Source organism: Cupressus sempervirens, chromosome 9 (genome assembly GCF_028749045.1).
Source record: "Cupressus sempervirens isolate cs-2001-9-10 chromosome 9, ASM2874904v1, whole genome shotgun sequence".
Lineage (NCBI taxonomy): Eukaryota > Viridiplantae > Streptophyta > Pinopsida > Cupressales > Cupressaceae > Cupressus > Cupressus sempervirens.
The window spans coordinates 635,737,594-635,809,682 of NC_143126.1; positions in this window are offsets into that span (position 1 = coordinate 635,737,594).

The following is a 72,089-nucleotide window of genomic DNA, read 5'->3' on the forward strand; positions in this document are numbered from 1 at the left end:
ATATTATCGACATTCTTACATGTTTTCTATATAACTTTATGTATGTCAAGCTATTTTTTGGAGTGAAATGCAAGCTTATAGTGATTTTCCCCTTGGCTTCATGGGAGATCAACTATAATTATGATTCTACAAACCTTAATCCAGTCTTTATGTATCCATGCTTACATGTAAATGATAGCATTAGAAATTTTTTGGGTAGCTCTTGGTTGAGTAAAAACTACAAACATTATGCCTTCTTGGTTTGCCACTATATGGATTTAATTTATTGTGTTTCTTTGGTGAATAAATCATGCTTGATCTAGATATTCTACCTTCACTGATTGTAATTATAAATATTCTTAAGATACTTAGTAAATATTAGTTAAAAATGGAATCTTTATGTACTAGAGGTTGCTATGAATGATTTATGTGTTGAGTTGCACATGTTATTACAGATCTAGTTTGACAAATTTCTCGCTTAGCACATCACAACATTACTTCTACGCATTTGTGGAAGACTTAGATTGAACCAACTATAGTAATAACTTTTATTAATGTAAAGGTTTGAGTTGACAAGGAAAGTAGATAATGTTGTAAACTATCTTTGAGATGGGCTTTTTTTTTCCAATCATCATCATGATTATCACTATAAAGGGAAAGTTACATATTCTAGGGATCATCATGATTACCACATGCAAAGCATGGGTTTTGTATTGGCACACTTAAAGGTGGGACTTCTAGTGTTGGTTTATAACATTGGAACTTTATTGGTCTCCTTATTTTGATGTCACTAGAGATTTAGGTTTTAAATTTTCTTACAAGCAAGAGGAGAGGTTTCCTTTTTTCTTTGAACTAGGTTTGTAAAAAATGCAATTATTAATAAAATTCAATGGTATGTGTTACTTTTATCTAAAATAATAATAATTTTTTTAATAGATTTTATATTAAAATTGGATAAATTCCTCAATTTAAAATCTTAGAACAATGTCTTTTTAATAAAAAAGTAAGAATGTATCTTTCTTTCTTTTTTTCCTTTTTCCTAAAAAAGGGGTAAAAATTTATTCAATAAAATCTAAATTATAGAGAAAAGGCCAAAGGCCCACAACAACACTATGTATTCCTATCTTCCAATAATAGTTGATAAAAAATCCCACAATACTAAGAAGGTAACTCATCCCTATTGCTAATATCGCAATTAACAACATTCTTTGAGGCCCACTTCACCAAGCAATCCACTAATTTGTTCCATTTGTGAGGGATATGACAAAAGGAGATAGAATCCAAGGAACTACAAAGACTTAAAATTTGTCTAGCCAAAGAGGCTAATTTCCAATTAACATCCTCCAAACTTTGGTTATTCGGCATATCCACAAAAATTTGAGAGTCAGACTCACATATGATATTTTTCTAGCCTAAAGAGCATCCTCTCTCAATAGAAATCTTAATAGCAGGAGCCTCCATTAGATTATTAGAGTGTTGACCCTTGTAAATAGAGAAGAGAAAAATCACACCACTATCATTAGATCTACCTATAGCCCCAATACCAGCATGACCAGGGTTCCCTCGAGAAGAACCATCTATATTAATCTTCAAGATCCCATCTGGGGGAGGAGTCCATCGCCCAGCCCTATAAACATGTTGCTTGCCATGGCCAGGCCTTTTTCTAAGGGTACATCCTTGACTATTACCCCCTAGGTTCAAATTCCTCATAATAGTTTGATCACCAGGATCTATACTTTCAGACATATCACACTTTGTAAAGATAGTCTCCTAAAGCCTACAAAGAATCTTTCTCCATAATTGAAGACTTTCTAACTTGGAGTCAAAAAAAAATTTGTGGTTCCTCTCCAACCAAAGGTTCCAAAGAATAAAGATCAGCCCAACTGTCCAGGCAATTTGCAAGAAAGAAGTCTTCGCTGGAGGCCTACCCAAGCTTTCCCAAAAGTCAATTAGAGATGTAGCATGAATACAACCATGACTCCAAGCCTCACACCATCTATTCCATATGTTCCTCAAAAAAGGGCAAAGAAAAAATAAGTGAGATGTACACTCTTCATTGTGCGAACATAGGAAGCAAATAGAAGGTCCCTGAAAACCTCTTTTACGAAGATTCTCCCAAGTGAGACATTTCTTCAGAGCCAAAAACCATAAGAAAAAATTACATTTGGGCCAAGAAAAGTTATTTCAAACCTTCTTCCAACATTGCACTTCAACTGGACCATGTAGGTTTTGTAGAAGTTGAGAAAACCAAATTCATAGATCACCAAGAACACCTGCATGCAAATAACCTGCACTGAAGAGAAACCAAAAAATGAAAAAGCAAAGATTGGAAAATATCAATGATGTGAGAGAAAAATTGTATTCCAAGTTATGAAAACAAAAAGTACAAAGGTTCAACCTTAAAGGTGAACAAAATCCTAAAGGGAAATAAAACTAGGTTTGCAAATTATAATTAATATTTTATATTAATTATATGCACCTAAAAGTAAGCTTAAGTAACTAGAGTAATAAGAAACTCAATTAATTAAATCAAGATGATATAATTAATAAGCATAACAAATAATTACTCTAATACTCCCCCCTTAAGCGAAGCTCAAGAGGAAGCTAACCTAGCAAAGCTATGAAAGTAGGAAAAATAGGTCCCGACAATAAGAAAATCTCTATAAACAAGAGACAAAGGAGAAAACCCAGTGGGAAAAACCCCTCTCCAAAAAGAGATAGAACAAACATGCTAAAAAAACATAAAGGAAGGAAGGCCTCAAGAAGAACCCCCAAGGAAAACTTCTGAAATCCCAAGCATGGACCACAACTATAGATAGCAAGGCAATGCAAATGACTTGGTGAAGATGTCGGTAACCTGTGCATCAATGGAAATGTACTCCAAAGAGAGAACACCATCCTAGATCAGATGACGAATGAAATGCATATGAAGTTCAATGTGTTTAATGCGTTGATGCTCACCAAGTTGTGGAAAATATAAATAGCACTCTAATTAATGCACCATAGAAAAGTGGGATGGTCAAGAGGAAAATCAAACTTAGTCATCAACTATCAAAGCCATAAAATCTCCTAACTAGCAAGCACCACTACTCAATACTCAGCCTCTATAGATGAAAGTGTGTGAGCATGTTGCTTCTTGCATGACCATGTGATAGGACTAGAGCTTAGACAAAAAACAAAGCTAGAAGTGGACTTTCGATCATCAACATCACTGGCCCAATCTGAGTTAGTGTAGCCAACAATGTGAGGAGTCCTTGATGTGTAATGAATGCTATACATCAATGTACCCTGAATGTATCTCAAAATACACTTGGTAGCTTTCCAATGACTCTCATGAGGCTCATGTGAGAATCATGAGACAAGACCGACTACAAAGGAGGGATTAGGATGAGTGTGTGTCATATACAACAAGCTGCCAACCAACTACCAGTACAATGTAGGATCCACTAAAGGTGAAGGGTAGGAGGTAGACAAGGTGACACCTGACTGAAAAGGTGTTGGATCAGGCTTGCAATCAAGCATGTCAAGAGCATACTTCTGTTCTTGATAAACAAAAATGCCAATAGAGGAATGAACAATCTGGAGACTAATAAAATAGTGTAGCAAACCCAAATTAGTCATCTCAAACTAGTCCATCAATGCTCTCTAGATAGTCGTAATTATAGAGGATGAGCTACCTATGAGAAGAAGATCATCAACATATAGCACAAGGATCAAAACCTTAGCCTCAAGACACTGAATGTAGACTGTAGGATCGAAATGGCAATGGGTGAAGCCTGTAGAAAGTAGAAAAGAGTCCATCTTCTCATACCAAGCCTAAGGGCCCTGTTTGAGACCATACAATGAGCGTCAAAGTTTGCAAACCAAGGAGGAATCTTACACAAATCCCTAAGGCTGCTCCATGTAAATCTCCTTAGTAAGATCACCTAGCAAGAATGCACTCTTCACATCCATCTAAAAAATGGGCCATCCCTGAGAAGCTGTGAGGGATAAAACAAAGTGAATAGAATTCATCTTGGTGATACGAGAAAATGTCTCAGTGTAATCAATACCCTTAACCTATGAAAACCCTTTTGCAACAAGACAAGCCTTGCACTTATCAATAGAACCATCAACATAAAACTTAGTATGATACATCCATTTGCATCACACTAACTTTCTTTCCTTAGGAAGAGAACAAAGATCCCAAGTATGATTCTTCATCAAAGAAGAATACTCCTCCTCCATTGCACTATCCCACTTAGGATGTCTTGTCACTACTACAAATGTCTGAAGATCATCACAAATAGCATGACTAAGAAGACTAGAACCTGCAATATGTGAATGGGTGCAATGGGAAGTGGTAGGGTTACCAACTAGAGATCCTGTAGCCTCAACTATAGCTCAAGCCCATTTAGGCATTTGGGGAGGATCCTATGGTGGAGGTAAATGGGGATCACCATGATCATCATCCTCATCATCCAAAAAAGTGAGTGTAAAGGATGAGGGAGTAGTGGTAAGAGAAGTAGACTCTAGAGATAAGGTATCTACTGTAGGAAGGTGCTCGTCAAATAGGACATCTCATCAAAATAGGACTTCTCCAGAATAGGATCAAACAATGTATAGGCCTTAGCATCCTTGTAGTAGCCAATAAAAATGAGGTGTCAGCTCTTCCGCTTCATGGCTCTCCTCTGAGCATTTGGTATAAATGCCCATGCTTCACTAACAAAAACTCAGAATGAAGATACATCAAGCTTGACATGAGACCAAGCCTCCTCAGGAGTCATATTTTGAACTTTCATGTGACGCATCTGATTTTGAATATAGTTGGCAAAATAGACCACCTCTATCCAAAAGCATGAATCCATGGACCTAGACTAAGTCATACAATTAACCATCTCCCAAAGGGTTCTGTTCTTTCATTCAGCCACACCATTCTGTTGAGGGGTGTAGGGCATTGAAAACTGATGTTGAAGACCATGTTCAAAGCTTGGTTCACATACTCCCCCCCATTAACTATGTGTATCTGCTAAATAGAAAGACTAGACTAATTCTCAGTGAATGTCTTAAAGACTTAAAATGAATCGAAGACATTAGACTTGTACTTTAAAAATTACACCCATGTACATCTTGAGAAGTCATCAATTAAAGTAAGCACATATTTGGCACATGAAAAAGGAGTGGGAAATGACATGAGGTCACTGTGAATCAACTCCAATGGTGCCAAAGCACAAGTGGCTCATCCATGTGGAAAAGAATCCCTATGTTGTTTTCCAAGTGCACAACCCTGACAAACACCATCTGTGCCAGAAATCTAGGGAAGCCCAAGAACAAGTGCCTCTGTGCTCATCTGCTAAAGATATCTATAATTGACATGTCCAAAATTCTCATGCCAAAGTCTACTTACTGAATCTACATGTGCTACAAGACAAGAACCTGTGTCATGAGAGGACTCAAATCCATCAAAGCTATAGAGATGAGATGCAGAGTCAACACTCCTAGTAGTGAAAATCATCTCAGAATCAAGTAAGTATTGAATAACCACATCATGTGGTGAGAAATCAACTATCTTACTAGAGCTAAAGTGATAAATCTAATAAATGGACAATAGGTTTCTTGATATGTCAAGGACAAAAGTACATCCTAAAAAGAACCTTGAGCTAATAAAATAGAACTAGAACCCACGACTGAAAGATGTGATGAGTTTCCACTAGCAATCTATGAAGTAGCACAAGGAACAAGTGAGGTGACCAACTACTAAGTGTTTGTCATATGGTGAGAAGCACTAGAATCAAGAATCCAAGAAGACCCAGAAGTCATAGCTCATGCAGTAAGAGAGTGACCTTTCTCTGTAGGGGGGATGTAGACTTAGGAGCTAAAATGTGATGCTCTTGCATGGCTTTCTCTAAAGCCTCCAAACATTTCCAACACCTAGAAATGGGATGTCCATCCTTTCCACAAAAACTATAGGTCTCAGCTAATTTCTTCTTAGTCTTGGAGGTAGACTTAGTAGACTTTGAAGCTAATTTACCCTTGGAAGGGTTAGCTGGAGATTTGGCATCACTTTTTGGTATATCTTTCTTCAGTTTGGCTTTTTGTTTTTGTTTCCCTTGAGAAGTTTGAGCAACCAATGCTTGGCTAGAAGAGCCAAAGGCATCGACCTATTGGATCTTAGCCTATTCTTGTGTCAAATGATCACAAAATGTCTCAAAAGAAGGCATCTCATGTCTATTACTAAAGGAATCCATAGTGGAGTAGAAAGTGGAAGAAAAATTCTTATACTATCCCCACAACTTTGAGAGTATCAGAAAAACAAACTCATCATTTTACCACATCCCTGCAAAATTGTACACAAAGATTTGAACTTCATCAAGAAGCCTTCAATGGTGGGGAAGTTGGTTGGTAAAAAATAAGTCAACTCTGCATCAAGTTGTAATGCCCAAAACTCATTCACTGTGCCAAAAAAGTTGTAGAACTTGGTCCAAATAGCCCAAGGAGTGGTCAAAACATCTAAGTAAAATAGTATATTATTTGAGATGTTTAGTGCAATCAATCCCATGGCTTCATCCATTTTGTTTCTATGCTAAAGAACCTCAAAAGAGCACTACAGAACAAGTTGGTTCTCATCCATACATGACCATAGACCTCATGACATGAGAAGCCTAGTCATTTGTGCTTTCCAAATGTGATAGTTGTGTGGCATGAGCGAGGGATCTAACATTAAGAAAAGAAGACAAAAGTAGAAGGGTCTTATTTTGAATTAAATTACAGAAAAGAAAATCCCCCCTCCACACAACAGATAATGATATCCCTCAAGTACCAAAGAAAAAAACTATAGAAAGCATAAAAATTGAGAAAAGAACCTAGATTTTAGATGCATGCAAGAGGGAAATAGAAGCCTCTACTTCAATGCCAAAATTGGAAGCTCAAAGAACTCAAAAATGAAATGAAACTAGCACCATTGTCTCTATCTCTAAACCAACATTTTGACTCTTCTTTCAGATCAAAAAAATACCTCGTATGCTCAAGTTATGGAAAAAAAACCAACTATAGGTCCAAAAAAGGAGCTCTCTGGAAAATTACAGACCTAGGAAAAAATTTGACGCCCATACGACCGTCAACTGCCAGTTGTTGGAAAAAAAATTTGGCTGCTAGATTTATGACATCAACAACTGAAAAGATGATGTCACCTAACCAAGAAATGACATCAGCACGGGCCAGTGGAGATAATGTTAGTGGCCAGAAAAGGGTGATGTGGGACTAGAATGATGATGTAGTGTTGTCGAATTGTGACATCAGCAAATGGGGTTTTCAAGTGGCAGCACCACTGGTGAAGGTGGCTCTCGAGAGGAGAACCTAGTCGCCCTGATGGTGGTGTGGCCAACAGAGCAGACCCATAGTGGTCGTAGAGCAACGTGCTAGTGGTGGCCAAGAATCAGCGATGCCACAACAGTTGCGGTGCCCACTAAGCTAAGCGTGGATGGCGCAGGAGTGGCACCATAGTGGATGCTAGGTAGAGCCATAGTAAAATGCATTTTTATTTTTACTTTTTGATTTTTTTTGGCATACTGAGTCCATATAGTCTGTACAACCACCTGTAAGGGGCCCAAAAAAATTTCCTTGATGCCTAAAAGCCAAATTTTTTTTTTTTAATATGAATCCTTACTATAATGAGCCTTTTGAACTCAATAGCAGCATCCATTTGGGCCCAAAGTGCCCTAAAAACTCTTCCTTCTCCCTTTTGAAGAAAAAAACCTCAAAAAGCTAGGGTTTTTGTATTTGAATTGTAGCTTCAAGAATCCTCAGACTAGTAAGTAGTAGGTCTAATCTAATACCATGTAGAAGTTGAGAAAACCAACTTCATAGATCACCAAGAACACCTACATGCAAATAACTTGCACTGAAGCGAAACCAAAAAATGAAAAAGTAGAGCTTGGAAAATCTCATCGGTGTGAGAGAAAAATTTCATTCCAAGTTATGAAAACAAAAAGTACAAAGGTTAAACCTTAAAGGTGAAGAAAACCCTAAAGGGAACGAAAACTAGGTTTGTGCATTATAATTAATATAAAATATTAATTATACGAACCTAAAAGTAAGCTTAAGTAACTAGAGTAATAAAAAAATTAATTAACTAAATCAAGATGATCTAATTAATAAGCATAACAAATAATTACTCTAACAAGTTCCTGTCAAGTATAGCATAGCCTTGAGCCATAGAGAATTTACCTGTTGGGCTAGAACTCCAAGCTAAAACATCCCTCTCATTGAGGGAGCTACAAAACCTATTCTCCAAAACATGAGAAAGAAGAGCATGATCCTCATCAGAGCCACTAATAGGCCACTCCCGAGGATCCTTCTAGCAAGTCACCTCCACCTAACCCAAATGCTTGGCAATCTTAAAATGCTACACCTCAAACCAGCCAACATTAGTAAAAGTGTGGCAAAGTGCCTGAAGCTGGGGAAAGCTAGAGATAATGGGTAGGTGACCATCCCAAGAGTCCTACCAAAATAGAGCATTTGAGCCTTTATTACAAATCTAGAAGATGCCCTCCTTAATCAACTGAGCACCCTTCTTAAGGGTATTCAAAACATAAGAACCTTTACCCAACAAAGCAAGTCACAACACATCTAAGCTATCAGCACCCAAAAAATACTTGTGAGTAGGAATCCTAGCCCAATCTAATTGTTGATTGTTGTACCACCTCTAGTATAGCTTAGTAGCCAGGGCCATAACAACAAGCACCATAGACCTAAGATCAAGACCCCTAGCATGCTTAGGCTTGCAGACACACTCCCACTTAACTAAACTCTACTTCGATGAGAGAAGAGTGCCTGACCAGAGGAACTGCCAAGAAAGAGCATCAAAATCCCTCACAAAGGTGGAAGGGGGAACCTACACACAACACCTAAAAATGGGAAGAGACTACACCATAGTCTTTAGAAGAACCACTCTCCCAGTTGAAGAAAGCCACCTATAAGTCCAATGACTGACTTTACTCCAGAACTTATCCAAGATCCCTTGCCAATACACCTGATAATGAGATCCCAAAGCCAAAGGTTTTGCAATCTATATCAAAGGAAGAGAACCAATATGAAATCTAAGGATCTGAGCAATCCTATTTTGAATAAGCTGAGGGGTATTGAAGAAGTAAATGGAAGATTTTTCATCACTAATATACTAACCTAAAGCCTTCAAATAGATGTCTAAGGCTTTCCTGAAGTTCATAGCTTCACTAACTCTGGCCATGCCCATCAATGCAGTATCATCCCTAAACTAGAGGTGAGAATAGGAAGAAAAAGAGTCATTCCAACTAAAACCTTGAATAAGAGCCCACCCCACTTGAGGTTTAATAAATCTTCCAAGACCCTTCGCCATGATAATGAATAAATAAGGAGATAAAGGGTCCCCTTTCTGAAGTCACTGAGCAACACTAAATAAATTTGATGGTTCCCCATTTGTAAGAAATGAGAAGGAAGAAGATGTCACACAACTAAGAATCCAATTCACCCACTCCTCAGCAAAGCCAAACGCCAAGAGGATTTTTTGTAAGAATTCCCAGCTCACTCGATCATAAACTATAGCAATATAAAGCTTCTTAAACATAGCCCTCTCCTTAGAATTAGCCATAGAGTGAATAGCTTCCAATTGCAACCACAACACCATCCAAAATTTGTCTTCCCTCAACAAAACCCCCTTGCTCCAGAGAGATCAAAGTACTGAGGAAAGGATTAAGTCTCTCTGCAATCAGCTTGGTGATGATCTTATAAACAATATTACATAGTGCAATAGGTCTAAATTGAGCCAACTGATTAACCCCCTCCTGCTTAGGTATGAGAGCCAAAAATGTAGAATTCATTGACTTGAGCATCTATTTATTCCTATGAGATTCTTGAACCACCTCGAGGAGATCAAACTTTATTATTTCCTAGAACTCCTAAAAGAACTCAATTAGAAACCCATTGGGGCTACGAGCCTTGCCTTTTTTCATGTTAAACACCACTTTCTCCAATTCAGATAACAAAATAGGATGTAAGAGAGCCCCATTCATCTCCACAAAGACCAGGTGAGGAATGCAATCCAAGATTGCCCTCTCCTCATCCCTAGCAACAAGATCCTCCTTAGAAAAGAGATTTGAAAAATAATTGACTGCAGCCCTAAAAATATAAATATTGGAAGAGAGATGAGCCTCTTTAGGAGAGATCAAAGAGGAGAAAGAATTTCCCTGTCTCTGAGCCTTGACTAAATTATGAAAGAATGTAGTATTCTGTCCCCCTCCTAAAGCCAATCAACATGAGATTTTTGTTTCCAAAAGATCTCCTCTTGAGGCTCCCACTCTTCTAATCCTTTAAGAGCCAAGGACTCAGCTTCACTTAGATCAAGGGTCCTCCCTTGATCCCAAATCAAATGAGTGATGTTGTCTAACTTTTCCTGAGCAGCTAACTTCCACGCTTATAGGTTCCCAAAACATTGTTTATTCCACTTCATAAGCTTGTACTTAACATGGTTAAGCCTCTTACAAAAAGTAAACATTGTCATCCCATGGGTAGGCATCCCCTCATACCACCAATCCACCATGAGATATTGTAAAGACTGATCTCTTAACCACATTAACTAAAATTTAAAAGAAGGATTTTTGGTGACTCCATAAGAAATAACTGAGAGCTTGATAGGCTAGTGATCAGAGCCTCTCCAATCAAGAATTTATGAACTAGTGATCAACCTATTGTTCATCCAATAACAAGAAACCAAAAATCTATCAAGCCTTTCTAAGATAGCCTCAACACCACACCTCCTATTATTCGATGTAAAGACACCATTAGTTGGCTTCACATAAATGAGATTCAAGGAGCTTATCATATCCTTGAGAAGATTTGTAGAGGGGTCTAGCCTAGGAACCCCACCTTGTTTTTCATCTAAACTAGTAATAGAATTAAAATCACCAGCCATAATCCATGGGAGGAATGGGTCTAAGGCCTAGATGTAGCTAATGTGAGACCAAAGATTTGACTTACCTGAAAGATTAGTAGGAGCATAAATATTGGATAGGAGGCACCTTTCTCCAGTTGCCAAATAAGATGTGACTAAAGAGATAGAGGACCGACTAGAAATCCACCATAAGAGGAGTAATTTCCTTGGGTTCCAGAAGCAAGAAACCCCCCCTAAACTTTCTGAGCTCCCACCCCTTGCCAATTACCCTGGGGCTAGATGCGCGAAGCACAACTACCTAAATCATCCACTGTAAGCTTAGTTTCTTGAATAAAAACCACATCAGGTAACTGAGAATCAATTAATCTATGAACAACCTTTTGTCTAGGGATGTTGTTCAACCCCTAAAAATTCCATGATAGGAAAATCATTTATGGGGGTGGGAGAAGTGGGAATCAATGGGTTTCACAGGCCGAGACTCAACCAAAGTATCCCCCATAATCTTGACCTTCTCTTGATCAGTCTTTCTACCACTCCTTGATGGTTTATCAAGACACCCCTTTTTAAAGGATTTCTAATATAAGCCTAAAGTAGGATGGGCTTTTCTTCCCTTGGCCAAATCTAAGGTCCCCTTAGGAGCAAGGGGATTTGGAACCACCACAATCGAACTCATCAGAGCCTGTGACCCCTGAGGATCCCTAGTATCCAGAACCTGAGAAAGCAGATCTAGAGCAATCTATACAATCTGAAGGTCCTCTGGAGGTATTAATTGATCCTCCTTATTTGCCTCTTCTTCCTAAACTTCATGTAGATCCTTATCCCCAGAAGAAAGCTCAACTAGAATACCTTCCTCCTATACCAGGTCTTCAAGAACATCAAATCTGTTGAAAGTACCATCATTGTGCCTATCCAACTAGGTTCTCTTCTTACCCTTTCCTTTGTTATGGGATTTAACCTGAGTAAAGCCCTCGTTATTTGTAGGTTTAGTAGAAGTAGGAGCCTTCCCCCTATCCCCCTTATGAGATCTAGAGACATCCAAGGGAACAGGCTTAAATCTAGGGCATCTGCGGAGTAGATGACCATATTCATGACTAATTTGACATCTAAAAGGGAGGGTCTCATAATCCAACTTTTGGATCCAACAAGAGGATCCCATGCATACTTCCATAGAATTTGGTAATGGATTAGTTAAATCAACTTCTACATAAATACAAGCATAAGAAATTATCTTATGATTTTGAGTTTGTGTAGGTGCACCCATAGGCTTTCCAAGAAGTAATGAGATTGAGTGAAGAATATCTTCCCTCCAAAACTCCAAAGGAAGCCTTGGCAAAAAAATCCACAAAGGTACCCAGGAGGGGATCTCTTCAACTGAATTGAAACCCATGTGCCAAGGCTTGATGAAAAGCCCCACCTAGTTAAAGAAGCAAGGGCCTCCTTCAAAAGCCCTATTCCTATCTAACATACATGAGAAGATAATCAAAAAGTAATTATTCATTGCCAAAATAATCTCCATATCACCTTCAAGATTCCAAACTTGACAAGCCCAAGAATCCAACACGGGTAAGGAGAGACAAAGGCCCAAAAATTTGCAAAAAAGGGCATGATTATGCCAGTATTCAACATCCTCTACAACTTGCTCAGGTTGAATAACTAGAATAGGTCGATCCTCAAATGTTTCCAAACATCCATTTACTTTTTTAATTCGAGGCATCCCTTTTGAGGAGGAAACCCCATCTCCCTTTGTGGATTTACTCATCTGATCTTCACCATTGGCATGTACTGAAGAAGATGGATCAACCATCTCCATATCCTCATAGGCAATCTAAGATAAAACTAAACCCCGATTCGCCATAGGGCAAGCACAACCCCCCACCAGTAGAGAAAGATGGGATAAGAAACCCACGTTCTCCAATCCCAAAACCCCCATTCAAGAACCTTATGGCCACAACAAAATGTAGTAAATTGCATCTACCCACCACCAAACAAAGGCTTGGAGCCTCAAGCTCGTTCACACACCCTTGAACACATAAAAACACCTCCTTAAGCAAGCATGATAGTCGCAACCCATAGCTGCAAGCAAGAACAACAGAAGGAAGCGAGGGCATGTGGGCCCTAGCTCGCAACCAAACCGCACACAACACTATCCACAAAGCTCATCATTCCATTCTTTCCACCATCTAATCTCAAGTAAGAATATATCTTAAAAATATTGAATATTTGTAATTTTTATAAATGATTTTGGAAAATATTTATGTAGTTAGTTTCTTCAATTGATACCATATAATTTCTTGAATAATTTTAATTCCTAAAATAATTATTGAAAATCAATTATAACTAATATTAGTGAAGTTCTAGTAAATTATTTTTGTAGGTAAAAATTATTCAAGAAATTAAATGATATGAATTGATGAAACTAACTTTATAGATATTTTAGGAAGAAACATTTGTAACACTTTTCAAATATTTAAAAATAATATAAAGACATTATTTTAAAATTTTGATTTTTTTATTTTACTAGCAATAAGTTGAATAGCTTATCCAATTTAATATTAAACATTTTTAAAATTTTAAAAAATTAAAAATTAATTTTATTTTTCAACAATTGAAAAAAAATTGCATTAACACAATGGTTCTATGAAGTCTAGTATTTAATGATGTAAGATTTTTTCCCAAAATCCTATTTCATATAGCAACATAAGCCTTAACAAAACTGGCTAGGGCACAATTCAAATATCAAAACCTTTCACACAACTCAATCGATAACTTATTCAGAATTTCCCTATTTTTATATAACAAACTATTGTTGACCTAGAAACGAGAGTAAAGTGGATTGAAAAATTATTGGAAACAACAGTTATGGTGATCCAACTATGATAAATTCCACCATTCATTATAGAGGTTAATTGGCTCTAAATATACCCCAAAATTTTAGCAAGCTAAAATAGGAAAAAATTCATGGTAGTTATTTCTCATTCAAAATATATTTCTCCCTCTCCAAACAGAGACTTTGTGAAGACTATTCGTAAACCTTTAAATTTGTGTCAAAAATGTCCACAAACTATGATGATCTAAAAGAAATGAGTTGTTGTCAATTGGTATTTTATGTTGATGGAGGCACTCTTTAAATGCCTGAACTACAAACAAACAAATTGGTGAATTAAAGGGAGTACTAATTCAGAAGATGATCGTCTCATAGCTTTATATTTATCTATTTATGTCATTAATAATCGGTTGTATATTCTATCTTTTCTCGAAACAAACAACAATAGATAATCAATTTAGCAAACTCAATTTTTACCATTGTTTTATAGTTGATTTTGATTTTTACCAAAACATTTTTACGACAACCATACCTAGAACTAAAATACATTCTACACTTCCCATCTCTTCTTCTCTTTTCACTCCTCTCTAACCAAAAAAGATGATTCAATTACTCTCGAATAATTTTTCTTTTGTTCCAAGAGCTCCGCAATTCCCTGAGCTTGAGGAAAAATGATGAAATGGCCAAACATATATATCAATGTGTGTGCTTTTGTCATATGCTAGATGCACTTGTGCTTCTTGTAATTATAGCTTTTTAATTTTTAATGTTTCAGATTAAGTGGGTGTAAATCTGGTGTACGCTCATTGCATGTTGAGTTTTCTACAACTAGATATTTATTATTGTTTGAAATTAGTTTTTATTATAAAAAAAATTAAAATAGTTTCAATTTCTTTATTTATTTGTGTAATTATGAATAATTATATATTTCAACAAAAATTATACATGTGCTTTTAAATTTGTAAAATAATTTTTTTCTTATTTTGTGCTATACTATTGCAATCAGTTGTACTTAATTAGTTATTAATTTGTCCTATCTCAACAATTAGATACAATTAGATGTAAGTATTTTTCATTTTCATTGTAACTTTAATTTTTGTATGTTTATTTGTGAGGTTTTAAAATATTTTGATATGTAAAACTATTAAATGAATAATATATTGTACACTTATTTTAATAATATATTTTTCTTTTATAATATCTTTTGATTATATTTTATGAATAATAAAAAATTTTTTGATCGGTTTCTGAATAATATTTTTAATAATATTTTTTATTTAAAAAAAAATATTAATATTTTAAGATACAACTTAATTAGTTATAATACTAGGATGACATTTATATTTAATTAGAAATTATTTTTAATTATAATTTTTTTAATAATTTTTTTCTTTCAAATATTTAAATATTCAAAATAAAATAATGATTTTTAAATCTTTCTAAATTAAATATTAGATTTTTAATGTAATATATATATATATATATATATATATATATATATATATATATATATATATATATATATATATATATATATATATATAATAAATTATATCAAAATTTTAACTTTACTACTCTATCTAATTAAGCTATGTTATATATATTTGTAATTAATTTTATTCTTTAAAAATTTAAAACAATTAATTTTCTTATTTGTTTTTCTTATAAATTATATTTTTAATTTATTTGTATATATAATTATTTTTAATTATAAAAAGACAATTAAAACAGTTGTAATTTTTATATTTATTTTTATAACTATAAATAATTACATTTTTAAACAAAAACATGACTGCTTTTAAATTTTGTAAAATAATTTTCTTCTTATCATTTATTTTCTTAAATTGTTTTTTATTGTTTAAAAAAATTCAATCATTTTAATTTTATTATTTATTTTTGTTATAAATTATATTTTTAATGAAAAAATACAAGTACTTTTAAAAATATTTTTTGTTTATTTGTACATAAAATATTATATATAGGGATGGAATAATTAATTATATTTTCTAAATAAAAAATAATTATTAGTATTAATTTATTAAATATTGATTATTAAAAATAATAATTTATGAATTCTTTTTAATATAATTGTGTGATTTATTTAATACTAAAAATAATCAAATAAAAGTTTATTTACACATTTTATTGTACAAAAATTATATAAATGATTTGTTTCTAAAATGGCTTTGCAGGATAGTTGAGGATTGCATGGCTCAAGAGCTTTACAACTAAAGTCATCTGTCAAATCTGACAGAGGTGTTTCATCCTGCCACCCTACACTCATTATAGGAAGAGAGTCAACCTCTTGACTAGTGGTGTAGGTACATTAACTATTGTCTTCTTGGTTTATGGGAAATGATTCACTAGATATATCTCATGAGATGGTTAAAACCCAAGGAGTGATGAGTATCGAGTCTTTCAAGGAGGTTGTGGTGTATACACAAATAATACCTAAAGGTACCAAGTTCATGGAAACTCAATAGGCACATGCAAATTTTTGTGTAGAGGATGGATGAAGAGAAGGCAAGTCCCCATTCGATCCATCATTCATTATCAAACCTAATTTTCAAATGACAAATTCTATTGTAGTTATAAAAAATAGACTTAAAAACATTGCCACTTTTCTTGTTGCTCAACACCATAGCAAAATCCCCTCACAAAACTTATGAACAACTAGGCATGGAAAGAAAATGGATTTTCACTTTTCTTTTTATAGATTGGTCCAAAAGTGTTTGTTAATTGTTATTTTCAATAGCCCTTTGACTTAAATGGAGGAGGTTAATTTTATTTTTGATATGCACACTATAGAAGGCAATGAGATAGAAATGTAAGTGGTGTACTTTGCTAGGGTTTTGGGGTGTGTACTTTTATGAAGTAACCTTTTCATATCCATGTGTCATACTGCACTAGTTGTAGGATTAAAAAGCATTTTTATTATGGCCTTTCTGCCTAAATCTAGCTATTTCTCTATCGTGGGAAGATGAGAAAGACAAAGAAAAAAGTTGGTGATGACGCTACTTATGGCTGGTATGTTCCTAGTCTGCCTGCCAATCCCAAGGATAACTAGGGTTTGAATGATCATGTTGAACCACCTCCCTCGGCTGGCACTACTCTAGTGGCTTGAGGGAGTTGCTTAAATGATTTTTGATTTTGACTTCGTAACTAGTATTTTAATTTATTAATAGAAAGGGACTATTTATCAAAAAAAATACCAACATGTAAAATGATACTAAGAAAATATTTTTTAAAGAAACTTATTTTCAATCATATAATCAAATGACTTGTTCGGAAATACTTGTAAAAATGGAAAATTTCAATCTCAATGTGAAAAAAGTAGAGCAGACTCATGAGCATAGAAACAAAAACCCTAAGAAATTTCAAGATGCAAGTGGACAAACAAAGTATGTTCTAAAGGATTAATTTAGATCTTAGTCCTTAGCCATTCATTGGATGAACCCTAGCTTTCCAATTAAGATAGCGAACAAATTCTCAATTTTGGATAGATTGGAAGAGACAGATCGGCAGAATTAGCACATCCACCATGAGACGATTTCTCATCAAAAGGAGTCAAATGGACGATTATCCGATTCAAAGATCTCCTAGGGTGATCCCAATGATAATATTTCAAGAATACCAGGTAAGTAACTTGCAACCTCAACCTTTTTTTACCATTGATAGTGTGGATGAATGGATTAGGGTTTTTAACCTAACCAAGTATGCTCACCCTTATCTGAGCAAGTTGCTACCTTATCTAGTAGGATCTAATTTGTTAGTGATTGCCAATCCATTGCAGTCCACTAGTTTAAGGTCTAATGTAGCCTTTGGTTTTCCACGTTTGAGTTTATATATTCCTCCACACCATCGACCTGTGGCTAAGGTTTCTATAGTTTCACCAAACCCTAGGGGTCAGCTAGGCTCTTAGGCACCTCCAAAAAATGAAGTTAATTCCATCTTCATTGCCAATGAGGAAATTGAAGATTTATGGTTCGATTGTCAAGAAGTGGGAATCTTTACAATATGGAATGGCCTGAAGGAAGATCTATTTCTTCTCTCATATTAGTTAGAAGACAACTATGAAGAATAGGTAAGTATATCGCACTTTTTGGATAGAATTCTTTATCTATGTTGTATGGATGAATCTATTAAAAAAGAGTTTATTGATGTGTCTGAATGCCTTTTCAATGGTTATGTTGTTAATTTTCTGGAATGGAGTCCAAATTTCAATATAGAAGGGCTAGATTTTATGTGTTCAACTTGGTTTAGTATCCAATCCTTACTGCCAGAATTGAATCAAATAGAGATCCTTAGATCATTAGGGTTTTCATTGGGAGATCTAATAGGTGTTGATTCCTCCTTTAAGTGTTGCAATAATGTGAAACTGCTCATCAGAACCAAGTTTAATCAACCATTTCAAATGCATCGAAAGCTGAAAACAAACAAAGCATCTTATGATTTAAATTTTAAAACATTTGAGGGGAAAATATCAAAAATCATCAAGCTAGATGATAACTGGAAAATTTGATTCAAAACCTTGCCACTTAATCCAAACTTTATCAACAAGTTTCCTTGTATAAGAATTTAGAAGAAGAAATTGAGACAAAGGTACTCAGATCAGAAAATTTCCACATCGGTTGATCACAACAATGAGAGATCAATTGGTCCTTTGCATACTGATAGGAAAGCCATGGACAAGAATAAGAATATGATAGAAGCTAAGGTAAGGCTCAAATCAATTATAGTGGTTGATCAAAATAAGAGTCTAGAAATGACTAATGGGAATAAGTCAACAGCAAAATGGAGATCCAAAAAAAGACAAGAAGGTTCAAAGAGTGTTATAGGGAAGAGCAGTTTTTCAAAAGAAGATAGTGGTAGGGATAAGATCGTGATTAAGCCAAGATGTACTCAAGATTAGTCAGCTTCCAGTGAAAGGGGAGTGAATTTATTAAGTACTATTGACAATATTAAGCAGGAACCACATATGCCTATCTGCAGAATTACTCCAGTCAAAAATTCAAATTGCACAAGTAAGGTAATATCAAATAGAAGGCTATCAACTTCTTAGCAAAAGGTTTCACAGGATTTTGGAAAAGAGAATATAGATGATCTAGAGAATTCCTTGTTATTTGAATCAAGTCTAGATAATGAAAGAAATCACACTACCCTAGGGGAAGTAATTAAAATGGAGGGAAGTTAGTTGCAGGTTTCACATGTTAGAAATATAACACCTAACAAAGAGGGGTTTTTATAAATCATCCAAGTTTTGGCAAACTCCAACATCTACTATTAGTTCCCCATTTACTCTAGTTGGTAATCAGAAAGATGTGGACTACAACACAGAGAGTGTAGAAATCTCCTTGGCAAAAGAGTTACAAAATTTTCTAAATAAGGATAGTGTTATGGATCCAGAGATGACAATGCAAGAACTAGAAGATGAGTTTCTTGATCAGTTAAAAAATTATTTAATTTAGGTCTTTTCTTTTGAGAACATTGAAAATAGTATAGAAACTCAAAAGAAAGATTTGATTCAAAGGATTCTTAAACTAGGTGGTAATAGCTATGCATGTGAGGATTTGAGACAAGATCTACAAAACATTGAGGCTGAGGACAATATCATGGGTTAGATTTAGTTTAGTAAATATGCAATGCCTTTAAAACAAAAAGATAAAGGGGAAGGTAAAGATAATATAGATGGTGTAGCTGCACAATAGAAGATCAGTCAAATATAATAAATCAGATCATAAGAGAACTCAAAAATGATGATCGAGAAGGAAAGTTCTGCAATAAGATTGTTCATACTCAAAATGACATAGAGCATCTAGGGATTTAGATGAATTGGGAAGGTTTGACCTCTCCCAAATATGAAAAAGTCAAAGGCAAAAGAGGTAGAAGATCTTTGAAGGAACTCAGGGAAGCTGATGGTCTTAGCAGAGAACAACAAAAGATATATCAATTATTTAACATTGGGAAGGGGAAGTGCCTTCCCGAGGAGCCATGAAGATTACTACATGGAATGCTAGAGGCTTAAATGCCCCTAGAAAAAAAAGGTTATTAAATCAAAACCTTAAACTATTTGAGTCAGACATTATTTTAGTACAAGAAATAAAGTTGGATAACGTAGAAGGATTGAAATTAGACAAGATGCTTAGTTTATGGGGTTCCATATTTTAGGAATCAGCAGGTGCTTTAGGGGGGTTAGGTATATTTTGGAACCCTAGGAATTTTTTCATAGATTGTCTAAATTGCAGTAATAATTGGATTAGTGTTAGGGTCTAGAGTCTGAAATCCAATCTACAGTTCATTTTAATTAACATATATTGTCTGATCATTCATTTAGGGAAGAAAATTTTTTGGGAAGAAATCAATTTGTTCATGAATAATTTGGAGGATAGTGTTCTCATAATAGGCGGTGACTTTAATATTGTTTTAGATCTTTATGAAAAAATAGGAGGCATTAGACATCTCTTGCAATCATCTTTGGATTTCAAAGCATGGTGTAAATATCATAACCTGATTAATATTCCTATCAATAATGGGAATTTTATGTGGAATAATAGGAGAAAAGACTTTGCGTACATTGCTGAAAAATTAGATAGGCTTTTCTTTAAAGTCTAATTGCAAATAATTTTAACATTCACTCTTCTATTTTGCGTATTTCTAGGTCAGATCATTGCCTAGTCTAATTAGAATTTGTTGAACCTCTTAAACCTACTAGAAACCCATTTAAATGCGAGAAAATGTGGTTCCAAGATCCTAATTTCATCAAAAATCTAAAAGAATGGTGGGAGCAAGATAAAGTCGAAGGTTTTAAAATGTTTACTTTTGTTTCTAAGATGAAGATGCTTAAAGAATGAATACTTAGATGGAATAGAGAACATTTTAATAATATCTTCAAATTAAAAAGTGATGTAGAAGAGAAACTAAGGAACTTAAATATAGAACTTATTAAAATAGGTATGAATAATGAATGTTATTTGTTAGAAAAAGAATTACTTGCTAAACAGGAGGAAATATTATCCAAAGAGGACATTTTTTGGAGACAAAAATTGAGAGAGAAATGGTTAGATGAAGGGGATCGGAATAAAAAATTCTTCCATAGTTCCACTTTATACAACAGGTCAAAGAGAAAATTAATCAGTATTAAAAATCAATTGGGTATCCAGATTGAGAATCCTTGTGAAATTGCAGATACCCTCATTTCACACTTTTAGGGAATTTTAAATAATTACGAAGGGTCAAACAAAGAGGACCAAGTTAAATTACTCAAATTTATCCCAAAATTAATTACACCCGAGGATAATAAGGTTTTGAACAAACCTATTACTTTAGAAGAAGTTAGATGGTCATTTTTAATATGAACCCTGATAAATCCTTGGGTCCTGATGGTTTTCAGGCTTTCTTTTTTTAGAAATGTTGGGATATTACTGGAGAAGACCTCTGCAAAGCCATCGAAGCTTCGAGGAATGGTGGTGCTTTGTTAGTAGAAATCAATTACTCCTTTCTCACAGTGATACCCAAAAAATCTAAACCTAAGACACTTGGGGACTTCCGACCTATCACCCTTTGTAATATGGTGTATAATATATTCTCCAAGATATTGGAAAATAGACTTAAGGAGTTCCTCCTGAGGTTGATCTCTGAGAAAAAATTAGGCTTCATACCAGGTAGGTCGATTCTTGATGGTATCCTCACTATTCAAGACATTATTCATTTGGCATGTAAGAGCAAAGAACCTTGCATGTTCATAAAATTAGACATTCAAAAAGCCTATGAAATGGTTGATTGGTGGTTCCTTTGTAAGGTCCTTGAGTCCTTTGGATTCTTGCGGCAGTGGATCAATCACATTTTAAAATTCATTTCCACTCCCAAAATTTCAGTTCTGATCAATGGGATGCCGAAAGTTTTTTTTTAAAATTTCTAGGGGTATTAGACAAGGAGATCCATTATCTCCCTCCTTATATAGTATTATGCTAGAGGCCTTCGAGAGAGTTGTGTTGCATGCTTATAATATTTAGCAAATCTCAGGTATTACAATTGCTAGGAACATGCATAACATTATGCATCAGCAATATGTAGATACTATTCTACCTGGCAAAAGTACAACTACAAAAGTGTATGGGCTAAAAGCCATCATTAAATCATATATGGTCGCATTCATTCAAAAATTAAATGAGCTCAAATCTAAGATTTATTTCTTGAATATCAAAAAAGAAGTGGAAAATAAGATCTGTAAAATCATGGGTTATAAAAAAGGTCAGTTTCTATGTAAATATTTGTGCATTTCCCTTTAAAAGGGATCAAAGTCTATCAAGGTTTGGTGCAACAACTTGGATAGATTGGATGCTAAGATTGGGAGTTGGAAAGATAAATGGCTCTCAAAGGCAGGTAAGAGTACAAAAATTAGATTTGTGTTATCTGCCATTCCTACCTTTCCTCTTTCTTGTCTCTCTCTCTCACCAAGACCATTCTCCTAAAATTTGAGGCTAAGCTTAGGAATTTTCTCTCGAAGGATTGTGAGGAAGATAAAAAAAACTAGCACTCATCAAATGGGAGAATATTTGTAAACCTAAAGATATGGGAGGTCTTGGAATTAAGAATTTTCAATGGCAAAATGAAGCCTTAGGTGCAAAACTAATTTGGCATCTATATAAGGAAAAGAACCACAAATGGGCCAAGATATTTTACAATAAATATCTTAATGCGGATGATCCTTTGTCCATCTTTAGAATGAAGCACCTTCCTAGAGGGTTTGAAAGCTGGAATTTTATAATAAAGTGTCAACATTTAATCTGCAAGTTTCTAACTGGGGATGTCAGTGTGGGTGATGAGGCCCTATTCTAGGAGGATTCTTGGGATGGACATCCCCTAATTGTTTCTAAGCCTTTCCCTTAGGGTCTCAAAGACAAATTAGTATATATTTGGGGTGCCAAAGTTAGTAACTATAAGATCAAAATCCCTTCAGAAGGATCTACTAGATGGGTTTGGTAATCCTTGGATGGGGAGGATGTAGATTCTCTGGCTAGAGAGGCCTATGATAAGATTTTGGTAGATAGGAACATTAAGCAAACTGATAGGAAAGATGAACTTATTTGGGCTACTTTGAATGATAAAAAATATAGTGTGAGGAATGGATACAATGCTTTGTTGCATTCACAATGTTGGGACAAAGTAGATATACATCTTAAGGTCTATTGGGATGCTTCTTGTCTACCCAAAGCAGGTTTCTTTTTGTGGCTGTCTTTTCAAAATAGAATTTTGATAGTAGACAAGCTTCATAAATTTGATTTTCAAGGCCCTTCTAGGTGTGTGTTATGTAAACATAATAGTGAGGATCTAGATCATTTATTATATAATTGCTCCTTTTCACAAACTTGTTGGGAATGGCTTCAATCTAGATTAGGGTGGTCTAGTCCTTTGCCAAAATCCTTTCATGATCTTCTCAAAGGATGGCCTACAAACATGATGAAAGAAATTTATAATAAACTCTAGAATATTTGTCCATCTATTGTATAATGGGAGATTTGTAAAGAGAGAATTAGATGCATCTTTTGAGATTCTGAAATGAAATTAGAAGAGTTATTATTAAAAATTGAGGCTATCATTATGGAAGTAATTAATTCCCATCTTAGAAACTCAAGGAAAGAAGAAGGATCTTTCTCTCTTTGGGATGGCCTCATGAAGAAGAATTGGACTAACCTAATCAATCATCCTCTAGTCTACTTTAAGAAAAGAAAGGAAGCTAGAGAAAGTTATAAATGGTCTCCCCCACCACATGAATGGTATAAACTCAATTTTGATGGTGCAGCTAGAGGGAATCTAGGTATGGCAGGAATTGGCTACATCACCAATGACAATTTTGGCAAATGGATAACAAAGAAAGCATCATCGATTCGACCTACATCCAACAATTTGGCTGAATTAGAGGCTCTGGAGAAAGGTCTTCTTCTTTGTCATGAGTTAGGTTTGGAAAGAGTTATCATAGAAGGTGATTCTCAAATCATCCTAAATGCATTAAGAAAGCGCGCTACCCCTAACAGGATACCCAATTTGAAACTAGGTGAGGTCCTTAATCTTCTTCACCAATTTGTTGATTGTCGTATAGATCATATATTCTAGGAAGGAAATTAGAAGGCAGACTATTTAGCCAATAAAGGAGCTGATGGTGTTAATTTCTAGGTCATTAATGTAATATAGCATATTCATTTTTAGTCTGTATCATAACCCTAGGTTTTTTTTTTTTGGGTTTCTCTATCCTCATAGTTTATTTCTTTTGATTTGTCTTTTCAAGTTGCATTTTGCTAATGTGGTGATTTTATGATTTGCATGTGGTAATTTTATTGATTGCCTTGCAATCATGATATTTGGTTTGGGCTCTCTCATTATATTTCATGCCTTTCCCATGTAGTGATCTATTTGCATCATCATGACTCTAGGTCATGTCAAAAATATTGTCTAGACTATTTGATTCATTTGTTTTCTGCAGTGTCATTTTCTTTGCTTGTGGGGTGTTGTGTTCCGCTGCTATCATTTTCCTTGTTCTTTGTTTGATTTGTTCTTATCTGCAATGGAGTCCAACATTCATGTTTTCCATACTAAGGAACTCCACATGATGGCCTTCTGTGGCAACGTGAAACCAAAGCATTGGAGTAGAATACTGAATCTGGTGGACTATATGATAGGGATGGCTATTAGTAGAGTAATTGGGAAAGGAGTCTTTGACTAAAAATTCACCTGGAGGACAAATAGTGATATAATTGCATCCTTCATTGGTTGCCTGGCAAGAGCTAGGGTGGAGGATGGGGACATAATCCATCTTTACTGTGACATTTTTCATCCAACCTAGAGGAAGGGGCTTGAACAAGTGGTTAGGAGCATTGATAACAAGTTTTGAATTCCTCTTCCAGAGAAGTATATAGCTCTTCCAATGGGGGCCCCAGATCTGGAGGTTGCGTATCGCCGTCCATCTCTGATCATTCATGAGAACCTAGAATTTTACAAGGAATGGCCAAAGATGGTTGAAAGTATCCAGTTTATACTACATTGGAGGGGCATTGTGGAGGAGGTGAATAGGGTCTGGCTTACCGATTACCTTAATGTTTTTAATGCTTATATTCATCCTAGAATAACATTTGACAATCTAGATGCCCTAATTTTTTGCACTCCAAACTCAGAGAAGACCAACAGGGTAAAATCGACCTTTGAATTCTCCCCCCAACTTTCATGTGGAAAACCCTAATGACATCTCTAAGGTCATTATAGTTTTTTCAAAGTAGGGTTTCTAGATGTCAGGAGTTTTCTAGGTCTTGTGATTCGGTTTGATACCCAAGTACGCTTGCTAAGAGTTTTTGTAATAGACTCTAATGATACAATATTGGTGTATTTAGCTATATTAAAGCATTTTGATTTTTTCTAGATTTCCAAAGTATGTAGTTGGTGAAAACTCTTATATCATGGATATGTAAATAGACATATTATCATATCAATAATAACTAGTATTAGTATTGTTGGGTGGCTTTGTTTTGTCAATTTATGTTATGTGACTAGTTGTTTTGATAATCAATTTTTTAGATTCTAGAGCATGGATGAAAGTAAGGTAGATTATTTGTTGATTTATGCTAGAAATTTCAATGAGATGGTGTATGCAAGTTCTGTTTAATACTATAGCAAACTAATTCCGCTTATGGGTGTATATCATATAGTAGATAGCTATTTTTTGAAATAGATAGTATTCATTATGATATATTAGATTTTCATTTCTTCATCAAATATCTCGAGCAAAATGGAGGTTGTTGCTTGCTTTTGATTAAGGGGAGGTACTCTATTTTATTTCTAGTTAATTGAAGTTTTGGATGATAATCAGGGTTGGACTGTCACAATTTTCTACTTCTCCATTTTTATTTGTCATTTCTTGTGTATGGCAAAAGGTTTTAGTTAAATGGAATTTGTAGTGTATTGCACTTTATATGGCTGGCAGTCAGTATACATCTTATTATTATGGTCTTTAGTTGAAGCTCCCATATCTTTGCTAATTATTCTACCTTCTTTTTTCTTCATTACAGTCTTTATTCATATTAAGTTAGGCTTCTCTCTAGATTGGTATATTAATGTTTGATCTACAGTTTGTGGTGCTGGTCTGATTTTGGAAAGAAGGAATTGGGCTATGTATATTTTTACTTGATGGAATTTAGCTATCGAATTTCAGAACTATTTAGTTCTAGTAGTTATTATGCTATCTATTTTGGACTATGTATAGGTTAACATCATCCTTAACTGTCCTATTTTAAATAGGCATTATTATTCCTATTTTGTTGATATGTTTAGGAGATAATGAATGATGTTATCTTAGTTATTCATTAAGGATCTTAACATTATTGTATCAATTTTAGATAGAATATCATCTTAGACTCTATATTCATTATTAACCAGTTTGATTGCAAGATAGCTAGACAGGGATGATCGTATTTGGTCTCTATGCATAATTGAGATGATATTCTTGCCAAGAGAATGTGGTGGTCCAAAAGCATTTTAATTTAATCTTGATGTAAACAGGTATTTACGTTGTAATGTATAATTTAGATATTCTGACTTGGGTATGCCCCTTTTATGTTGTAATAATATAGGAATATGGTCCCGAGGGCTAGATTGGAGGTTTTCTTTTCCCATTCTTTCCTACCAGTGCCTGTTTGAATTGTGGAATGCTATTGTAATTATTTTTTAATAATAATAAATTATCATGGCCTTAGCCATTTACCGATAAATAATAATAATAATAATAAGAAAATCTTAAACAACCAACAAACTGGTTTATTTGTGGAAGTAGAAAATTAAGAAGAGTCATCATATAATAACTTTTTATTTATTTATTTATTATTTACTAATGTCATTGATAACTTTCAAAACAAACAACAACATATATTCAATTTAACAAGTTTTATTTCAAATAAATCTCTCCCAAATCAATTCCTTCCCTTCCATTTTGTTAGTCCCAAGACAAATCCTCATCCAAAATGATTTTAATGGACCAATTGGCTTTGAAACAATGGTGGATTTTTTTTTTGATGAATAGTCCTTTTCTATTAATAAATAATATACTAAGATTACAATTCACAAAAAAGGACTGGGGGATACAAGATCACCCCATGAATAAGTTCACATGGCCGCAATCGAAATCAGACACTATTCATTAAAAAAAAAACATTTAAAGCAACCTCAGGCGGCCAAAGAAGTACCAGCCGAGGGTGCTGGTTCATCATGATCATGAAAGCCCCAATCATCTTTGGGATTGGGGGGTGGGCTGGGAATAGTCCAGCCATCATCACCAGTAGTAGCAAGAGGATTAGTGGCAGCTTCCACATCTTTTAACTCTAACCACGAAGGAGAAATTGCCAGATCCAGGTGAGGCCATTTCCCAGAAAGTGCCCATCGAGCACCAGGAGGAGGAGTTAGATACCAACTAGAGCCACCATGGGGCAAGGAAGCTGAGCGATGCCTCCATCCACCATTGCCACCACTAGGAGAGCGGTGATGGGAAGTCTGGGAGCATGGGGTGTGCAAGTGGCAACTTGAGGAATGGCACCACAGATGACAACCATGAGGCATCGAAGTGTCTTCCAAGGCATCAGGAGACACTCTGGCAATAGTGCAAGGGGCATTGCCCCAATCTTTCAACAGCTCCTGTAGGTGAGCCACCTCTAGGGAAACTTTTTTAGCTTGCACCTATATATGCATAATTACATTATTAGAAATGCATGCCTTAGTGTACATGGCAATATTGATATCCAAAAAATTGTGTGTGAAAAGAACAGCATTCCTATCTTTCCATAGAGTAAATGAAATTTCCATCCTAAAAGTATGCTAAATCTGGGTGAATTTCTGAGGGATTCTGGGGGAATCACCCAGCATAACCATGTGCTAAGAAAAGGGTTCAGGCCTAAATGGCTTGAAAAAATCATGAATCTAGTGCCAATAATTCTAGGCCCGCCTACAAAACTAGAAGATATGCATGAAAGACTCTGGTTGCCCACAAAAAGGGCATCTGGGATCTAGAACCCCAATATGCTTGAGCCGAGGCCATAGGGGAAGACCTTGGGAGGAAAGACACCAAGAAAAATGGGTGATATTGGGTTCTATAATAACACTCCAGATGATATCAAAGTGTTTTCTCCATTGAGAAAGACAAGATTGTGAATGTCATATCTGATTGAGTGTATCCACCATTGGAAGATGAGGCAAAAGCCATCTATAGCCTAGACTTGGCTTATAATTGGAAAAAAGAGTGGCAAGATACCACTTCCAATCATGCCACCAAGGTCAAACAGACTAAATACCCACTTTATGAATTAAGTGAACTGGAACTGAAGAGTGCAATAGGTCAAAAGTCTGCCTATCTGAATGAATAAGGTAGTACTGGACTTGCATATCTTCCCAAGATCTGAAACTCATGGTCACCCTCAAGAAGAGATCCTTGGGAGTTTTGATGCTTTGTTTGAAAAAATGTAGAGTACTAGCACCTTGAGTCTTGGCAAGGGGAGTACCCTAAATGGAAAATAGGGGAGAACACCAAAGGTTCTGCTGATTCAAGGAGAGACCATTGCGGAACTCATCACTAGCCCATCGAAGCCAAGGCTTGATAGCTTCCCAAGCCTTCCATGTGCTCTTGATAAAAAATGAGCCTTGTATGGTCACTAACTCACGCATGATGAGAAGGGTGTGGAAACCAATCCCTTTCGAAGTAAGCCTATTGATAGGGAAGCTGGAAGATATGCAATGTCAAACCAAAATCTTCCAGGCTTCATCTCCAGTAATGGCACGAATAATCCATTTAGCACAATGGTGGAATTTGAACTAAGGCATTGCTCTATAATCTTCTAGCATGCAAGAACTTTTTGGTACACCATTCATACAACATTTTCTTGTACATAAAGAGAGAAGTACCTTGCAATGAATGAGGAAAGTAAGCTTAGAAATCATGCAAGATTACAAGTACAAATTTGTTGTATGATAAAATGTCACTTTCATTACCCATTTAGGGAAACCTCATTGAAGAATGTACCCATCATAAACTCTATAGTAGAAGGCCTCACTATTGTCGATGTCAATCATTTCTTAATCAATTGCCTAGGTACTAGATCTTATGGGATTTGTTATGGAGAATTCTAAAATAAAAGGAAGTATTGTGGACTATGTAATAAGTATTGTATCGCAGATGTATATGAGCTATTGTACATGTACATAAATTAAAAAGGGATCTACCCTCCTTTTCTCCTAGATGTAGTTAAATTGGTGAACCCCATAAATCTAGTGCTTTATTTTTTTTATTTATTATTTTAAATTGGTGAACCACATAAATTTTCTTTTGTTACAAGAGCACCGTAATTTGTTGAGCTTGAGGAAAAATGATGAAATGGCCAAACATTTATAAATGCATGTGTTTTTGTCGTATGCTAGATGCATTTGTGTTTCTTGTAATTATAGCCTTTTTTTTATATATTTCAGATTAAGTAAATGTATATCTGGTGTACGCTTGTTGCGTGTTGAGTTTTCTACAACTAGGTATTTATTATTTTTCAAAATTAATTTTTATTATAAAATGAAAACTGAAATAGTTTCAATTTCTTTATTTATTTTTATAACAATAAATAATTATACATTTCAACAAAAATTACGTGGTTTTAAATTTGTTAAAAAAAAATCATATTATATATTTTCTTAAATTAATTTAAAAAAATTTCTTACTTATTTTTGTTATAAATTATATTTATAATTGAGACTTATATATGTACTTTTAAAATCTGTTGGTTTCTTGTTGGGTTGCATGTTTCCTCTAGTTATATATTTTTCATTATAAAATACAATTAAAATGGTTTCAATATACACCCACAGTAGACAATACGAAGACAGCGAATTACGTGAAGGGCAGAAAGTATACGATCATTAACAAATAGAAGCCAAGCAGTCGACAAATAACCCTGCTCACCACCAAGGTCGAAAAGTACGAAGAGCAAAGCTTTCTTATTCATCGCCATTGCCTGTAGTTATCAGATTGATTCGTTGTGTTGCTTCTGGAGATTGACAGGGTTAAATAGATTAGGTGGCATCCAAATTTCCTTCATAAGCGGAACATTAATGAATGTCGTCCACCATCAACAAATTCAATTTTTGTACCAGTGACAGGCTTTTAATTTATTCGACATTCAATTCTGAGCTCTATTTCTGAGTCATTATATGGATCGAATTTTTAGTCGAAGAGCTGGTCCAACAACAAGGAAATCATAGTTTACATCGAAGGCTTAAAAACAATTCTTGCAAGGATTTGAGTTAAAAATGGCGAAGTTCGGTACCCGTGTGAAAATACCAGAGCAGGATTTCGAGGGTTTTTGAGAGGTGCAGAAATAACAATATGCTGTTAATACTGCTAACAAGTTCTCTGTGTTGGAAAACAATGAAGAAGTAGAAGGCCAGAGACGCCGCCCCTACATATCTAACCCGCAACAGGAGGCGAGATATGGTAGAAACACTGCTCCAAAGAATCTTCAGGTCAATTCCATTTGTGTCAATCCAAATTTTATTGATAGTTGTCGCCCGCAGTCATTCTTCACAATTGAAAGCCTAAATGATCAGTTTAGGATATTTAATCTCACTAAATACGCTCATCATAAATTCTGCAAGCCGCTTCACTTAGAGTCTGATAAATCAGTCCCCGCCACTACACTCCATTCTAATCCACATTTTAGTGTTGAATCTCTAGATCAGTCGTCGTCCCCTTATCTTCCTCCCCATCGGCGATCTGTGAATAGGGTTCGCAGGATTCCTTCAAATCATAAAGGCAAGACAGATCCTAAGGCTAAACCAGCGGATGAAGGAATTACCATACACATTCACAATGAGGAGATAGAAATTGAATGGACTGAATGTAAAAAAATGGGAATCTTTGCGGTTTGGGCTGGTCCTATGTAACGCCCCGTCAAGGGATCCAAAAGAATTAATTTAAAGTTTTACTAAGTTTGCTAAACATTTTTTTTTTTTTTTGAAGTAAGAAAGTATAACATACTCATCAAACACATAGTAGTGGAAGCAATAACATGTAATCATTAACAACATATAAAACATGTTAGATTCCTTATGGATCCCAAGACGTTGAGTCACATTTAAATTTAATTAATTCTAAGTCTAACAACTACCACACCTACATGAAAGAATAATAAGAAAGTCCAATGTCCATAATATACAGTTGTTCCGAATGCCTCTTGACAAATTAATTCGGAATGCTCAATCATCCACTATACATGTCACAGGGTATGAAAGGCTTTAAAAAAATACATATGTAAAAATAAAAATACATCATCCTCAAATCCATGATACAAAGAGCAATAAAATAAATGAAATCATTCACCATACATGATACATTCATACATCCATAATGATAAAACATCCATCATAAAATCTAACCATCCATCATAACGATCCATGAATAGAATGAAGGTAAATGCCAACCAAGAATGCTCCAGCCACAGTGACTACGAACAGATCTCAATGGTAAGAGTAAATAGCACTACCACCCGACCGCATGAAACCTAAATGGTCCACTCCCACCGCGCTGAGGAGATAGTCTCAAGTCCCAAACACGATATCAAAACATAGAATACAAATACTCTCTAAGTCTGAGAAATCCTAAAAGTACACTAACTCAAAGGTTTCAACATAGATAGACATCTAGACTCAAAGGCACCACAAAGACACGTGGGAAACTTACTATGCAAGTGGGAAAGTGTCATCATAGAAGTCACGTTGGAAGTTACTTGAGCAATCCCTTAAGAATCTGGGTCCCCTGTAATCCTGTGGCCACTAGTATCCTCTCGTACTGACGAGGCATACTACAGAATGCAAGGTCGCAACCAAGCATTCTCTCTACCCCATCCTAGTCTGTAGTAGCACTCAAGGCATGGGAAAGAACATACAATTATCTTATTAGGTTCATTTAAGTCAGTATTTAGGTGAGATATTTTCACTTATTAAAACAACCTACAATGGGTTTCTCCAGGCAGCCTCTTAGGGCCCCGAACCCCATTGCAAGCCACTTTCTGACACTACACATAGATAACTTACCCTAGGCTCATGAGATCACAAATCACAAATATCACCTCAGCCCTATACAAGTGACTAGAAATCATCAAATGATAATCATAATGATCACAACAGTTCTCTATTAGCAACTAAAGGCATCAATGATAAGTCACAATATCCAATGGTTCTCAACGAGCAACCCAAATATAACTTATCGATGACTGAAAAATGGTTAAGTCAAAACATGCCACAACATGACATCATCAAGAACAAATCACTCAAAACACTTCAGCTTCACAGAAGGAAACTAGAAAGCCACAACAACTAGTAAATACATCCACATAGAGCATATCAACACATCATTATGATTGGGTTTAGAAAGATCGAGAACAAATCATCATAACGTCACAATCGCATAACCCCCAAGCCTCTGGTAAACATCCTAAACTGGTCAATGCTAAGACAAAGCCCAAAACCCCAAAGCATAGAAAGTGCATGGAAATCATAATAGAATAACAATTTGGTTTGTCTAAAAACATGACATTGAGCTAAATATAGGGTTTTAGTTTTCGTTTAACTTTATTCATTATAATTAAATTTAATTAAACAATTTTTTTATTAATTTCATTAATGAATATCAAACTAAATGCTTATATAAATCTCTTAGCAATGACGAATTATTAATAATTAATAAAGTTATCAATAATTTTATTAATTAAAAATTATCTATATTTAAAAAAAATTAATTTAATTTAATAACCTTATTAACAAACCCCTTTATTAACTTATATCCATAATAGTTAATAAATTTGATAAATTTTAATATTAATATTTTCTTTTAAAAATTATAAAATAATAATAATAATTAAGATTTGTATAAATTGTTAATTAAATTATATTTAAACTAAACTAAAATTTTAATTAACTTAAAATTTTATAAACTAAATTTAATTAATATTAAATATAATAACAATGCATATTTTAAAAAACACTGCTTGTGATTTAAAATCCAGCAAGCTGTAAGTCTGCGACTGTCGTAGAGGCCTATGGCTGTGGGCAATACTCTGTACTGCCACTGTTGTAGTACTCTGCGGATAGTGACAGTAGAGCCATCGAAGGTGGGGGGAGGGTGGTGTGGTGTTTCCTACCCCTCCCATTAATATATTGTGTTTTTTAAATTTTTTTTGTTAAATAATTTATTTAAATAACTTTGTTATATATATTGATTTGTTTTTATATATATTTTTTATACAATTTTTTTTTATAATAAAATTTTATTTTTAATCAAATAAAATTTAGTTATTTAATACAAATTTATAAATATGTTAAATTTAAACAATTTCTTTATATATATATATATATATTTTTTATTTTTTATTTTTATTTTTCGAAATTGTTTCCTTCTTTATTCTGATAGAGAAAATATAGTCAACCATCCAAATTTTAATGTAGAATCTTCATTTTTAAATTCAAACACTTCCCAAATTAAATCTTAATTTCTTAAATTTAGAAAATGAGGGTTTCTGATAACTTTATTATTCTTCTTGTATACATAAATTATTGACAAGCAATTAATAATTCACAATATTGAAATATATAAACTTTCATCATAAAGAATTCAGATTTTACAATCCACAGACATGAAGAAGACAGGAAAGGATAACTGCAAAATTAATCTACGATCAAAGCACAAGACCCTACTTTATCTTGATGCTAATATGAAAACCTCGAAAAACTGTGAGAGAATTCGCTCTTCTTCAATAACTTTCCTCTGAAAAACTTTTCTAGAATTCTCCTTCTGAAATTCACTTCCAAAATTCATCTCCCAAAATTCCTATCTCCAAAATTTGCCGTCCTTCAAAAATGAACTCCAAAGTTGTGATAAGGAGTTTTCTCCTCAAATTGGAGCACTAATTGTGCATTCACCCAAGAGGACTCTTTGCTCAATTGAGTTAACTCTAAAATTAACTTGTATTAATCTTTGCTCTATCTTTTCATGCACGTTAACCAGATTATTAAATAACGTTATTTAATTTTCCACTTGACTTCTATTTTTAATCATTTATTACTTTTAATCCCATGCACACTTTATGAAATTAAAACAACATTATTATTTTCACTTATTTTATCTTTTAATTAATTTCTTTTATTTTCAACTCATGCTTGCATCATGCGATCTAGAATCTTTTAATAATTTAATATCTTTTCCACTTTAATTTTATTTTAGAAACTTAATTGATAAAATATTTAATTAACTTAAATAACAATATTATTTAGCATTTATTTAAAAATGAACTCTAAATATATTATTATTAAATTAAATAAATATTATCATGTTCTAAATTTATCCTTAAACTTTTATCTCCAAATTTAATTTTTTTATTTAATTAATTTCTCAATTAATTAAATATTAAAAATATCATATTAATTTTTTATTAAATTAAATCATTAATTAAACCTTTTAATTAGACTTAATTAATAGAAAATACACCAAAGACTCATAAAGACAACATACAAAAATACTCATCATAGAACAACACATACAAAATTAAATAAAGGGTTATAATCACGAATTAACGTCATTTGATGCATTGGGAGGGTATTCAATTCGAATACTTGTCCTATTTATCAATTAGGACAAATGGCTAAAGGGTTTAGGATTTGGACTTAAGATTTATCCCCCTCTCTTACCATTGAGATAATGCGATAGGGTACACTCATCGTGGCAATTCAAGGAAGTCGATACCTGGTACTTGCAACCTGCATAAAATCTATGCATGTACAAACACAATATTCTAAACTAAACAGACAATGACACGAAGTGGTGCATCATGTAGATCTCGACTAGCAGGTAACTACGACTCCCTTCCTTAACCACATCAAAAACACCATACATAAAGAAAACAAACATGCACACCATACACATGCAGTATCGGGTAAGTATTCATAAGAAAACACATGTGATAATAAACCATCTAACTAATCATCATCAATAACTGAAAACATTGAATAATCATCATACATGCATGAAATATAGAGTTCCAAGTGATCTCATCATATAATCAATTAAATCTGAAACAATATCTGAAAATCTGAAAGTAATACTACTAAACATCAAGTATAGAACTGGCTTAAAAGAATTTGGCAATGATAACTAAAATGCAACTTAGGGGTAGGCACTACATCCACCCCCGCTAGACTCAAGCTTACTCCTGGAAGCCTAAAAGAAAAGTAAAGCCAAGGACTCACTGTGTGGGTCCCATTGGACCCTTTCCCCCTGTAGGAGGATAAGACTCCACTGAATACACTCTCTGAGCTCTACCCATATCACCAACTATAGGCTCTGAAGCTGCGAGTCTCTAGCCTAAGAACTGTAGTTTCCCTTAAGGGCAATGAGATGACTTGTGTCCACATTGTCCATATTAGAAACACTCTCCATTGAAGCTCCTTTGAACTTTAGGTGCACTAGACTACTAGAAGCTACCCCCACTAGGATACGACTAAACACTCTGAGATGGCTTATCATACTAGTTGGGCTTGTTGTGTTGAGCATTGTGATAGTTCCTAGTATTGGAACCACAACCACCACTTTGTGCTGGAGGGTAAGTTCCTCATTGCCGCTGATTACCCCCAGAAGGAGGTTTCCTATTGCCACCTACTCCCTGACCACCCTTCGACCCTAATGCTGAAGGTGCTCCTACAAAACCGCCATGCCCTAGGTTCACACTCTGCTCTACAAGGACGGCTCGATGTACTGCATCCTTGAGAGTTTTAGGTTCAAACACCTTAACACCCCCAATTAAATGGTTCTTCAAATCTTTGATGAAATGTTGTGCCAACTATGTTGGGTTGTCACCGAATCCTAAAAAGGGCATGAGCGCAAAGAACTTGCGCTCATACTCTATAACGGTCAGAGTGTACTATCTCAGGTTATGGAACTCATCTACTCTATGCTGCTTCCATTCCTCTGGCAGGAATTGCTCATGGAAGCTCTCTAAGAATAAATCCCATGTGACATTGTTCATGGTTAAGCCCAACTTCTTTTCCTCGATTTTCCACAAAGTGGCCCCAAAGAACTCCAAGTTGGTGATAGAAAACCTCACTTTGACATTACTATCAAAGTCATGCATAGTAAAAATTCTGTCAAGGGCAATAAGCCACTACTCAGCTACATATCCCGAACCCTGCTCGTTAAAGGGATTGACCTTGGACCTCTGAGGGTCCTTCATCTGTGAAGATACAATGGATCTATATTGATCCCTCAAAGGGCTCCTAGACCTAGGTCTATGCTCATGTCCTACCCAATCTGCTCTATCTTGATCATGAATAGGAGGTAGGCAATCAATGATGGTTCACATCATTTGCCTCATATCAACCTCCTTTGAGTCAGCATGCTCCTCTCTATGGTTCTCTTCCTGATGCTCATTGACATGCTCTTCCCTATTCTCTTTCTGATTAAGGTCTTCGTGGATAAACTCATGGACACCGATAGCTCTAGCTCATGCATGGCCCCTACTACGACCTCTAATGGAAGACCTTGTCCCAAATACCATCCTACAACAAGATACTATAATAACCATGAAACATACTACTAAAAAAAAAAGATAAAAGACACATGTTTTGCAAATAGAATAGTTTCAATTTTTCAGTTTTCCAATAATTTCAATTTAAGTATAATTTCAGTTTTCAAGTCTAAGTGTTGAAGTATGAAAAATATGCAACTAACGGTTTAAGTTGTGTTTCAGTTCAACTAGTTTCAAGTTTTAGTTTGAAAGAGATATACATAATAGTTTAAAGTTTTTTTGTTCTTGCTCAACTAGTTAACACTAGTGGCATTCCAATATACCCAAAGCTCCCAATGTAGAAACTTAGGCTCTAATACCCTAGCAACAACTTTTTCTTCCTTTCAAATTGGTTAGAAGAAATCTATAGCAACTAGGTAAGTATCTCTAGCTTTTTTGATAATTCCCTTTATTTGCAATGTTCAAATGTAGATAATAAAAAAGAATTTATGAAGATTTCGGATTGCTTTTTCAATGGACATGCTCTCAAATTTGTTGAGTGGTATTCTAATTTTAAGTTAGAAAGGATAGAGTCTAAGGGCCCAATATGGTTCAATATCTAGGCTTTACTGCAGGAATTGAAACTGATTGAAACCCTAAATCAATAGGATCTATTATAGGATAAGTCATAGGGATAGATGCTTCCCTATAGTATTCCAACAATGTGAAATTATTATTAGATCCAATTTTAACTAGCCCCCTCAGATTCACAAAAAAGTGGTAACAAAGAAGGCATCTTATGATCTCACTTTACAAAGGTATGAAGGGGAGATATCAAAAATATTAAAGGCAGAAGAGACAAAAAGCAAAAACATGATATATACACCTCACACTTCAAATCTGGTTAAGATGGTACCTTTGATAAACAATCAGAAAAAGATGAAGGGGACTAGTTCAGTAGAAACTAAAACATCTACACTGTGTAATGGAAAGCTTGAACCACATCTTGAGCTAATGAAATATGGATTTAATTCTAAACCTAATAGAAGAATCAAATCCATAATTGTGGTTGATCACAAAGTACAACAAAAAAGGGAAAATAAGAAAGAAACATCCACTAAACAGAGATAAAAAAAGAAACAAAAAGTTGTAAAGAGCCACCCAGAATAGAGGAAAAGTCTAGATAAAGAAGAAGAAAGGACATATAATGAATCCAATACAGAAAAGATTCAAGAACAGGATAGTAACACTGAGAAAGGAGTAAGGTCAAATAGAATTACTAATGAGGATTAGCATATCAGAAATATTTCTTCTAGCAGAGTTTTAGAGAAACAACAATACAGTAAGGGAGAGAAAGATATAAACAAGAAGATAACAGATTCAACACAAAATAAAGTAGTAGAGAATAACATAGAGAATTTGGAAAATTCTTTGCTATTTGCAATAAATTCTAACAATGACAAAGGAAATGGACAAAAGAAGATAGATAGACATCCAGATCAGTGCCAGAAGAAGATCATTGGAGACAGGATTTCTACGCCCAACAAAATGAAAAGGAATAGGTCTTCTAAGTTCTAGCAGACACCAAAAGAAATTGTAAGCTCACCTTTCACTCTAGATGGTAAGCAAAAAGAATAGTATTATAAAGGTATAGAGAGTTTTTTGATAGTAGAATTTCAAAAAAATTTAAACAGGGATTTTATAGAAAATTTTGTAGTGTATAATTTGAATTCAGAGGATAAGCAACTAGATCTACTCTCTGAAGAATTAATCAAGGTATTCAATTGGGATATAATATTGGTGAAAGCTTAGATGCCGAGAAGGAGGAATTAATTTAGAAAATCCTAAATTAGGAGGAGATGATTATTTTTTTGAAGACTTAAGAAGATATTTACTAAAAATTGAGATAGAGGATAGCATAGAGGGACAAACTAAGATAGGTGGAAAGGTGTCAGAGAAAAAGTTCAAAGGAGAAGATATGGAAGATATATATGGAAAAATTGGAAAGCAACCAAACATAATTCAGTAGATTATAAGTGAACTCAAAAATGAAGAGTTGGAAGGACAAAGTAAATTTATTAAATCTGCTATTCAAAATGAAGCAAATAAGATCGAGTAGTTGGGGATTCAGATGAAGCAAGAAGGCTTGAGTTCACCTAAATATGGTAAAATGAAAGGTAAAAGAGGAAGGAAATCTTTGAAGGAAATTTGAGAAGAAAAGGGATTATGTAAAGAGAAAATGAAGATAGATAAGCTAATGATAAGCAAGAAGGGGAAGTTCCTTCCCAAAGAAACATGAGGGTTACTATTTGGAATGCTAGGAGCTTAAATGCTCTTAGTAAAAAAGGGTTGTTAAAGAAAAACCTTAAAACATTAGATTCAAATATAATTCTAATATAGGAAACTAAGTTAAATAAAGTAGAAGGCACTAAATTGAATAAGATTTTAGGTCTTTGGGGTTCCATCTTTCAAGAATTTGAGGGGGCATCGGGAGGTTTAGGTTTAGTATGGAATTCAAAGAAGGTAGCTATTCAATATTTAAAATCTAGTTCCAATTGGTTGAGTGTAAGTGTTCAGAGTCTTAAATATAATCTTCCATTAATTCTGATTAATGTATATAGACCTATTAGTTTATTAAGGAAAAGAGCCATTTGGGACGAGAGATTAGCTCTTTCATTCACTAGTTTCAGGATAAAGCCTTTTTGGTTGGAGGTGATTTTAATACTATTTTAAAACTAGAAGAAAAGGTAGGTGGCATTCAAAATCTCTCACAAGCATTGTTAGATTTCAAAGCTTGGGTAAACAGGCATAATATGATAGATATTCCATCCGTTAATGGTAATTTTACTTGGAATAATAGAAGGAAGGATTTTGCATAAATCACTGAGAAATTAGATAGGTTTTTCTTGATAGATAATATAGATGATCTTAACTTAAATTTTTGATCCTCTGTTCTACCTATTGCTAGGTCTGATCACTATCCTATACATTTAGAGTTCAGTGAGCTTGAAAAAACTCATTAGGAATCCATTTAAATGTGAGAAGATGTGGTTCCATGACCCTAATCTCATTAGGAATATTAAAGATTGGTGGAATTCAGATAATTTTAAAGGTTCTAAGATGTTCATCTTTGTCTCTAAACTAAAAATGTTGAAAGAAAAGATACTTAGATGGAATAAAGAACATTTTAATAACATCTTTAACGAAAAAATGGAGATAGAGAACAACTGAAAAATTTGAACTTAGAAATAATTAAGAATGGTATGAATAATGAAAGCTTCCTTCTAGAAAAAAAATTGCTTGCAAAACATGAAGATATTCTTTCTAAAGAAGAAACATTCTGGAGACAAAAATCATGAGAAAAATGGTTAGATGAGGAAGATAGGAACACAAATTTTTTTCATAATACCACTCTATATAACAGATCAAAGAATAAAATCACTAGTGTTAAAAACAATTTGGGTATTCAATCTAAAAACCCAAAAGAAATTTTGGATACTTTTGTCAATTATTTTCAGAATATGTTAAATAATTATGAAGGATCAAATAGAGAGGCCCAAGTGGAAATGCTTAGATATATCCCAAAGATAATATCTCTAGAAAAGAATAAGGCTCTAAATAAACCAATCTCATTAGAAGAAGTGAGATCGGTAGTATTTAACATGAACCTAGACAAATCTCTAGGTCCAGATGGATTTTAGGCCTTCTTTTTTTAGAAATGTTGGGATATTATTGAGGAAGATCTGTGGAAAGCTATAGAAGGCTCGAGAAATGGAGGAGCACTACTGGCAGAAATCAATTACTCCTTCATCACTCTGATCCCCAAAAAGGATGAGCCTGAGGATCCAGGGGATTTTTGACCTATTGCATTATGTAATACAATTTATAAAATTTTCTCCAAGATATTAGCAAACAGGCTTAAAGGTCTTTTGCCAAAATTAATTTCTGAAGAACAAATGGGATTTGTCCCTAGTAGATCTATTCTTGATGGCATCCTAACTATCCAGGAGACTATTCACTCTGTATCAAAAACTAGAGAAGCTTGCATGTTCATGAAATTGGATATCTAGAAAGCTTACGACATGGTGGATTGGCAATTCCTATGCAAGATTCTTGAAGCCTTTGGTTTTTCAAAATAATGGATACATCTAATTTTTAAATTTATATCTACTCCTAAAATTTCTATCCTCATTAATGGTACGCTTGAAGGATTCTTTGAAATTTCAAGAGGTTTACGGCAAGGAGACCCATTATCTCCTTCTCTAATCATCATGATGGTAGAAGCCTTCAGAAGAGCAATATCAAAAGCTTATCTAAATCAAAAAATTTTGGGGGTCACGGTGGCTAGTAATATGCCCAATATTACACATCCATAATACGCAGATGACACGATTCTACCTAGCAAGAGCACAGTTGCAGAAGCTTGGGGTTTTAAGGACATAATAAAGTCTTATATGGATACCTCAAGGAAAAAAGTGAACAAAAACAAATCGGAGATTCATTTTCTTAACGCTAAATTAGAAATGGAAGATCAGATCTAAAAATTAATGGGTTATAAAAGAGGTCAGTTCCCATGCAAATATCTGGGAATTGCCTTGGAGAAGGGTACAAAATCCAACAAGATTTGGCATAATATGCTTGACAAGTTGGATGCAAGAATTGGAAGTTGGAAAGATAAATGGCTTTCAAAAGTAGGAAAGATCACCAAGATTAGTTTAGTCCTATCAGCCATTCCTACCTTTCGCCTTTCCTATCTGCCCCTATCTAAAAGTTCTCTATTGAAATTCAAATCCAAACTTAGGAATTTTTTGTGGAAAGATTGTGAAGAGGATAAAAAATTGGCACTCATCAAATGGGAGAATATATGTAAACCCAAGGAGATGGTGGGGTTAGGGATTAAGAATTTGCAATGGAAAAATGAAGCTTTGGGTGCGAAATTAATATGGTGCTTGTATCAACAGAGAGATCAAAAGTGGGCAAAGATATTTTATAACAAATATCTAAATGCGAAATATCCTTTGTCATTATTTAGAATGAGTAATCTACCTAAAGGGTCTAAAAGTTGGAATTTTATGGCTAGATGCCATCTCTTAATAAGAAACTATATCACATGGGATGTGAGTTTGGGTGATAAAGCCTTATTTTGGGAAGATTCTTGGGATGGACTTCATCCGATATCTGTGAGTCCCTTCCCTAAGGTTCTCAAAGATAAATTGGTTTCTTTACGGGGGGATAAATTGATAATTATAAGATTAATATCTCTTCGAAAGGCTCCAATCAATGGGGGTGGAGATCAATGGAAGGGCTGGGATTAGATTCCACATCCATAGAGGCTTTTGAAAAGATACTGTCTATAGGAGAATTAAGCAAGTAGATAAAAAGGATGAACTAATATGGGCTACTTCAAATGATGGGATGTATAGTGTGAAAAAATGGATATAAGGCTGTCATCCATTCTCAAAGATGGAGCAAAATTGAAATTCCTCTTAAGTTGTGCTAGGACACAACTTGTATTCCCAAGGTAAGCTTCTTCTTATGGCTAGCATTCCAAAATAGAATATTGACAGTTGATAGATTAACAAAAACTAGGGTTTTAGGATCCTTGAGGTGTATCTTATGCAAACATAGTAGCAAGGATGTGGATCATCTATTATATAGATGTCCTTTTTCCCAAGTCAACTAGGATTGGCTTAGATGTAAGTTAGGATGGTCAACACCTATGTTAGAATCCTTCAAAGATTTCCTTATACCGTGGCCTACAAGTAGGAGTAAAGGTATTTACAGTAAACTTTGGAATATAGGTCCATCCATCGTGGCTTGGGAGATCTGGAAGGAGAGAAACCGTCACATTTTTTGTTTGGATGAACTAAAATTGGAAGAATTTCTATTAAAGTTAGAGGCATGTATAGTGGAGGTGATGAATTCTCATCTTAGGAAAGTCATAAAAGAGGAAGGTTCCTTCTCAATCTGGGATGGCACTATGAAGAAGAACTAGAACAACATGATTAATCTACCCCTTGTTTATGCTAATAAAAATAAGGAGGATAGGGATAGATGCAGATGGGAACCACCCATGTATGGTTGGTACAAACTCAACTTTGAAGGGGTAGCTAGAGGCAATCTTGTTGTGGTGGGAATAGGTTGTATTATTAATGATGATAAAGACAAGTGGCTAGCAAAGAAAGCCTCATCCATTATGCCTACCTTAAATAATATGGTAGAGTTAGAAGCATTGGAGAAAGGTTTGCAGCTATGGAAAGAATTAGGTTTAAAGAGAGTTATCATTGAAGGGGGTTCTTAGATAATCCTAAATGCAGTTAGGAAGTGAGTGACACCCAATTGGGTATTGAATTCAAAATTGGGAGAGGTTCTAGGGCTTATAGATCATTTCAAAAATATCCAAATTTGTCATATCTTCTGAGAAGGAAATCAAAAAGTGGATAGTCTTGCTAACAAAGGGACAGATGGGATAAATATCCAAATTTATAATGATGAATAAATATCGCGTCCTAGGGAGAGTGCCCCTATTAGCCTTTCTTTTCTACCCCTCTTTCTTTTATTAGGTCAATGTTATCAAGGGGATATTTCCTTATTTTAATCTTGGTTTGGTCTAGGTTTGTAGAGGGGTTTCCTTGAGTTAGGTCCCTTAGCTTTGTCAGAGGTGTCTAAGGAGATGATTATGAGTTCAACAAATCCCACCCATTTTTCCATCATTAGAAGTGGTGGCTTTGTGGCAGTTGTACACTTCTGATAGATTAGTCAAGTGAACCTATTTACCAGGAAGGATTCTATATGGGAAATCTAATTTTAGCCTCTCAGTGATCCTATATAGCAGTCAATCGACATCAAGGGAAGACTTATAAAGGAGGGTTCTAAGTCTAGGCATCCTAGGAGTTTTTAGTAGAATTGGCATAGGGAATTATTAACCCATCTGCCTAGTCTGTGAAGTAGAGAGGGATCCTAGATACTATAGATTATGGATGTTTGGGTGAGTTACTATTTTAAAACAAGGATTAGATACTCTATTTATGATTATGAATCTTAAAGTTTGAAGCTCTTGTGTGATCAGATAATGTCAATATCGCTATTCTTAGATCTATATAGAATAATATCTTTATTGGGTTTCCTAGGACAAGGCTTTGTCTTTCTCATATCTTAGTTAGTAAGGTGTAGTTAGCTTTTGGTTATATCAATTAAAATAGAATAAGAGGTGTAGTAGTAGGAGTATTTGGATAGCTTCCTATCCTCTCAGTATTCTAGAATATATAGAGCTGGTATTAATTTTATGATGAATTGTTTAATTAGGATAATGCAGGTAATGTAATGCAGATTATATTATGTTTTGGTTGTCTCTAACTGTGTTTTGGAGCAGAATTAGTAAGGAGTGTTGTTCAGCTTCAAATGGAAAAGTACATTCGCAAGGAAAATTTGTAATTATATAAATGTATCTTCGTAAATACGGATGAACAAATGTAATGTAATTTTGTAATTAATTTGGGGTATGTCCCAATCTATTTGAATTAAGAGGATGATTATTAGGGACTGGGGTATGCCCCTTTTAAAATGTAATAATATAGGATGCATGTCCCGAGCTAGACTGGAGGTTGTCTTCTTTGTTCTTTCCTACCAAGTGCCCATTTGAATGGAGACAACTAATGCATTTTTTATCTTTATATTAATAAAATATCAAGGCCTTGGCTATTTACCGATCAAATAAAAAAATTAAAATGGTTTCAATATTTTTTTTATGAATAGTCTTTTTCTATTAAAAATAATATACCAATTAGGCAAAAGCCTACAATGTAATGGTAACTTGCGAGCCTCTCATGTGGGAGGTCTTGGGTTCGAATCTACCTTCTCTTAACATATAATAATAACTAATTCCAATAAATAATAATTAATCTAGGATTCGATCACACACACACACACACACACACACACACACACACACACACACACACACACACACACACACACACACGTCACAATTCACAAAAAAGAGTCAGGGGATACAAGATCATCCCATGAGAGTTCACATGGCCAAAGACAAAATCAACAACTATTCAAAAAAAAAAACATTAAGCAACCCCTCAGGCTGTCAAAGTACTACCAGCTAAGGGGGGTGGTTCATCATGATCTTGAAAATCCCAGCCATCTTCAGGATTAGCAAGTGGGCTAGGAATAGTCCAGGATCAGCAACATCATCAAGGGCCTGGGCACCATCCTTTGTTTCAACTCATGGGGGTGAAATAGCCAACTCTAGGTGAAAAGACCATTTGCTAGAAACCAAATGAGGAACATCAGGAGGGGCAGCAGCCAAACCTGGGGACCAACCAGAGCCATGGCAAGGTGAATAAGATGAGCTATGAATCCAACTACCATCACCACCACTAGAAGAGTGGTGGTAGGAAGCATGTGAACATGGCATGTGAGAGTAATAGGTAGATGAGTTGCACCCCTAGTAGTGGCCCCTGGGCAGAGTATGATCTGTCAAGACATCAAGAGGCACTCTGGCAACCATATAGGGAGCATTACCCTAGTGATTGAGTAGCTCCTAAAGGTGGGCCACCTCTAGAGAAACCTTATTGGTTTGGACTTGAATTTGCATCATTACATTGTTACAAATGCATGCTTTAGTGTACATAGCAACATTTATGTCAAGAAAGCTATGAGTGAAAAGAACAAAATTCCTATCTTTCCACAAGGTAAACAAAATCTCCATCTTGATAGTATGCCAAATCTATGTAAATTTCCTAAGGAACCTAGGGTAGTCACGCAAAAGAACCATATGCTAGGAAAAAGGTTCAGGCCAAAACAACTTAAAGAAATCTTGAATCTAGTGCCAATAGTTTTGAGCATGTCTATAGAATCAAAAAATATGCAAAAAGGACTCTAGCTACCTACAAAATGGACATAGGGAATCCAAAACCCCAATATGCTTGAGCTGAGGCCCAAGGGGAAGGCCTTGAAAAACTAGGCACCAATCAAAATTTGCATTCTTGGGTTTTGTAATTGCACTGCAAATAGTGTTGAAATTCTTTCTCCATTGAGAAAGGGAATATCGCAAATGCCAGCGCTAGTTGAGGGTACCCACCATCGAAAAATAGGGAGAAATCCATCAATACCCAAAATTGGGTTTGTAGCTAGTAAAGGGAGTTGTAGGATACAACTTCCAATCTATCCACCAAGGTTGAACAAACTAAATACCCACCTTGTGAATTAAGTTATCTGTAATTGCAAAAAGCATTAGATCAAAAGTTTGTTGATCTGAACAAGCAAGACAAAACTGGACTTTCATATCTTCCCAAGATTTAAGACTAATAGAGACCCTAGAAAAGAGGTCCTTAGGTGTCTTGATGCCACATTTGAAAAAATATAGAGCACTAGCACCTTGAGTCTTGGCCAAAGGAACACCCTGAATGGAAAACAATGGAGACCACCAAATGTTCTATTGGTTCAAGGAGAACCCATCATGAAACCCATCACTAGACCAGCGAAGCCAAGGCTTGATAGCTTCCCAAGATTTCCATATGCTCTTGATAAAAAAAGAGCCTTGTATGTGAACATGTTCCCACATGATTAGAAGGGATTGAAAGCCAATCCCCTTCCATGCAAGCCTATTAATAGGGAACCTAGAAGAAATGCAATGCCAAACCAAAACTTTCCAAGCTTTATCTCCAGTAATGGCACGTATAATCCATTTGGCACAAAGAGTGAGACCTTGCTTCTACATGGAAAGAAGGCCAAGGCCTCCAGACTCCTTGGGGAGACAACAAAAATCCCAGGCTACTCTATGAAAGCCATGATGGTTAGAACCAGAAGCCCAAAGAAATTCACAGAGAAATCACTCTAATTTTAGATAAGAGGCTTTGGAAGGAGCCCAATAGGAAGAGTAATAAACATGCATAGATGCTAGGACCTTTGAAAAAATTTGAAATTTCCCTATAAGAGAAAGGGGTTTAGTAAGCCAATAGTCAAGATTCTTTGCAATCTTGATAAGCACAATGTTCCACAAATCAACTAGTGAAGCTTGAAAGACAAAAGGAATGCCTAGAAAGTGAAAAAACTCCCTGTGAGTGACCCATTTCCATTCAAATTGGTCAATCCACGACAAATTTGGCAAAAAAGATTGCCAATAAGAGACCATTTTATGCCATTGAATAGTTGAGCCAAAGGCTTGACAAATGGTGTCTAGGCATTGCAAGGCATTCATGATATTTTCCTCATCCTCCAAAAGAGTGAGAAAGGAATCATTAGTAAAGTGCCCATTAACCAACTAAGAGGAGGAATCTGGCAAGGAAATTCCATGAACCAAACCATAAGAAATAGAGTGGGCTAGCAAGTAACAAAACCCTTTAGCAGCAAGAACATATAAAGCTAGAGCCAAAGGGCAACCCTGGATGGAGTGAAAGAGCCCAAAGGCTTCAGATTGAGAGCTATTGATAGTAATGCAAGAATTAGCATCTCCATAGACTAAAGAAAATTGGGATTGAAACCAAGAGCTTGAAGCATAGCCAATATGAAAGGTCATTCAATCCAGTCATAAGCTTTAGAAAATTTAATTTTTAAAAACATAGACGACCAATTGGATTTGCGAGCCCATTCCATTGTTGGAAATATTCAACACTATGCTAAGTTACCAAGAAGGGAGGGGTGAATTAGTAACTTCTAAAACTTCTATCAATTTCAATTCTTAATCCTATAAACCAATTTTCATTTAATTCATCACATCTAATCTAATTGCATGCATGAGAAACTAAAAACACGAAATCATCCACAACACTTGAAAACAAAGATTTGGTGACCCAGAAACCTTCCAAATAGAAAGTAACACTGGGGTGGGGATGATACCCACAAACTATAGTACTGCAACATAAAGTTGGCTTGTTAAGGCTTACATTGATCACTTTTGATGATCTGCCCGATTAGGAGATAATAAGATTTCTAGGTCCACCTTCTAAGAGGATTTACAAACATACAATGAAGTATGCACTCGGCAAAGAGATTTAGAAAAGACTATTAGCTCTACCTTGTTAGAGGATTTTGACTAGTTCACCTGTTAGGATGAAGTAGTAGATCTTTGATTTTTCAATTGAGTTTGTTGATAGAGATTTCTTAGTGTACTGATCACCTTTCTGTGATAGATTTTTCATTGTTTCTCCTTGTACTGATATGGCCTTTACAATTCTTTATCCACTGCATTTAGATATTGAACTTTTCAAATTCACAATACATATGCTCACATTCCAATTCTTTCTTAGATATGTTCATTCATTGGATATGATACAATACATCACACACACACACATATATCAACCCAATTTATAAATTTACAAAGTCAGCCATGACACAAGTTAACACAAATATTACAAAGTCAGCCCACATGAAGATACTCAGGTTCTAAAGATTGACTTGGTGAGTTTCTGATACTCAACATCCATTGTCACTTCTTGGCATCATCATGCTCTTAGTAGATGTAGAAGCTCGGTCCATACTGATCACTTTCAAGTAGTCTTGAACTCAGTCTATACTGGTGACTTGGTAGATATTGTTCAACTTGGTAAACACTGAATCACATGGTTACCATGAAGTAGCTTGATTAACACTGCCTTCGCATCACCTGAACTATGAACTTGGTAGATACTATAAATATCGATAAAAATAGGCTTTACATCACATGAACTATGAACTTAGTAACCACTGATAAACTTGGTGTATACTAAAATGCTTGGTTTGAACTGTTGAACTTCACACTAACTGAATCTACTCGATAATCATTGAGATTAGTCCAAAAGGCTCGTTAGCAATTGTAGAAGCTGGGTGCCTACTAAGTTACATGGCTAACACCGTAAACTATTCAATGATCTTGGTAGTTGTACATATTCTAAATAAGTGTGTGTCACTAATAACAAACTTGACTGACATGTCAACAATATCCCCCTTTGGCATTAGTGACAAAAATACTAATTAACCAAAATTGAATAGCTTGTATTCATCAAAATGTGATACTAGCTTGGTCTATTTTTTTAGATTTTTCAAAATTGATCTTTGTAAGGTATATATAGAGTATTTTTTCACCATAGCATATTTCTCCCTCATACTATCTGATCTATTATGTACATGTAACTTTTCTCTTATATACATATCTCCCACTGTAACTCTTCTCTTCTCATATCTCATCTCTTCTCTTCTCCCCCTTTTTGACAGTAATGCCAAAGATTTATTTAACATATTTACATGGAGACACCAAAATGAGATAAGAATTTAGAGTGTACCTAGAGGGTAATTGCCAAAGTTTTATCCCAATTTTCTTGCAGTACCTTGCATGTGTGAATGGCAATTTGCACTTCTGTTGATAATCCAATCATGTGGTCAGCAATAGAGAATTTGTTATCATGAATTAGGTTCTTTGAATATACAATGTGTTTCTGCATAGAATCCATGACTGGAAGGATCATATTTTGTATATCAACCAATGTTGAATGGACCCTTGCTTCTTCTCCTAATAACTCTGCTTGCATGCCTGACAAAAATATGATCTTCTTAAAATGTGTAGAGCTTTAAGATCAATATCAATTTTGGAAAATTTGTCCCTAACTTCCTTAGTATACTCAGTGACATCAGATATCTTTGCAAAAAGTGATGACACATTTGAACAGGATGCCTCAAGATTGACCAAAATTGTTGAAAGCTCAACTTGATGAATGCCTATTTGGTGAGCAATGTGCTCCAGTACTTTATTATTGAATTTATTTTTATCCTTTTCAACCTTTTTTTCTTAACCTATGGTGTCCTCATTGAACTTTTGGACTACCTCTCCAAGCTGAAACAAAATAAGTTGAGAAGAATTAACCTCAATTCCTATTGTCTCAGTCAAGATATTCTTGGCATCATCTATTATCTTGTATTCTCTATCTCTTTCCTCTCTCAATCTTTTTTGCTTGGCCTTTTTCTGTAGGAGTTCACCAAATATGTGCATTTGGTCTACAGAAAGATTGTCAATATCCCATTTGTGAATTTCTATTTCGTCATCTAAATCTATATCTTCTTCTGTATCCTTTCTTTTCAAAAATTTTGTACTTGGTTGCACCTTAGGTTCAACTATCCTTGTAATTATTGCTGTAGTGCCCAAAATGGAAATAATAGTGGACATACTTGGGCTTGCAGTAAAAATATATATAGTACTTACTAGTGGAATACTTATAGAGATGCTAGAAGAATCCAAAGTTGATGAAGTCAAAATTGTAGAATCTAAAACTGAAGTAGACAAAACTAGAGAGCTGACCATGGATGCACTCAAAATTGGAGAGGTGATGACTAAAGAATTAAACTTAAGAGACGAAGAGGGAGTTGGTAGCTCAGTTGATGAAGTAGAAGTTACTTTTGTTAATGATAAGCTGAGCTGAGTTGGTGCAAAGAGTGATTGGACATTTGATGTATCTGTAGTAGTCACAACCAAACTTGTTGAAGTTTTTTGCATACTTGATGTAGTTAAAGGTTTTCCTAAGGAGTGAGGAAGTGAGGCAATGAATACAATAGCTATCTTGACTAGGTCAATCTCCTCATCATCTTACTTGTCTTCCTCAGTAGCTTCTTCACATTGATCCTCTTCATCTTCCTCGTTATCAAAATGAGTCACTTCTTCAATATTTTCTCCCTCATCTTTCTCCCTATCCTCTTCTTCATCAACATTCTTTAGTTCAATTGGATATTCACTTGGTTTATGAAGATGATAAACATTTTCCCAAGTGTTTTTAGCATTCTTAACTACATGCTCTATATCCTTAATCAAAACTAAACAAGTATTAAACCTTAGAGTCATTTTTTCTTCATTTTTCTTTAAAAACTCTTTTACTTCAACATATGATATGCTTGATAGTAACCACCTTAGGGTTTGTGCATATATGTCTTTTACTATTTGCATTGCAAAATCCCATCTTTGCTTTATTTTCTCTAGCAATTCATTAGAGATTTGAGAGGCGATCTAGTCTGGTGAGTACTTCCATTTACCCATTTTTCTTAGCACTAGTTCATCAACTTGTTTCTTCTCTGCCTTTGTCCCAGTCTCATATTTCAAAGATTTAAAATTTTCTATTCTATATCCTTCTTCCATTTGCTTCAATTTTTGCTAAAAGTAGGTGGAGGTCTGCTGAGAATAATGTCACTTCCTTTCTTCTTGGACCTCCTTGTGAAGATTGCAGTGAATGATTTTGCAGGCTTGGTGATGATCACCTTGCCCTTTTTCTTCAAAGGTTCTTCTTCTTCCTCCAATTCTTCTTCATCTTCTACCTATTCCTCATCCTCGCCTTTACCCATAGTTAACATGAGAGGTGCACTGGATTTTTGTTTGGCTATCTTCCTCTACCCTTTTTTAACTACCTGTGGGACCTTTATCTCTAGCTCTATCCTTGCCTTTGCCTCTTCATAAGTACAAAAATAAGGGGCCTTGGGATCAATAGGTTCAATGAAAAGGGCTTCAATAATATCCTTGGTCTCATCAATGTTTACCTCATATCCAAGAGGCTTGACCCACACAACTCTAGGATTAATTGCTTGGATCTATACCTTGTCACAACAAACCATGAAGCACGCATCATCCTTGTAGTCCTCAAATAACTTCTTAGGTATCCTGAACCTATTGTTCATTTAATCTTTGAACACATCAAAGTAGTTTTCCATGATGCTGCCATTGTTCTCTCCCATTTCTGCAATATATTCATTTATTTGGTATAGTATAGGCACATCTTTTCTCCATACTACAATGCCTTTGTAAGGGAAGAACTTCTGGACATAAAAGAATAAATAGGTTAATAGAGAACCAAATTTGCACAGGTTATTCTTGGAGGTTCTAATACTTTCCATATTCTTGTCTCAATAATAACTCAGTAAGGTCATAAGTTAAGTTATTCTTCACCACTTTGTATGCCAAATCCACAACTTCACATGATACACTATTAAGATGGCTTGAACTATATATCTTATGAGCTATAACATGAATGCCAAACTTCAACTCTGCATCTATGACACTAATTATTTTTAGACCTCTGCCATCCCACTTAGCTAGGGTTTTCTTCTCCAACTTTGCTTGACCTAGGGTTTTAGTTGTTTTGGCTTTGGTGAGCATGGGAAGGCCAGTGATTTGATGAATCATCATCTTGGTTATCAATATTGTTTTCTCTAACCATAGTTGTCTATTATCCACCTAGCTAAGGATATACCTAATCCATTTAATTTGAAGCTCTCAGGGCATATAGGGAATATGAGTTAATCCTTTTACTTCCAAATGTTGATGCTTAAGTTTTAGGTTTCCATCAACACATAACTAACCTAGGGCATCATCCATCTGCATAGTACCAATTTCTTGTACTACACATTTAAAATGAGTTCAAATTTCATTAAAAAGAAGTACCTTGGGAGGGATTTGAGATTAATCTCCACTTGGGTCAAGGGTTTCAGCAACTACGAGCATGAGCTTGAAATCTGGTGCTTTCCATTCAACACCTTGAACCAACATGTTAGAAATTTTCTTGACCTTGTTGTTGTTGGATGCCATTTTCACTTGGTAGCTTGAGATAACTTCGAAAACTTTTGCAAGAAATTCACTCAAGTCGCTTGATCACACAGAAAATAGCTCTTCATAATAGCACTCAAAAATTCACTTCCATGCCTTTTGTTAAAAAATTTCCATTAATGCTCAGTACAAAGGTAGATGAGTTGATATTATGCTTGATAGACTGTCATCCACTATTTTGTATTGATCACTCGATGAAGTCTTTGTGACTCGGTAACCATAAGTGCCTTTGTTACTCCTAAGCTTGCTTGGTAGATTCTATGATCCAACCTCACTTGGTAGAGAAGGTAACTCAGTAATAATTGATACAGATCCTGTTCAGTGATCCCTTTGTATCTTGCATACGGATTTGGATCTTTGTTACCTTTCAACTAGAATTGATTTTGATGTCTTCTTTGATAGCTTGGTTCTAGTTCTTCCTTGAGAATTTAATTAGAAATAGTAGAGTCACCCAATTCTTGAGTGACTTGAACATCATTACTTGGACTAGTATCCTTAGAACACTTAGGAACCCATTGTTGTCTCATCTGCTTTCGAATGTTATCATCTTTTGCCTTCTTTTCATCTTCAATTTTACCAGTGTTTATAAAATTCTTGGCAAGGTGACCAAGTTTTATACAAATGAAACATCTTTTAGTGGTATCTCTTTTCCTCATATGATGTTTAACACAATTCATACCAATGTGTCCAAATTCTTCACAGTAATGACATCTACACCACGTATTGTAATCCCAACCAAATATTGCTTTCACAATTTGTTCTATATGATTCAATGTCTTTATTTTTCATTTTGATGCCTTGTGTCCATGTTTCTTACATTTATGATAGTTACCTTCAAATTTTGGTTTCTCTTTACATTCATTAGCCTTATGACCATGCTGATTGCAATTGTAGCATTTTCTATTGAATTTTTCTTTTCCATTACTCCAACATTTGTATGATGTATGACCTATCTTACCACAATGATTGCAACTAGGTATTTGATTCTTTTGAGCACCTTTTTTGGAGGATTCACCTTCTTCTTTGTATCCAATTCCTACTTTTCCTTTCTTCCTATAGAGATTTTGAACATTCAGTTGATTCATGTCTGCTTGAGATTTCATCATTCTTTCATTGATTTTCTTCTTAGTGTTTAGGTCATTTCTCAATCTTTCACTGATTTGTTTTTCAAATCTTATCTCAATTTTTATTTCATTTATTTTTCTTTCAAAATTTAGATCATTCCTTATTCTTTCATTGATTTGTCTTTGGCTCATGATTTCCTCATTTGCATTGGAGAGCTGATCAACAAGGTTTGCATGCTAAAGGGATTGGTTCTAGATCTCATTGTTTCTTCCATCCATATCTTCTTTTATCTTGTTTCTCTATTCCAAAACTTCACATAACCTTACTCACTAAATTTATTTTTCTCTTTTTAGCTTTCTTACTTCTTCTTGTAGGGAACCATTCTTCTCTAAGAGTTCTTTGATTGCATCATTTGCTTCATCTAAACTGCTTAAAGGGTGAAAGTCTTCAATTATTTCTTCAATATAAAGATGGTCATTCATTTGATTTGCAAGTTCCTTTCTTCTTTTTAGGGACTGGAAAAGTTTCTCCTTAGCTTTCTTAAGTTGGGCAATGGCCATTTCCAGATACAACTTTTCATTGTTAATAGCTTTGTCAAGTCTGAATATCTCCATATCTTTAATCTTTGCTCAAGTTGTTAGACTTTCTCTTGAGAACCACAAAGATCTAATACCAATTGTTGGAAATATTCAAGATTATGCTAAGTTACTGAGAGGGGAGGGGTGAATCAGTAACTTCTAAAACTTCTATCAATTTGAATTCTTAATCAAATAAACCAATTACCATGTAATTCATCACATCTGATCTAATTGCATGCATGAGAAAGTGAAAACATGAAAACATCCAAAATACTTGAACACAAAGATTTGGTGACCCAAAAACCTTCCAAATAGAAATTAAAACTAGGGTGGGGATGATACCCACGAACTTTAGTACTACAGCATAAAGTTGGCATGTTAAGGCTTACATTGATCACTTGTAATGATCTACCTTGTTCAAAGAAAATAGGACTTCTAGGTCCACCTTGTGAGAGGATTTACAAAAATACAATGAAGTATGCACTCAGTAAAGAGATTTAGGAAAGATTTTTAGGTCTACCTTGTTAAAGGGTTTTGACTGCTTCACCTATTAAGATGAAGTGGTAGATCTCTAGTTTTGCAAATGAGTTTGCTAATAGAGATTCCTTAGTGTACTAATCATCTTTCTGTAATAGATTTTTCACTGCTACTCCTTGTACTAATATGGCCTTTACAATTCTTTATCTTCTACATTTAGATCTTAAACATTTCACATTTAGAATACATATGATCACATTCACATTCTTGCTTATATATGTTCATTCATTGGATATGATACAATACATCACATATATATACCAATCCAATTTACAAAATTACAAAGTTAGCCATGACACAAGTTAACACAAATATTACAAAGTCGACCCACATTAAGATACTTGAGTTCTAAAGACTAACTTGGTGAGGTTCTAATACTCAACATCCATTGTCACTACTTGGCATCATCATGCTCTTGGTAGACATAGAAGCTTGATACATACTAATCGCTTTCAAGTAGTCTTGAACTTAGTCTACATTGGTGACTCGATAGATATTGTGGAACTTGATAAATACTGAATCACTTGGTTACCATGAAGTAGCTCAATTAACACTAGCTTCACATCACCTAAACTACAAACTCAATAGATATTGTAAAGCTCGGTAAACATAGGCTTCACATCACATGAACTACAAACTTGGTAACCATTGCTAAACTTGGTATACACTGAAATGCTTGGTTTGAATTATTAAACTTCACACTAACTGAATTTGCTCAATAACCACTGAGACTAGTCCAAAAGGCTTGGTAGCAACTATAGAAGCTCGGTGGCTACTAAATTACATGGCTGACACTATAAACTATTCAATGAGCTCAATAGCTATACAGATTCTAAATAAGTCGGTGTCACTAATAAAAAACTTGACTGATATGTCAACATACATACCTTCCCAGACAACAATGATGTTGTCAAGAATATACATGGACTTAATAAAGCCAATTTTCTTTGGCCACACAACTAAAGATAGGAGATGGTGAATTTTAAGAGAAATTGCCTTAGCAATAATCTTATAAGACACATTAAGCAAAGTAATGGCCCACCAGTTACATAAATCCATAGGATCACCAGCTTTAGGTATGAATTTGATAAGCTTCAAGATAAAATTTATGTAGGTCAAGACCAATACACTCCCAAAGGTGTTTGTAAAATTCATAGGGAAACTCACCACACTCAGGGGATTTTTCATCAGCCATGGAAAAGACTGCCTCCTTGAGGTCTCGGATGGTGAGAAGTTGCTAACAAAAAGCACATTGCTCGACCGCTAGGTAGTTTGGAGTAACAAAAATACACTTTTTTTGGGTTTCCTCCTGAGAAACCAAATTTCCCTATGAAGCAAACACATTTTCATAGTGGTGAACAAAAGCTTGCTAGATGTCAAGGAGACTAGAGAGAAAATAATTGCTCTATTTGATCTTTTTAATCCCAAGATTGGTATGACGGGCTCTAAGAGCTTGGAAGAATTCTTTAGAAGTCTTATCACCAACCTCCAACCAATGGAGGTGAGCTCCGATTTGGACCCCTTGAGCAACATAATTATCCACAACCTATTTGTCATGATGGAGCTTGGCAAGCTGAATTTTTAAATCAACATCAAATGGGTTAAGGGTGAAAGCTTTAGAAGCTTTTTTGAGAGCTATGGTGGTGGATTCATAAGATTGTCATCTAAAAACCACCAACTACCACCCATAGATGCATAGAAATCTAACAATTCTGGTAACAACATCATTCCACCACTAAATCCAACCTATCTGAGAATGTGGATGTGGCTCCAAATTCTAGACATAGGATATGATCAATAGTGGGAGCATGTGTTAGCACTAACATATTTATGAAAAAATGTGTTTTGACAACTCACTGGACAACTATGTGCAAAGAAATGGAAAAATAAATGGGATAGTAGTCTAATATTATCACATCTAGAAAAGGAATGATAGGTAAATGTTGATGGTCAAAAAAAGAGAAAAAAGATTGTGCAAGAATCATGGCACAATCGAGATGTTTTAAAATGCAGTCAGACCTAGCTTGAATGTTAGGCTAAGTGTGCTAGAACCCACTATACTGGTAACAATTAGTATTGGGATCATAAAGGCCCAATTTATTATTCATGTAGTACCAAGCTTCCCTTTCCCAAAATGTGCAGTGAAAAGGAAAAATGTCATCTTTGTTAGAGGCCAACTCAACCATATTGAAGTCACCACACATAACCCAAGTAGCTAAAGGCAAGTTGTTAGCCATCCAACCCCACAATTGAGATCTTTCCACAACATCATTAGAAGCATATACATTAACTACTCCAAAGGAATGATTTTTGATAGAAAGAAAAAGCCAAATTATTGTTTGCATGGGGTTAGAACCATGTGAAATAATAGCAGAAAGAAGATCAGGTGATATAAGAGTAACTACACCACCTCTACCAACTTTGTGCTAAGAGGAAAACATAATCCCATCTAGCCAAATGATGTGACATGTAAGGGAAAGCATGAAACAAAAAATTTTAACCTCTTGCATGCAGAGAAAATCTAAATTACCAAGTCTATGATGGGTAACCTTGACATAGTACTTTCTGGAGAGGTCTATAAGACCTTGCACATTCCATTATTAAAAATTCATGAAAACTGTTCGATATCTTCCTCATCCTCGAGAGAGGAGTAAATATTTTGCAAAAAATTTGAAACTTGGTTAAAGCCAGAAGGAAACTCCTCTAGATTGATAGCCCATTTTTTCTCCTCTGGTTTCTCAGCACATCTGGGAGGACTGTGAGAACATCACACATTGTCAGTCATAATGGAGGAAGTAGAAAAAGGAGTGTGAACCACAACAAAAGTGGTAGTCCTTGTGGCCACCTTGAACCCCTGTGAACTACTAGATTTTGAAACCTAAGAAACATCAGGGTTTGATTCTAGAAAAATTATCATCAACCCTATAATGGCCAGGGTTTGTGCTCCTATTGAAATAGGAGGAACCAAAATGACAACCGCATATGACTATTAAGAAGCTAAGGGATTCTTGCCCTTGTGCCCAATAGTAGTCCATTCTTCTTTTTGTTTCCCTTCTACTAGTTTGATAGGGTCCTCCTTAGATAGGGGTTTAACCTTGGGTATAGCCAAAGGGAAATCCCTAATCTTATGTTCCATTGACTAGCACCTATAATAGGTGTTGGGCAAGTTCAAATAGAGCACCTTCTATGAGAAGGTTTGAGAACCAATTTGTATCTCTACAGAATCCTCGAGAACCTTGGAGAGTTCAACCCCAATGCACACACATTTATGAGGATGAGCATTAAAAAACTTTTCATGTTCCTTTGTAACATCTTTGCCAAGAGTATTGGAAACAGACTTAATAGAAGACCAACACAGCAAGGGTAAACCTAGGAACTCGACCCACATAGGAAGCCTAAGCTTTTTGTCATAAGAGATAGTGAAGTCTCTCAACTAACTTTGAAAAACTAGTAGGGAGGAATATACTGACCAAGGTCCATTGTTAGAAATTGCGTTAGCCAAAGATGGGTTGCAAAAATGAAATAAAAAAACCTTTGGTAAGGTTTTGCATAGCATCAAGGTAGACTCCATGAGGAGTCCAGCTTTTGTTAACCCATTATTAACCCTATCAAGGTATGTTGTTCTAACCAATGGCAAGTAGCATCAAATTCTTGCAAAGGATAGATAATATCAGGATTACCTCATGAAAGACCTTCAAGATGAATTTGTGAGGATGTTTGTTCAATGGAGGTGTCATGGCTTTCTGAAGTAGCAATGTGAACACCAATATCAACAACTGGGTCACCACTGGCTAGAGCCATTATAAACTAGCCTAAAATATCCTTCACCAAATATGGTTTAATAGGTGGAAAACATAGAAGGAGAGCTCAGACAGAGAGTCATACCTGAGGAAACTCAAAGAATGCATGAAACCCTAGAAGAGCCGCTGATGTCATTTATTTATTTCTATAACTATGAATAATTATATTTTTGAACAAAAATATGAATGCTTTTAAAATTTGTAAAATGATTTTCTACTTATTATTTATTTCCTTAAATTAATTTTTATTGTTTAAACAAATTTAATCATTTTATTTTTCTTATCAATTATATTTTTAATTAAAAAACAAGCACCTCTACAATTAATTTTCATTTATTATTACATAAAATATTATATATAGGGATGGGATGATTAATTATATTTTCTAAACAAAAAATAAATATTAATATAAATTTATTCAAATATTGATAATTAAAAATAATAATCTACATATAATTAATTAATTTGTTTTAAGTTTAAATAATTTATGAATTTCTTTTTCTAATAACTTGATGATTATATAATATTAATAATAATCAAATAAAAGCTTATTTACACATTTTATTTTATAAAAAATATATAAATGATTTATTTCTAAAATTACTTTGTAGGACAGTCCATGATTGTAGGACTCAATAGCTCTACAACTAGAGTCATCTTTCAAATTTGACAAAGGAGGTCTTTTGTCCTGTCACCCTACACTCATTATAGGAAGAGGGCCTCTTTACAGTGGTACAAGTGCATTCTACTCATGAGAAATTCATGGATGATACTATCCTTTTTGGAGAAGCTATCCTTTCTAAAGCTAAGACTTGGAAGTCTTCGTCAACTAACTATGCCAAATTATCTGGCCAATTTATAAACTTTCATAAAAGAAAACTCTTTTTTTTAAATACTCAGCAAGACATGCAAAGAAACATTTTTGCCAAACTGGATGCCAAATCCAAAATCTCTTGGATATGTATCTCGGTCTCCCTTTCTCCACAAAAGAACCCAACCATTACTACTGGAATAATGTCATCAAGAAGTTTCAAAATAAATTATTTGGATAGAAAGGAAAACTTTTGAGTTTTGGGGTAAGCTCCTTAAAGCATTCCTCCAAAGTATTCTTGTGTACCTTATATCTTTTTCTTTATGCTTGCAAAGGTGGCAAATATCATAGAGAAAATCCAAAAGAAATTTTTATGGTCAGGAATAGAGGAAAAGAGAAAAATGACTCTTGTCAAGTGGAATGAAGTTTGCAAACCCAAGATCAATGGTGGCTTGGGTGTCAGAAATCTCAAAAGTATGAACAAACCTCTTGTCTCTAAGTTGGGCTGGTTACCTTTACAAGGAGTTAAAGATTGGATGAAAATTGTAAGGGCTAAATACTTATGTTACATTCCTTAATTCTTGTTCACATCTTAGCAAGAATGACCCCAATGGTAGCTTTGTTCTATGGAATAAAATTTTGAAAACCAAAGGCCTAATCAGAAGAGGTATTCATGCCCAAATAGGGAATGGTAGAAAAAACCTCTTCTAGGAAGAAATTAGGAAGGATGAGGTGCCTATTAAGGAGGTGGTGAATGACTAGGGTTTCTTTGACTGGTTGAAGGTATATATGGGGGAGAAAGTGGAAAACTACTTAGAATGGGAGAATGGTAATGCCAAATGGAAGGACCTTATTAGGCTATGGCATTTCCAACATGAGGCTAGAAGAATCAAACATATTAGTAAAGAGGTGGTTACCTCTCTTATGGACTTACTCCCTAACCTTGATATCTTTAATCAAGCCCATGAGGGAAAAAGGTTCTAGAGATATAACAACAATTACCTCTCTCTGTTAGTTTAGCCTGCAAAGTGCTTGAAGATTCTTTGTTGCTGAAAATTTTTGGAAAAGTATCTAGACCCATAATCTTTTCCCAAAAATAAATTTTTTTTGGTGGGCTATGGCTCACGAAAAACTCCTCATTCTCGAAAACCTATCTAAACGTGGGCTCAAGTTGGCTAATAGATGCACCCTTTGTGAAAATAATGTTTAGTCTATTAATCATATTTTGTTACATTGCCCATTCATGGTTGAGATTGGAATCTGGTGCTCAAGGAGTGCCATCTTGCCATGGTTTTCTTGGAAAATATTAAGAACATGATATAACAATAGAAGGTTTCACCCTTCTCCCACCCTATCTTGGCTAATGTTTGGGAAATTATTCTTCCTATGTTTAGCTAGTGTGTTAGGAAAGAAAGAAATAAAAGAATATTTAGAGACAAAAAGAGGGAAGCTAGTGCCATCTTCCACATCATCAAAAATATCACAAGAGATAGTATAAATTGTGCTTATTACCCCAAAAGCCTTATGTTCCCCAACCTCCTTGATCTAAGGCTAAAACAAAACTAGAATATAAATCAAATCTTGATAGATATCAACTAACATAAGATCTGGAAAAGGAAAAAATTCTATTGGATTCTTCCTGAGAAGGGATGGCTGAAATGTAATGTCGATGGCTATTCAAAAGGCAATCTTAGTGAAGCTAGAGTAGGAGGAATTATCATAGATTGAAAAGGTGATATTATCATTGTCTTTTCCAAGTTGTTGGGCATAAGGTCCAATAACTATGTCAAGGAAATAACTATGTGGTTCAGTATTAAAACTTAGTAGGACTTAGGAGGAGACAAAGATGAGTTGGAGGGAAACTCGAAGCTTGTTATTGACCTTCTTTTAAATAGAGTCAATTGCCCATGGAATATTTACCCTATAATTGATGATTACAATAGAAGGCTTTTATCATTTAGCAACATGCTAATCAAACACACCCTTAGAGAGGGGAACAAAGCTGTAGATTACCTAGCTACATGGGGGTTGAACCGTGAAGAATGGAAGATGATGACTAAGATGGAGGGAACAAAAGAGATAAATTAGATAGTTTTAAATAATTACAAAAAATATAATGGTATGTTGTAGAAGTGTTAGAGGTGCCAGATGGACTACCAAGCAGCTTAGTCACCAAGGTTTTGGTCCCATGATTACTAAAGGAAACAATACACCTATCATGTATTCAAGTGTGATTTTCAATAATCATATTAATGAGACCTTAACCCTCATGAAGCCGAAAAGGACAATCCATAGTATTTTAATAATAAATTTGTATCATGCAAATCTTAACCCATATCTATCTCTTTTAGTCCCCAAGAAGATTAATTATATCAATGTTAGATATTTATGGAGTTGAGTTGGAAAGTACCCCACTCAACCTAGTTTACTACATAAGCCACATCAATGGTAGAGAAAGAGCCAGATTTGTGAAAAGGTATAGAGTTGGGAATGAGAGAAAGATTTGTGTTGAGATCTTTTTAACTTTAATCCCTAAGACTTATTATTTTCATCACCCTTATTTGGAAACAGAAAGTGTCATGCTACATTCTAAGATTCTTAATAACATCCTTAGTCCTTAGTTTTTGGAGAAAGCTTCCATGATGAGAAGGGTTGTAGATAAGGTGGTGTCAAGCTAATCTTGGGCCCTGAGAAAAATAACTAGTTGTTTGAGAAGGAGAACATCATGGGTGGTCTGTCGAAATGTATTGAACCTAGAAATAGAAAAGAATTGGAGAAGAACAAGGATATTTATGGTTATTTTTTTAAGGAGGGATTACATTCTTATATCTTGGCAATGAAAGACCACAATATCACCCTCTTGAAAAAGTTTTCTAACTCATGGAACAAGGGTCAAGTGGAGATAGGGGTGTTTTAGAATAACTGAGTTGGGGGCAAGGGGGGTGAGGGGGGTGAATTAGTTATTCAAGGTCCAGATGTACAAAATAAAACTTTTCATAATTTAGTGAACCCTTCAAACTTTCTTAACCATGCATGCATTCATTGCGTGTTAACCAAAACTGAAATGTGACTATTTAAACTTAACATGCAGAAATGTAAAACATAAGACACAACATATCCATTAGCACACTTGACACAATGATTTAACGTGGAAACCAAATTTATGAAAAACCATGAGTAACAAGCTACTCCTTTTTCACTCTTCTAAAGTGATGCCCTATTGAAGGCCAACCCTGTTAAAGGTTACAACACACACTATTAAATGTGACCCAATTAAGAGATTTTAATCACCCTATTAAAAGTGAGCCTTGTTAGAGGACTTTAGGTCATTCACTTGGAATGCCACCCTATTAAAGGATTTTTCAATAACTATTAAGTCAACCTTTGTCAAAAGGATTTACCCTATTCTGATACAATTGTTAGAAAGTAACAATAGAGTTTTGATCTGATACAACTTACAACCTTACTTGTAGATTACAGATCACTATTTAGTCCTCATTTCTTCTTGGCTTCCAATCTTTGTAGTTCTAATAGCTTGTTCACCCTTCAAGCATTTATTCTCTTCTAACCTTCTTGCTTAGCTCACCATAACAGACTTCTTCACTTGGGTCACTTGATGAAGCAAACCCTCTTCCTTCTCCTTGTTAGATATTTGCATCCAAAATTCTCTAACCTCTACTCTCCTTTAGTTCATGACCAAACATCCTTACATATAGGGAATTAGAACTCTTTTTCTCGCTTATTATTCATCTCAAAAATTAGGGTTTTTGATGGATTAGGTAGGATACAATGTATATACCCCATATCTTGTCTTCTCTAGAAAGTTCTTCTAAAATCTATTTGAATTTGCCTCCAAAATGGTTTACATAAGATTCTATGCCTCGAGCTCATGAATCTTATCTTCCTCCTGATTCACAAGTTCCAAGAAAACAAACTTGTCACCTTTTATTTGGCAAATCTTTGATCTTTTTCATAATGCAATAGCTCGACATTATTAGTTTACTGATGCTTGGCACATATTGTGTTACTCAGCATCTACTATAAAATCACTCGACATCAACTGAATTTTACTAGTGCTCAACATCTATTAAAAATCATTCGGCATCTACTACCTTGCTTGACACCTACTAACTTTCTCGACATCCACTAGAAATTGCTTTCACTCAACTCCAACTAACTTTTTTCTCGTCTAGCACTAACTTTTCTCAGCACCTTCTATCAATTTGGTCAAGCTTAGCAAATGAACTTTGTCCAACTTTTTTCTTCTAAACTTTCTAACTATAGCCAATCATTTTGTAACCTTAAGTAGATCATCAATACACTATGTTATCATTGTCTTAATAGATTCTTGCACTTCAATACATAATCATAACTCAACCTTTCCTCTAGGTACTTTCGTTACATCTTTTTGATCAAATCCTCTTCATCAATTAACTAAGTGATAGTGTTTGAAACATATAAGAAATTTTTTTACTAGCATGGGGCAAGTTTGACATTAGTGACAAAACAATGATTGAAAACAAACAGTCTTCTTTCAACATTTTCTTACTCAAGTGATTTTTTCAATCATATATCAACAATCTCCCTCTTTGGCATTGATGACAAACCAAACTGATCAACTGGGCAAACAAATGATGAACATCTTGTTCTATCAAAGAAACTAGGTTAAAATAGTAAGGCAATACCAAAAGGAAATCTTGTCAATAACACTTTTCCCTCTATCAACAACTCCTTCTTAGGTTACAAAATATCCTTCTTATTAGAATATCTCCCTCTTTTTCTTTCTGCTTTCTCCCTCTTGATTAGTATGCACTTGATCAGTTTATTGTACATTCTCCCTCTTTGACAACAATTCCAAAGACATGTACTCAACACTTGACATCCTTTGTATACATAGATATAAGCTTTTGCAGGCTCTTCAATTTTTCTCTATCTATCTCCTTGCTTGTTACTAATTTGAAATTTTAGTTTTGTGATTACTTTAGGCAATTTCCTAAAGTAAGATTCATTACATCAATGCATATGAAATAAATATTAGCTTGTTTGATGTAGGATACTCCCTCTATCTTTTACATAGCCTTTGATAGGGGTATCACCCCTAATTTACCTCTTAGATACTCATAAGCATCCTTAGGTAATGGTTTGGTGAAGATATTAACATTTTGCTCCTTTGTGTTAACGTATTCCATCTTCACCACTTTGTCTTGAACCAACTCCCTTACATAATGATACTTTATTGCAATGTTCTTTGTCTTTGTATGCATGATAGGATTCTTTGATATATTTATAGCACTTGTATTGTCACAATAAAGTGTCACTAGTTCAATGATCTCTTCATTTATTCCCTTAAGTAGCTATTTGATCCATACAATGCTTGTGCAATTGATCGTAGAAGCAACATACTCTGCTTCAATAGTAGAATAAGAAGTACAACTCTGCTTCTTGCTTGTCCATGTAACAAGTCTTTTGCCTAAGAAGAATGCTCCTCCACTGGTACTTTTTCTATCATCAATATTTCTAGCCCAATCAACATCAGTGTAGGCTTTCAGTTCAAAATTTTCATTCTTCATATAGTATAAACCATAATCTTTTGTTCCTTTCAAATATCTCATTATCCTTTTCACTACCATTAGGTGATTCTCTCTAGGATTAGCAGAGAATCTAGCAATTATCCCCATAGCTAATGTAATATCAAGTCTACTGTGTACTACATATTGCAATTTGCCAATCATGGATTTGTATAATGTTTGATTGACCTTAGCTAATTCATTATTCTTTGATGGCTTCAGTGCTATTACCATAGGTGTACTTACTGATTTTGAATCCTCAAGTCCAAATATCTTCAATATTTCCTTGATGTATTTTGATTGAGTAATATATACACCATACTTTATTTGATAGACTTGTAATCTTACAAAAAATTTGATCTCACTAAACATTGACATTTCAAACTCTTGCTTCATCAACAAAAATTTTAGATAACAGTATACCTTTTTCTTTATCTGTCTTCATGTACAAATTGTTGTTATCATCTATCCTTTCAAATCTAATATTAACAAGATAAGTATGAAGTCTCTCATACCATGCTCTTTTTTCTTGCTTCAATCCATATAGAGCTTTATGTAGTTTGCATACCATGTTTTTATTTTTTTTGTCCACAAATCCTTCTAGTTGTTCTATGTAGACCTCTTCTTCTAATATCCCATTCAGAAATGCAGACTTAACATCCATCTGATAAACTTTGAAACCTTTGTATGTAGCATAAACAAGTAGAATTCTTACTCCTTCCATTCTTCCAATAGGGGTAAATTTTTCACCATAGTCAATTCCTTCTTCTTGTGCATACCCTTTGAAAACTACTCTTTCTTTGTTTCTTGTCACTTCACCATTCTCATCTATCTTGTTCTTGAATACCCATTTTGTGACAATCACATTTTTGTCTTCTGGTCTAGGAACTAGGCTCCAAGTCTTGTTCTTTTCTATCGGTTGAATTTATTCTTCCATAGCCTTGTACCAATCATCATCTTCCAATGCATCTTTCACTATCTTAGATTCCTTCATGATTAGCAAACATGTTTCACCTTTCAACCTATTTCTTATCATTGGCCTTGCATCTTTATCTCTAATGATTTGATCTACAAGATGATCTCTTTTAACATATTTGGATAATCTTGGCTTAGTTCTTGTGGCTACATTCTATTTTTCATCTTTAGTATTTCTATGTGCATCTTTCATGTGTGCCATTCTTAGAGTCAGATTGTGCATTTTCCTCATTTTTCAACTTGACATCTAAATGCAACTTGGCATTCATAGGATGTGACTCGGTAATTGCTGAAACTTGCTTTTGATTTATTGCATAATTTGTAAGATCTTCTTTAGTTGGCATTCCTTCATAGTAGTATGCAAATTTCTTATAGTCTTCTAGTTCCTTGGTAGTTTCTACCTCATGTACTTATGTAGACTCATCAAAATTCACATTTGCTCTTTCCACAATTTTGTTAGTGTTAGCAATTAAACACTTGTAACCTTTACTTCTTGTAGAGTATCCAAGGAATATACCTTCTTCCCTCTTTGCATCAAACTTTCCACTCCTAATATATTTAAGAATATAGCATTTTCTTCCAAATACCTTAAAATATTTCACATTAGGTGGATGACCATACCATAATTCAAAAGGTGTTGAGTGAGTACCATTTTTTACTTGCACACAATTTAAAGTGTATGCTATAGTACTTACAGCTTCTCTCCTGTATTTCAAAGAAACATTTTTCTCCATCATTAGTGTTCTAGCATAGTCCATCACAGATCTATTTCTTCTTTCAATGATTCCATTTTGTGAAGGGGTCCTAGGTGTTGATGTCTATCTCTTAATTCCTTTGTCATTGTAGAATGTGTCAAACTCATGTGAAGTGAACTCACCTCCTTTGTCTAATCTCAAACATTTCTAGCTCTTACCTATTTGTTTCTCAACTCTTGCCAAGTACCATTTAAACATTTGAAAAGCATTTGATTTGTTTTTAGAAACATAATAGTCACCACCCTAAAGTAATCATCAGCAAGTAGCATAGTATACATGTCTCCTTTGTAGCTTTTCACTTCAATAGGTCCACACAAGTTAGTATGAACAATTTCAAGTATTTCCTTAGAGGTGTAAGCTTTACTTTTAATGCTTGACTTTGTCATCTTGCCTAGCTAACATTGTTTGCACATTATATTTTCTGATTTCTTCAACTTAGGAAAACCTCTAACTCTTTTCATGTTACTAATACTAATAAAATTATCAAAGTTAACATGACACAATCTTTTTGTGCCAAAGTCATAAATCATCAAACTTTGCAATATGACAAGTAGCAAATTCTATATCCAAATAGAATAGATTACTCCTAGTTTGATCACCTTTTCCAATCAGATTTCTATTTGTATCATATATCTTGGCTGATTTATTTGTAAACTCAACTTTGCATCCCAAATTATTCAATTATGACACACTTAAAAAATTATAATTTAATCCTTCAACATAGTAAGCATTGTCACATGAGATCTTGTTTGTAAGTTTAATAGACCCTTTTCCTTTTATTGAACATGGTGCATCATTACCAAATCTTACACTAGTTCCATAATAACAAGTTAATCTAATGAAATTGCTTTTGTCTCCAGTCATGTGATCTGAGCATCCACTGTCAATGATCCATTTATAATTCTTGTTCACGCAAGTCATAAGTGTAGTAGCCTCATCCTCATCTAATTTATCCTTAATTTCAACATATACCACTTCATCATCATTTTCATCAGAGTTCTATTCATCAGCAATGCAACATGACTTCTTGCCTTTATCTTTGTAGTCTCTTTCATCATATTCTCTTTTGTTTTTGTGCTTGTTCCCTTCTCTAAAGTTTTTCTTCTGCATAGATCTTGCTGCAATATGGCCAACTTCATTGCAATTAAAACAAATGATAGGCAGCTTACCTTTAAAATTTACCTTTTCCTTTGTGGAATCTTTTGGCTAGCAATACTTCCAATTGTTTAATATCTTCCTCATTTGAACTATTGTCACTAGATGCATAATTTATCTTTCTTTTCTTCTTCTTTGGCTTAACCTCCTCAAAATCCTTTCGTAACAATTTTTCTTTGAAAGTCGATTCAATACTTTTTGGTTTGTAGTTGCAAAAATTACATAACTCAAAAGTAGTGAGTCTTCCTACCAAACCTTCAAGGGTTAGATCATTCTATGGCATGCATCTTAACTCTTGGATTGTAGACACTCTAATGGCATAAATAGGCAAAAATGTTCTCAAAACTTTACTCAGCACAGTATCATCATCTATTTTACCAGTAGCACCTTTTATTGCACTAACAATTTCTTTTATTCTAGCAACATATTGAGCAGTGTTTTCACCTTCTTACATTCTCATGTCATCAAACTTACCTCTTAGGCTCTCTGACTTGGCTCTTTGTACATTTTTTTCTCCTCCATAGATGGTGGTAAGGGTATCCCACATCTACTTTGAACTTTTAAGTTCTTTGATGTCATCAAAATCAGCATAGCTTAGGGCAGAGGCAATCTCTAACATCGCCTGATTGTGTTCTTTCTTTTTCTTTAAGTCTTCAGTAGTTAGGGCTCTTGTTGGATCAACATGTTCTACTATAATGCAAGTTTTGGCATAATCTCCAAGTCCTCCAAGATGTAGTTTCATCAAACTTTTCCATGTAGAAAAGTTATCTCTATTCAACTTGGGTACCTCTCTTTTTGACATCCTAATAATTAAGCTTTTAGTACCTTGAAACTAATCCCCTTGAGCAACTGCACCTAGATACCAATTGTTAGGATTATTTTAGAATAACTGAGGGGGGGGGGGGGGGATCAGTTATTCAAGGTCAAAATAAAACTTTTCACAATTCAATGAACCCTTCAAACTTTCTTAAACATGTATGGATTCATTGTGTGTTAACCAAAACTGAAATGTTACTATTTAAACTTAACATGCAAAAATGTAAAGCATAAGACACAACATATCCATCAGTACACTTGACACAATGATTTAACATCGAAACCCAATTTGGGAAAAACCATGAGTAACATGCTACTCCTTTTTCACTCTTTTGAAGTGATGCCCTATTAAAGGCCAACCCTATTAAAGGTTACAACACACACTGTTAAATGTGACCCAATTAAGGGATTTCAATCACCCTGTTAAAAGTGAGCCTTGTTAGAGAACTTTAGGTAATTTATTTGGAATGCAACCTTGTTAAAGGATTTTTGAATGAGTATTAAGTCAACCTTTCTCAAAAGGATTTACCCTATTCTGAAACAATTGTTAGAAAGGAATAGTAGAGCTTTGATCTGATACAACTTACAACATTACTTGCAGATTATAGTTCACTATTTAGTCCTCATCTCTACGTGGCTTCCAATCTTTGTAGTTTTGATATCTTGTTAACCCTTCAAGCATTCATTCTCTTCTTGCCTTCTTTCTTAGCTTGCAAGAGAAAACTTCTTCACTTGGGTCACTTGATGAAGCAAACCCTCTTCCTTCTTCTTGTTAGATTTCCACATCCAAAATTCTCTGACTTGTATCCTCCTTTGCTTCATGACCAGACATCCCTACATATAGGGAATTATAACTCTTTTTCCCCCTCATTATCCATCTCAAAAATTAGGATTTTTTATGGATTAGGTAGGATACAATGTATCTACCCCATATCTTGTCTTCTCTAGAAACTTCTTCTAAAATCTATTTGACTTCACCTCCAAAATGTTTTACATAAGATTCTGTGCCTCCAACTCATCAATCTTATCTTCCTCCTTATTCAAAAGTTCCAAGAAAACAAACTTGTCAACTTTTATTTGGTGAATCTTCAATCTTTTTCATAATGCAATAGCTCAGCATTATTAGTTTACTGATGCTTGGCACATACTGTATTAGTCAGCATCTACTATAAAATCACTTGGCATCAACTAAATTTTATTGGTGCTCGCATCTATTGAAAATCACTTGGCATCTACTACCTTGCTCGACACCTACTAACTTGCTCGACATCCACTAGAAATTGCTTTCACTTAGCTCCAACTGACTTTTTTCTTGGCTTGTACTAACTTTTCTCTGCACCTGCTATCAATTTGGTGAAGCTTAGCAAATGAACTTTGTCCAACCTTTTCCTTCTAAAATTTTTAAGTGTAGCCAATCATTTGTAACCTTAATTAGTTCATCAATACACTATGTTATCACTGTCTTAACTAATTCTTGCACTTAAATACATAATCATAAATCAACCTTTCCTCTAAGTACTTTTGTTACATCTTGTTGATCAAATCCTCTTCATCAATCAGCTAAGTGATTGTGTTTGAAATATATAAGAAATTATCTTACTAGCATGGGGTAGGTTTGACATTAGTGAAAAAATAATGATTGAAAACACACAATCTTCTTTCAACATTTTCTTACTCAAGTGATCTTTACAATCATATATCAAAAAGGGGGTATCAAAATTGTGGTGACACTAGAGCTGATAGGTGAAGTGACATGACTAGACTATGTCAGTGTTCAAATTGAAAGAAAAGGTATGCTAGATTATAGAAAATTTAGGCATAAATTCTTTGAAGGAATGAAAGAACTAGTTATAGTCAATTCTGGAAATGGGTATGATAGGCTCTCCCTTTCTAGTGCCTTTGGAGTCATTTGTTACTAGTTAATTAAGTATTTCACTCTTGAAGTTTGATATACGACCTATCATGGCTTCTATTTTCCTTTGCTTAACATGCTACAACATGGGGAAAATGTGAATGTCTCATTCTTCCTATATTCCTCTCTAGCCAACAACATTGTCCTGGGAAAAAACCCTCCTATTCACCAAGGGATCATTTTTATCCTTTACCATCATGTTTGTGCTCACCATCTAGTGTTTGGTAGATGTCTCCCACCAATTGAAAACCTAGATACTTCGAAAGGACCTATGTCCTTGGTGGTTATTGAAGAAATATGCTTGAAAAAAAATCCTCTCTAGAGTCATCCCAAGTCACAAAAATCACTTAGTCCTCCAAGCCCCAGAAGCTTAACACTTCCATGGAATGATCCCTTTTTGTTGAAGCCACCAAAAAATGAAAGAATCCTTATGCTAAATCTTGTCTAGCCAGTACCCCTAAAAAAGGAAAATGGAAAAAGACATTATTTACATCAACAATAATGATGGGGAGGAATTTTTTGATTTTCAAGTAGAGAAAAGAGCCACTGACTACAAAAACTAGAAGATGTATACTAGTTCAGGGGAGAGATCTACAAGATTAGAAAAAAAAAAAGGAAAGAAATATAAGGAAGAAAGAAAGGAGGACTCTCACAATTCTTAAATGGAGGATAAGGTGGAAGAGATGATAGTGGAGCAAATGTTGGAGAAAGCTGGGGGTTGCTCCTCTGAATATGCATATTTCAAAACAAAGGTGGAGGACTCCAATGAGGAAACCCAGATTTCCTAAGAAACAAAAGTGGCGGTGAACCTTGGAATTTTTGGTGATGAATACTTTAAGTCCTCTAATAAAACTAAGGTTGCAGAACAATATTTCTCCCTTATGTTTGTCTAGAGATAGCTGGAAGACTTCAAAAAGGACTATGAAAAAAGTCTAACTAGAATTAATGAGAGGATTGTTGAGCTAAAAAATAAGTTCACTAAGGCTATCAATTAACTTGAGATGGGTGTGGTTGTTTCTACAATTTTCAAGGTGTGGAAGGTGTTGGAATAAAAACACCACTGAGAGGTGGTGGGGGTGGGGGGGGAAGGGGGGATGAATCAGTGGTTTAAAATACTTTTAAAAACTAGAAACAATTACAAGTTATAAATATTTAACACATGAGAAAGATAGTTAATGAATAAGAAAGTGACACAATATTATAACATGGAAAAACCCTTAGGTTAAAAAAACACTTTCAATCTAAAACTTTATTGGCCTCTTGGGAAAATTTTTAGAGCTACAACTCTAGGAAGCACCAACACCCTATTTTAAAAACATAGATTTCAAGGAACACCAATCCCTTACACCTGAAGCACAAACTTCAAAAATGAAAAAGTAAGATATAAAATTAGAGGATCATCTCTATTAAAACACAAATCATGAATCACTAGTTTCAACTTCTTGCTGAAAACACAATGTAGGATATACTTTTATTCTCCTCAAAACATCTAATATCCAAATATATTTTCTTTCCCCATTAAAAGATCTGATCAAATACTGATATGAATGAATGAAGAAGCAATATATAACCCTTCTTCTACCTCTAATAAACTTCTTCAATGAAAATAAAGTCACAAATATGAAATAAGAAACATAAAGCATTACCCTCTTCTTTGCTATTGAAAATTTGCCAACAAATTGTTTGGTCTACATGGAATTCCACATCAATTTTGCAACTTCTATCAAAACCACCTATTAGATGTTTTAAAGGAATGTATCCTTTATTTATAGACCAAGAAAGTCAAAATTTTGGAGGTAGGTACATACCCCAAACTTCCATTAGACCAAAACCGCTCAAAATTGCTAAAACTGTCATAACAATTTGGTAACTATTTTTGATAAACATACCTTTTCTCTTTCCGTACATGTGTTATGCAAAAACTAGTAAAGACCCATTTTAGCTAGCTCTGAGCCCTTTTCAAAAAGGTATGATAATTGGGGTCTATCTTATAAAAATTCTTGTCAAATTTTTAATAGACCAAAACTATTATTTTATATCTATTTTCAAAACCAATGTGAACATTAAATGTTAATTGTATAATACTTAAGTATTTGTCTTGAATATGTTTTGAACAATATTGAAGGACATTAAATAAGACAATTAAATGATGTTAGCCATACCATATGCTCATTATTGACATCAATGACAACAATCAAAGACGAAATACTGAGGGTTCAACATACTCCCCCTTTGGCATTAATGTCAATACCAACTTCCACATGTATATCCATGTG